The sequence below is a fragment of the Cnephaeus nilssonii genome (genome assembly GCF_951640355.1).
Source record: "Cnephaeus nilssonii genome assembly, chromosome: 9".
In the NCBI taxonomy this organism is placed as follows: Eukaryota; Metazoa; Chordata; class Mammalia; order Chiroptera; family Vespertilionidae; genus Cnephaeus; species Cnephaeus nilssonii.
The window spans coordinates 58,774,035-58,839,780 of NC_137080.1; the positions used below are offsets into that span (position 1 = coordinate 58,774,035).

The 65,746-nt window shown below is 39.1% G+C and overlaps 1 protein-coding gene across 1 annotated transcript; it reads right to left on the minus strand.

The window, feature by feature from the left end:
- Window positions 1–642: 642 nt before the first annotated feature.
- TTK (TTK protein kinase) lies at window positions 643–40,528 on the minus strand. The gene is made up of 22 exons (XM_079780371.1): window positions 40,395–40,528; window positions 39,136–39,282; window positions 36,314–36,536; window positions 35,854–35,960; window positions 32,148–32,291; window positions 31,051–31,165; window positions 30,815–30,887; window positions 30,626–30,720; window positions 28,509–28,596; window positions 26,322–26,442; window positions 22,325–22,473; window positions 18,667–18,800; window positions 17,251–17,377; window positions 15,302–15,394; window positions 11,199–11,356; window positions 10,913–11,064; window positions 9,750–9,874; window positions 8,304–8,384; window positions 4,914–5,090; window positions 4,069–4,153; window positions 3,476–3,567; window positions 643–1,689 (listed from the first exon to the last, which is right to left on the minus strand). The coding sequence occupies exons 2-22, from the start codon at window positions 39,278–39,280 to the stop codon at window positions 1,603–1,605; spliced, it is 2,571 nt and encodes an 856-aa protein (XP_079636497.1). The 5' UTR covers window positions 39,281–39,282; window positions 40,395–40,528; the 3' UTR covers window positions 643–1,602.
- Between the last annotated feature and the right edge of the window lie 25,218 nt (window positions 40,529–65,746).

The window sequence follows — 65,746 nt, forward strand, 5'->3', positions numbered from 1 at the left end:
CAGCATTCAGCAGGAAAGCCCATCCGGCAGGGACTTGAGCATTTACTCTACATCAGATGGGACTCGGTTGGAAGGCAATGAGCAGAGGAGCAAAGTGCTTCTGAGATTCTTCTCCAGGGTAGAGCCATCTAGTCCACCGTTGCTCCTTGAATTATATCCTTAGATTAAGTGGGGACTCCGTAACAGAGTTTGAGCTGGATCCTCTGTTCCACATAATTGAATGCCAACTGTGTTCCTGTCTCACTTCATTCTTGCAGTGAGAATGTAAATAACCATCTACCATCTCCTCCTCCTTACCTCACCTGTGCCTACTGGGACCTTTCTGACCTAATTCTGTCAAATATGCTAATTTAACATATTTCTAATAACATAGCATGCAAAATAATTCCATACACTGGTATATACATGTGTGTGTATATATATGCCTCTACAAACATTGTAACACAAAAAACATTATGTATGACTTTATTAAGCAACTAATTAATGTAATCACTAATACAATTTCCTCTTCAATACAATACAGGTTCTTTGTAGAGGTAAAAGTGGAAAAGTTGAGCCAAAAGGAAGAAAAGAAACAGGAAGGGAGAATAACCATTGAGAGCATCCCAAGGTTTTAACTATTTTAGGAAAGTAGCATCAAAAACCACTAAAATGGCATGGCAAGAAAAAAAAAAGCATATGTACTTTAATTCTCTCTACTCAGTAGTCCTAGGGGGCCTGAACTATAGGATTAGAACCCTTGATTGAAGCAATGTTAAGAAAGATGTATCTTCTTACAAATTTTAATTAGTGCTGTTCACCTTATACTTTGAGCTCTCCTCTCTAGACACAAGAATATTACATAAAAACCATGTACCTTATTTAACCAATGAATTGTGAGAAGTAAAGAGTGTTCCTCTCAAACAGTAATTTTAAGTGACTGTATAATTTATCATGCTCCCCCCTTCTGTCTGCCAGGACAACCAGATAGTGGGGTACCAGGTAGCCTGGATTCAAGAGTGAGGGCAACCCAGAGCAGCTGTACTTCTCCCTCCCCACAGAATTAGTGAGAAACAGAATTTGGTTGGTTAAAGTTTTAGATATCTTTTAGGCTTGCTTGTTACTATGGCTGGAGTCTGGGAAAGAAGAAATAAAACTCTTGTATGCAGATGACATAATAATTTATGTACAAAATCCAACAGAATTTACTAAATTCTACCCCTCTGTCTCCCTTAATCCAATTTTTATTAACAATTTTGTACCAGACCAATATATTTGCTTGAAGAAAATAATTTGACAACTTTAATATTTTAGTGTCATTTTATACTACAAAGCTTTATTTACACAGTTCTTCAGAATATATTTCAGTTGTCCAACCATTGTTCCAAGTGTGAAATGATATCAAATAGGTTAGATTTACAGAAAAGCATAACAGAGAAAACAATTCTATAATTAAATATATAGTGCCATTAGTGGTTATCTTTAGTTTTCTTTTGAAAATCCACTGAATTTTTCTGCCAATAACATTTCAGAGTGAAGTTGTCTTCAAGGGCAGATTTACACAGAATCAAAAATATGACAGTCCAATGTATTGTACAGGTGATATTTGACAGTTTCTGTAAATCATTTCTTTTCCCCCTTTTTTTCAAAAGTCTTGGATGATGAAGAGGAATCATGACTTTGATCACTACTATAGTGCTCATACAAAGTCTGAAATTAAAAACACAAATTTGTTTTATAACTTAAAAGTCAACATATTATCAGATTAATAGAGATAACTACATATTTTTAATATGTAATAAATTTCTTACTTTTTCTCAAATAAAGACAGTCTTAGATAAATTCCTATACTGTAAAATACACCCAACAGGAAATATACTTTCCAATGATATTTAAACTAATGAAGAGAAGACATAAAAAGATCATATAAATTATCTTAAGTATAATTAGCTATATTAAAATCTATTATTTTTAAAAAGGGTTTAAAGCTAAGCCAACATCTAATTTATGAAGATGGTATCTTTACCATCAAGGAACACATAACCTTTTTGATAAAGGTAACTAATCCACCTCAATTTCATTTATAGAAGGCTTTAAACAACACAATGGTAGAAATTTAATATGGAGATATGAAATATAGAGCAAAATTACAAAATAAACTTTGTCTAATTTTAATTCCTAAAGCCACTGATTAAGCCATCAGCACTTGAGAAAATTTAAGAAAAAATTTACCTTATATCATACAAATGCAAGGTAGTAAGTAAATAGTTAATTCCTCCAGTAATGTGTCCAACTTCTTAACATCTTTGATTGGCTTTACCATAGCCGAGAGCAAAAAGCTCCCATAATTGTATAATAATGTTATAATTGAAATATGTAATTAGTAATTGCTTGGTAACTAAACAAGTTGGTCAATAAGTACACATAAGGTTCTAGAAATGATCAGGTGTTTGATGGCAGTGAGATAAAAAAAATGATGGTATAGATATAAACAGGCCTTGGGAAACTGAAAGGTTTGAGACATCTTTGTGAGAAATGTACTGACTGCTACATATATCTTCACATAAGTCATTATATGGGACAGATACTGTGATTATTCTGAGATTATTTAAGAAAAACATTGGGTAGAAGAAATGAATTCAAAAGCTGTTAAGAATTGTGTTGGTTTAAGACAAATTCCTCATTAAATTTATTCCAGTTAAGACTTGACAGCAATCATTTGAATGTACTTTATATGACAATCCACTTTCAGTTATGCTATCTACACAATAAGAATGTAAACCAAATAAATCTATACATGCTAAAAGCACATATTAAGTATCTAAATATATATAACTAGAGGCCCAGTGCAGGAGGTGACCCAGCGATCAGGGGAAGGTTATGCCCCCATCACACCTCTGCTGCAGCCACTGCCAGCAGCACAAGCCTTGGCCGGCCCTGGTTACCTGAGCCTCGGACGTCCCTGGGCGGCTGGGCAGCCGCCATTAGAGGCTTGCCTGCGCCTCAGGCCGGCCCTAGGCGGCTGGGCAGCTGCCAACCGAGGCTTACCTGCGCCTCAGGCCGGCCATAGGCGGCTGGGCAGCCAACATCTAAAGCTTGCCTGTGCCTCGGGCTGGCCCTGGGCGGCTAGGGGGCTGAGGGGACTGAGAGATGGCGGAGGCAGGCGTGCGGAGCAGCTGGACCTGCCTGGGGGCGGGCCCGGCTGTGCCGCGCACCTGCCGCCCCAGTGGGACTGCGGGGACTGGGTGCCGCCATCTTTGAGGGCGTGACAGTCTATTAGCATATTCCCTCCTTATTGGCTGTGGGCGCTGCCATCTTTGTGAGGGTGTGATGGTCAATTAGCATATTCCCTCTTTATTAGATAGGATACTGTTTCATAGTTGATCTGATGATTAGACTAACTTATTTGAATTACCCATTTAAGTATTAAGTATTTAACACACTAAACTATATACAACAATTAACATTAATGTAGATAGAAAATAGAAATATTTACTTTAGCAGCTTTCAAAATGGAATTAGGAGAATTCAGACCAACAAGTTGGCCCAGAACATGTTTCATTTCTTCAGAGGCTTTCTTATGGCTACCTGTAAAAACATATAATTGATAATACACTGGTACCAATAAGAAAAATATAACTTCATATATAAACACACATTTTGTTAAATAGTATAATAACTGGTATTCTTGTAATTTATCACTGGTCATAGCCCCTTACATAGGATAAGTAAAAATATATGCCAGCAAGTAAAGAAAGGCGATTTCATTTATTTTAGTATTTAGCTTAAAAAAGAAGCTTTCTTGCCCCGGCCAGTCTGGCTCAGTTGGTTGGAGTGTGATTCAGTACACAGAAAGATTGCGGGTTGGATTCCTGGTCAGGGCACATACCCAGCCTATGGGTTCAAACCCCATTTGGAGCATGAGGAGGTAACTGATCGATGTTTCTCTCTCATATTGATGTTTTTTCCTCTCTCTCTCCCTCCTTCTCCCTTCCTCTGTCTAAAATCAATAAAAACATATCCTTGAGTGAGGATTAGAAAGAAAATTAAAAAAAGAATCAGGTAATACATTGATTTTTAAAGAAGTACCTGGATGAGTTTGAATATGAACATATGGATGCGCCAGAAGCTCAGCAATGGATATCCTCTTTTTAGGGTCCCTTATTAAACAACACTATAAAAATAGATTATTATTACTTTTTTAAACAAAGCAAGTTCTCTTACATAATATTGATAAAGTATTTTTTTCAGATTGAATTGTATTGCAGAGGTTGCTTTCTAGATAGCCTACTCAGAAATGAGATTATTTCACATCATATTTTGCAAAATCCCCAAGTATTCATTTTAAAACTAACACCCTCAAAGTGAACATAACATGCCTTCCAATGGGCGCAAAACACTGGGGGGTGAGGGCATGTATGGGAGTGGGGTGGGGGTGGGGGGGGCTATGGTAAGATATGTACACATATAATACCTTAATAAAAAAATGAAAAAAAAACCAGCAAATTCAGTCAGCAATTTCTTTCAATGGACCAGTTATAGCTAAGTCACTTAATTCCAATAATTTTAGTAAACAATTAAGTCCAGTTGACCATTGAACAGCATGGGTTTCAACTGTGTGGTCCACTTTTTCAATAAAAACTATAAATGTATTTTATTCCTTGATTTTCTTAATAACATTTTCTTTTCTCTAGCTTACTTTATTTTAAGAATACAGCATATAATACATATAACATACAAAACATGTTAACCAACTCTATGTTATCATTAAAGCTGCTGGTCAACAGTAAGCTATTACTTGTTACGTTTTTGGGAAGTCAAAACTTACATGCAATTTTCGACTAGGGGGGATGGGCACTCCTAACCTCCAGGTTGTTTAAGGTTAACTATATATAATATATTGTTCTTCTATATCCATATACTATTAATGTTACCTTTAACACATCTTGAAGATCTTTCTCTGGAATATCAGGAAATTCGATTTCATGATTAGGGTCAATTATGGCATGTAATTTAGAAATCTGGTTAATTATATGCTGAAATGGTGTTTTCCCATAAGTCATATAATACAAAATGCATCCCAAAGACCAAACATCACTTTTGGGGCTTATCTAAGTAAAGAAACAAACAGACAAAACCAAAGAAAACAACAGAAATAAGTTGCCATTATTTTAATATAAAATCAAATGTAATGTTGCTGACAGGATAATAAATAATTAGATGTTAGATGACAGTATAAATTGAGTATATTATACTCACACATATATATTCTAATACTCAAAATCATAACTAAACCTAAATTAAAGTTTAAGTACTATATTTTGTTTACATGACAAAACAGGTTTTTCTAGTTTTAATTATAATTGGTTATTTTACCAAGAGATGAGCTTCACTTTAAATCTTTCAACAAACTCATAATTTAAAATATTTCAACTAAAACAAAATACTACAATCTTGTCAGTTTATGAAAATACAAAACTAAAAAATTTAACTGCAAAATTTAAATTTACTTGTTTTCCCCAAAGTTATTACATTTTTATGTAAATTTATAATATGTATAGATTTTTAAAAGGTTATTTAAGTTGAGCTATCTTAAACTCAAGACAAACTATAGGGCCACACTGAGCTGGGCTTGAATCACTAGCTGGTAATTCTATGCATCTCTGTTTCTTCTCACTTCTAATATAGAAATAATAAAAGTACCCTGTTGGGCAGTAAACAATATAACTATGAAATATGAATAAGTATAAATATTACTTATTAAATGTTCTTTGTATTAAATATCTCATTAGAAATAATGTGATATTATAACATTTAATAAAAATATAAATAACATAGCAATGGGTATAATAAATGAGAATGGATAAATTCCCCTTTTAAAGATATATACTCAAATATACATTAAAACAAAATATAACCAAATGCTCTCCACAAAAGATTGATCTAAACCAAATGACACAGAAAGTTTAAAGGAAAAATGTCAAAAAAATTGATGTATATAACCAAATGCAAAAACAGGTGAAAAACAAAAACAGAAGAAAGCAAACAGCAATGTTAATATTAGAAGAACAAGAGAACACGGCAAAGTGTCTTTAACAGAAGAAACACTTTCTATAGTCATAAAAGGCACAATCAACTAAGAAGATATGATAGTTATGAACTTCTATGCAGTGAAACCACATTTAATAGAACCAAATTAAGCAGAAACTATAAAATTATTTTTGGGAGGTAGAGATTTTAATATACTTTTCAGAAGATGACAGATAAAACAGACCACATTATCTGAATAAACATTCAGAAAACTGAGTATTAATTAAAAAATAACCTCCTTTTCCTCTAACCACCTGGAAATTAAGCCAATTTCTAATTTAATCATAGATTAAAAAGGATATCAGATAATGGGAAAAATGGCAGTGGCAGCATAGTTTTTCAGTCTCTCCAAATCCCCAGATAAGGTGGACAGAGTAACAGCAAAACCATAAACATAGAAACTATTTATAACAAAACCAGGTGAAAAACTATACCCAGGAATGCCAGAATATAAGTGAATGGAGACAAACCACCAACAGCCACAAGTCCTGCATAGCAGAGGCAAATAATCAATATACCTGAGATCTCAAAACAGAAGCCTCCATATAGCCAACAGATGTTCACTGGAAAGCAATGTGAGACAGAGCTAGATTTTTGAGCTCTAGGAGGAGTTTTGAGCTCTTCAATAGCAGGAATAAACTCACATGTTCGGATAAAAATTTATCTTCTTTACAGAATCACTAAGGCCATTGGAAAACAGCAAGTGATTCAACTGAATTGAGATTTAACAATATACACTGAGTGGCCAGATTATTATGATCTCTGAACGCGTAATAATCTGGCCACTCAGTATATATATTAGAGGCCAGGTGCATGAATTCATGTATGTGTGGGCCAGCCTGACCAGGGGGAGGGGACATGGGCGGTTGGCCGGCTGCCTGCTGGTCGAACTCCTGGTCGAGGGGACAATTTGCATATTAGCCTTTTATTATATAGGATATACACTGAGTGGCCAGATCATTATTCGTTCAGAGATCATAATAATCTGGCCACTCAGTGTATATTAAAGCACTGGGTTGACAACTGAAAAATTCTGAATTTTGAATGTAATTCAAAATAAATTTTATTCTAAAGTAAAAAAGAATAAAATAATTTTAAAACTAAAATTACAAATTTTAGGAATTAATGAAAATAAGAAACACCAGAGTAAAACCTATAAATAGAAGCAAAAGTAAAACACAGTGAAATTCAGTTTTAATATTTTAATTATAAGCAAGAATATTAAGATTAAATGAGCAATTATTTAAATCCAGAAGCTAGAAAAAAAATAAACCTAAAGGGATACAAATAAAGATAAAAGTAGAAATTAGAGAGTACATGAGAATAGTATTAATAAATGAAATCAAGACCTGTTTCTTTAAAGATATTTAGAAGCCACAATTTTTGGGGGGAAGGAAAATATAGTTTAGTAAATAAAAGCACATTTATTCACCAATTATTTTGAACTGGATAATGTACTAAGTGTTTTATATTCTTTCTCATTTAATTCTCAATTATTTTTAAAACAGGTACTGTTTGTAAGCCTAAGTTACAGATGAAGAAACTAGGCAAATTGAGTCGCAAAGACAGTTAATGAAGAGGCAGATCTATGACTTGAACACAGTCCCTGGACAACAATGTGTGCTTCCATCCAGTTGGTTACACTGTCACAGAGAACAGATTAGCTTGGCAGCAGAGGCATTGTGGCAGGCCAAATGGGCCCAACAAAGGGCACTAATGAGCTAGCACAAAGCTCACTGAGGTGGTCAAATAAGGTAAGTGGGAAAGTAGCCAGTGGCAGGCCAGGAAAAATTATATACTAGAGTTGTATTTGAAAATGTAGAATTCACAAATAAATAATTGGTTAAGAAATAAAATGTAAGAATCAAAGAGGAAACAAAAAGATTTCAAAGGTTATCAATTCAATGTTATTCAAGGTGTCCAAACCAGTGCTAATTTAGTCTTTATTTTTTTCTTTAATTTTAAAACTTAAAAATACCCTAGGTGCATTTCTTGTAGGAGCACAATATGTGGCATCACCATATTAAAAGCACAATATTAAAGAACAATCTCAAATCAAAAAAGAAGGGTGAAATTAAATTCCATAACAATCTACTTAAGAAGGCAAGGTCTCTGCAATGGCCTAAAAAGTTTTAGAACTTAAAGAAATAACTTTCAGTTATCTGTTAAGTTTATTCAGAGAACAGACCATTACCTATTAATGTTAGACAAATGACAGATAATGTTTATTGTACCTTTGATTTGGATTTCCCATTCTCTCTTGAGGAAGACATATCTTTGATGGCTTCTGGGGGCATATAATTAACTGTACCAACCTATTTGCCAAATCATAGAAAACACAAATCAATGATAATACTACATTCTGTTTTCGATTTTTAAAAACATGAATGCCAAATTCTTGGAAACAGGTAATTAGCTATCAGTAATATCTGAAAAGCTTAAACAACCAACAACAATAAGACATAAATTTCTTCTCAACTCCAGCAAAATAAATGGGGTTCATAATCAGCAGATTGACTCCTTTCAGAATGCTGAGCTTTTTCTATGATTATGGGGGGCAACTACCATAATCCTGTCCAAGCTAAAATTATATTAATGGCCATAAACTTAGAAGGAATTGATCAATCACACATTTCTGTGCTGAAATAGACTGAAAATGTTTGTTTTATGTTTTGTGTTTTTTTGTATTTTTTAAAATAAACCAACCACTAACAATGTAGCTTTTCTCCAAGTACTCCCTGGGCCCATGTCCAAACTGAGATTGGATGGGTATCTAAATCATGTAAGATTTTTCACAGTTGGATTATGCCAACCTTACACAGCATTCATTTTATTCTAAAATAAACGATTCTGCTTTCAAACATGGAATACTGTATTTTTAGGGCATTGGCATAGAAGATATCTTCAAAGCAATTTACAACTAAATGTTCAGTCATATTTTTAATATAAAGAGAAGTGATTGTTCCATAAAATGTTTGAAGGGCATGCTGCTCATCTATTCTTCCTACTAGACTATAAAAGTCTAGTTTTACTTCCAGAATTAAAGCAGATCCACATCAGAAATCTGTACAGTACATAGAGCACAGCGTCTTGGCTCCAAGCAGGATTGTTTTTAGTTATTCTTTGGTGTCATCATTTTAGTTTTTATGACAATTTTTTTAAGTTTGCTATTGCATATCCTATTATAAAAATGCATTTGAGAACAATACTTACTGTGGTGTTTCCAAAATAAAGGCCCCCTTAAGAATTCTCTTCTTTTTCAAGTGTAAGTGATAAGAAAAGCTTAAATAAAATTATCTTACTTCATGGACAATAAAAAACATGTAACTGCAATCCTTCTTTGGTTGCTACCAGGAAATTCTGAGACCAAGTTCCAGGTGAATTTTAGATCATGACCAAGATGATTTCCAAGACAGGTATTACTGCCTCTCTAGATTGACTGTAGAATAATCACCCAAAATTGATGGATATACTTCTACCAGATTTTGACTTTCTATATAAAATTGTATTAGTCATGGCTTTGATTTGTTTTTATAGTAATAGTATCTATTCTTATAAAAAGGCTTCAAATCCTTTGAAGAATGAGGTAGGTAAAAATAAAATCCCCATTAGCAAATACTTCACAAGTGAAAAGGAATTGGACTCTACTGGGTGATAACCAACCATTTATTAAGTCTTACCTGAGAGTCTTTAACAATACTTGTTGTATCTGGTTGCATTTGGTTTGCAATCCCAAAATCAATTAGCTTTAGCATTCCATCAACTATCAGAAAGTTAGCAGGTTTCAGATCACTGTGAACAATGCCTTCAAAATAAAAAATCCTTTGTAATATTAGACAATGTAAAACATACTAAGTATAAAAAAATTCAAATCTACTGGCTGTGTTGATTCCTTTACTTAATCAAAATAAATATTCATTTTTAATATATTTTACCAACATAAAGCACTTGCGATGTGCCAGGCACTATTATTAGTTTATTGCTTGTATGGAATCGTTTAATACATTCATGCTGAGGTAAGTATTATTATTAACCCTATTTTTAGGTGAGGAAACTAAGGCAAAAGAGTTTAAGTGATTTGTTTGATGTCACAGGGCCTAAGTGACAGTGCCATGAGTTGAGCCCAGGTAGTCTGCTTCAGAGTTTATGCTTAACCACTGCAATTCACCGCCCACTGGGAAGCATTGCAAATTACGCTGCCAGATCGTGAGACCCTAATGCTACTGATGCCTCCATCCCTACAGCTTGATCTTGATCACTGGTGAATTATCTTTAACTTACAGAAAGGAAGACTCGAAGAGACAAATTATAATTATCTGGGTTAACAGTTGTTATTGTTCTTTAAAGGATACAGTAAAGGCAGAGAAGCCCTAACAAGAACCAAGTCCAAGTAAAGTAAAAACCAACCAGAAGGAAGGGCTAAGAGTTAAAAACCAAAACAACAACAAACTAACTTCCACACAAGGCACTCTACACAAAATGACTAGAATGAGTGAAAGAAACATCTCAGATTTTTAGGATGCCTGAACCCAAAGTCTCAGATTTGCTATCATCCAAGTATTTGGAGACCTAGGGTTATGACTATGTTGATACTGATAAAGATACATTTAGTATTTATTGATGCATTATGGATGTGGGACTTGAGTTCATGCCCTATATTATTTGGTTGACAGTGTTTTAGAGAAATGGTTTTGTTCCTTCATCTTTAAATAAACTTCCAAAATCTTCAGTTTATCTAGTCTAAAGCTGCCAATAACAATAATTTAAAATTAAAGGAGTATGTCTCTAAGAAGACATTATTAATGGATATTTTAACTTTACATAGTAAAAGATTTTAAAATACCATGTTGATGAATTGTGTTAACTGCCTCCAACATATTTTTCCAGTAACTCTTGCGTTCCCATGGATCAATGCATTTTTTCTTTTTAAGCCAACTATTAAGATCAATATTTCCACACTCCATTACCATGTAGATGTACTGGTCCGTGATTTCACTGTCATTAAAAACAAACAAATAAAAACAACAAAACAATAAATGCTTAGGTTATACTATTAAGATCTACTAGGTACTGATCTCAAGAAGTATAGCAAAAAAAAAGTTTTCTTTTTAAATAAAAAATATTCTTACTAATCATAAAGTCGAATAATCTTATCACTGTGTTGTTGTAATTTATTCAAATAAGCAATTTCATTCCGGTAACTTTCAACTGTTTGATGATCTGCTTCTTCTAAGTTAACATACTTTATAGCATGTATCTGTTTCTTTTCACTCAACACCTGAAATACCTAAATAATAGAACAAAGGGGAAAGTTTAGAATGTACTAGCACAATCCTAAACTTATTAGACAGGTTAAGGAATACTGATATGAATAATTAAGTATTTGGCCTTATTCTAAGTATAGAAGAAAAAAAAACATGTTAGGAGAGTAATAGTTCATTCTCAACTACTTATAACAACGGGCATTCAGTAACTCAAAGGCATAAACCCTAAACAGTTTCTAGAACAACATATAAGAAAAGTAATTTAAATTTCATATGTCATAACACTCTGTTGAATGCCTTAAACTAGGGAAACAACCTAAGAAAGATATTCAGAAATGTTTAGGAAGACTAAGGGTTATAATAAAGAGTCAAGTCATTTCACATATGTTGTTTTTTCCATTATGCCTGGAGTTGACAATTTCATTCATGAGGTAGAGAATATCTAAAAATATGAAAACAAAGGAAATACATAGAGAAAAAGAAACTAATATTATTGAACAATTGCCACTTATGGAACTAATTGTTAGCTATCAGTATATTCAGTTGTTAAAAGTAGATTAGGTCTAATTTTCAAAGTCAAGTTTACAGAAACAAGATCCTGTAAACATGTTGTCAGGATTTCTGAGTTTAGGTGCTCCCGCTATGACAGTCAATTTCTAAGCAATATTGATAAGGCAGGTAATACATTTCAAAAAGTACAAACACTACTCATGTGTCTAACCTGCAGCAGACATGCAACAGGAATGTCTCAATAACGCAAAAAACTCAGTAACTCAAATACAAAGTGCCAGTGTAAGCAAGAAAAAATTATATTCATTTGCCCCTTTTGACACAATAAATAAACATCACTATTTAAAAGTCATTTAACCTTGATTTTCCAGTAGACACTGGCAAGGAAGTGGCTGTCCGGTACAGCTTAGTTACTTACAAAGTATTACTGGGTTTACTTGCACACACAGCAATTTATAGGGAGAGGGGCATAAACAGTGATAGGGCCAGAGGCAACAGAAAATAGCAAGAAAAAAGATAAAAGGAATTTTAAAATAGCATAAAGCCATTTTGTATAAAGTGAACAGCCTTACAAATCTCAGAAAATTGAGTTATCTACTATTCTGGGTTTTCTTTGTGGTTTTTAAAAATATTTTTATTGATTTTGAGAAACATTGATGGGTTGCCTCTTGCATGCCCCACTTTGAGGATCGAGCCCACAACCCGGGTATGTGCCCTGACCGGGAATCGAATCGTGATCTCCTGGTTCATAAGTCGACGCTCACCCACTGAGCCACACCAGCTGGGCATCTACTATTCTGTTTTAACACAATGAATATGTTTTTAGTAGTTCCTACCACACAGGGTTCGAAGGATGACTGAGATGATGTGTTTGGAATTTAGCAAATGTTAGCAACCACCATTAAAGATAATTGGGACAGAATAAAATGGACATTTTAAAACATTAAAGTTATCAGGTATATCAGAAAAAAAGATTTGCAGGATATTAAAACTGTATAGTAAGATCTCAAAAATTTTGAGCAAATGAAAACTTTTAAAACAATTTTTTGCATGTATGTGCTTTTACTCCCTCTATTGCGCCTGCTCTGGCAAAACTCTTGCCATAACTGATGAGCTGGATTAGATAGCCCTTATTTCCATTTCATAGTGTCTGAGTTATAACTTGTCAGTTTTAAGAAAAGTTAATGAAAGAACTAGAAAGGTCAGTGTCTTGACCATTCTTATTAGCTCCATAACTTTTCTAAATGCTCTTAATAAGTTGGTCACTGTCTAAACTCTAGAATAAAAATAGCATAAACGGTATTAGTTTCATAAAGCATGTCTTTTTTCCTAAGGCATGTTGATTTTGCCAACTCAATATAAGTAAATAACAATATTTAATTGCACTAAGAAAATATGGGCCAGTCATGGCTTATCACTTGGTCCTTGACTTACCAAAACTTACATCTTCATTAAACTCCAAGGAAAAACTGTTTAAACACTATTAAGATTATTCTACATCTTCTAAAAACATACCACTAAATACATACTTCACCTTAACACTCTTAAAATATAGCTTAATAAGTAATAAATATTAACCAAAAAATTTCTATTAAAGCAACTAAATCAGGTAATTCAAATACTAGTATATTGATAAAAATCCATTATCCCTTACTCCCATGCCTGAAATTTGAGGCAAGGGAAAGAACAAAGACAATGCATACAGAAGAGAAACAAATATTCCTGAACAATTGCTACTTATGGTAATGTACACAGACAGTCTTAACCACATCTAATTATTATTAGTCATTTTAGAAAATTACAGAAAAATTTAAGTTAAACCCAGGCTTTGCTTCATATATCATCTTTAACAACATACACTAGCAAAACAGCTGAGAAGGGACAGTTCATTCACTCAACAAATACTTCCGTCCTATTATGTTCTAGGCACTGCATAAATCAAACATCCCTACGTTGATGGAAGCCACATTCAAGTGAGGACACACAAATAACAAACCAAGTAAATCACAGAACATGCTAGAAGATGAGCTACAGAGGAAAATAAAGCAGGAAAGGGGGTTGGAGCTCACCAGCGATTGGAAGTGGGAGTTGCTGTTTTAAAGGATGTGACCAAGGAAGGCCTGAGTGAGAAGACACTTGAGCAAAGACGTGAGATATCTGGAGGAAAATTTACTTTTGTTAAAATATACCAGGAGAGCAAGGGTTGAATCAGTGATACTAGTTCGAGGCCACTATAATAATTCAGGTGAAAAGATTAAAGTTGCTTAGACCAAAGGGATAATAGTGCAGGTAGTGAGAAACAGATTCTGGGAATGCTTTGAGATAGAACCAACAAGATTTGCTGATTGGCTGGATGTATGCTTGAGAGTAAGTAGAGCCAATGATGATTCCACGTTTTTGGTCTAGCACTTGGAAGAATGGAATTGCCACTTACTGAAACGGAAAGACTGTGAAGCAAGAGTTATCTCTGGGGCATATTAAGGTTCAAATATCCCACGAAGGGGTGCTGAGCAGTCACTGAATATACAAGTCTAGAATTTAAGGGAGAAATCTGAGTTGGAAATATAAATTTTGGAATTGTCAGCATATACCTAGTATTTAAAACCATGAGACTGAATGAGAACACTAAGGGAATGAGCCCTGGGGCATTGCATCACTGAGATCAGGGACATGAGGAAGACAGAAAAGGAACAGCCAGTTGGAGAGGAAGAAAACTGAGAGGCCACGTGAAAGAATAAACTTTCAATGAAAAAAGAAAAAACAACTATTCCAAATAACCCCAAATCAGAGCTAAGAATTAGATTTGGCATAAATATGGAGCTCACTGGTAAGTTTGATAATTATTTTGGTGGAGTAATAAAAGTAACTGACTTATGTGAATTTAAGAGAACAGAAAGAGAAATTAAGTTAAAGACAACTCTTTTAAGATACCCTCCATCCAGATAATTAGGATCATATAAATTCAGAACTAAGATAAATTTAGGAAACGATCTATCAATTCTAGAAATTCATTAGTTAACTAAACTCTGTTTCTAAAATGAAAAACTCAAAACAAAGCAGGATCTATTAGTCAAAAACCTTGTTGGACCATCCTACGCATATTAGTCATTTATATCAGGGTATTGACTGACTTCTAAAAACATTCTTTCGAGATAATACGTAGCTGTTGTTTGCCACCCCTAAGTCAATGTTAATGTTAGTTAGAGAAGAAAACTGGAGGGAAGAGCAGGTTATTGGAATTAAGAGATGGGTCTAAAGAGACATGTCATTTGTTGGGAGGAGAAGAATTTTTTGGCTCAAGGGTAATATGGGCCCCCAGAAGTGAAGAAACAGAGAGATCAAAAACGTAAAAAGTCAAAGAAAGGAAAATTTAAAATATTTTTATTCATTTCTTAAATATTTAAGATACATATATCTTTGCAATTAAATGTTTTCAAATTCTGGGGGTAGATACTTACCTTACTTGAACCTCCACTTCCTATCTGCTTCAAAATGGAATAAATTTTTCCTTTAACTGAAATACAATCGCTTGTTGAAGAAGATGCTGAAATCTAAATTAAAATACGTAAAGATGTGAAGATTCAAAGAATATGCCTGAGAAACTAGCTTGCATTTAATGTAGTGAAATGCTTCTAATTTTGAAATGATCTTAACTCTTAAGTAATTAGTTATTAGTAACGATTATTTTAAAGAGGGAATTTACATACTTTAGTCAAAGAAATAAACTTACTAAATTAATATACAAACTTCCAAGGTCTACCACCCTAACTTGCCTTTACTTCTTAACGTAAGTAGAAGATTTAAAGGGGGTAATGGGGTGTGGAGAACCACTTAATATTCAACACATGAACTCATAAGCTATCACTTTTCATCTTTCTTACCTATTCTATTCTTTTTTTCTTACACAAACATCTTTACTTACATGCATACATATACATATAAATGCACAAATTTTCCCATTTGGCATTACATTGTAAAGAAGCAGTGTGCTAAGGTGAGCTCCTGAGTCAATCTGACAAATGCAAATATCAGTAATGCCCCCTTTTTGCTGAAAAATGTTCAAGTTATTTAATTTTAACTTCAGCACCTTCCTCAGCAAACTTTCAACTGATCTACTCTACAATTGGCCCTTCTTCCCTTCCCTTATGCCAGAGCTCTCTGGGGGCCTATGCTTTCAACAGATGGAGTGGTATGAGAGGATTTATTCTGAGCTGACAAGGAAGCTGAAGACACAGAGCACCTGATTAGCTGATTAACCAAGTTGAAACAAGGTCTAAATAAATCTCAATTTGGTAAGTCCTGCTTTAGATCACAAATGGTAGACTCTCTCTCATATAACCTCCTTCTACATTAATATAAAATACTAGAGGCCCAGTGCACGAAATTCATGCACTTGCGGGGGGGGGGGGAAGAGGCGTGTACCTCATCCCGGCCTGCACCCTCTCGCAGTCTGGGAGCCCTGGGGGGATATCCGACTGACGGCTTAGGCCCGCTCCCCGCTGCGCTTGCCAGCCGTGAGCCCAGCTCAGGGCTTCTGGCTGAGCAGCACTCCTGCTGTGGGAGCGCACTGACCACTAGGGGGCAGCTCCTGCATTGAGCGCCTGTCCCTGGTGGTCAGTGAGTGCACATCATAGTGACCGGCTGTTCCGTTTGGTCGATTTGCATATTAGCCTTTTATTATATAGGATAAGGATTCTAATTCCTTTATCCTCTAGTGTTGAAAGACACTGGTGAGTTATGATTTATGTTTTCTGTAAGAAAGTATTAAGGCTTTGAAATATATATCTATCATCTTTCATTAAGTTGTGATTTTATAAAGATACTTCACTATGCCCCCAAACCCCTTTTCCTCTGGAGCTTCCTCTCGTACGTAAACTGAACATTTCTGAGAGGGAAGAAAGCAGTTCAATTCATTTTCCCCTATCAGCTGACATTTTAATTTTGTTGTTATTGTTTTTTAGAATAAAGTAATTCTGACTTATTTCTAATTCAATACTAATGTGAAGTTCAGTTTCCTACACAGGACATTCCACACTCCCCTTAGTCTTTCCTCCTCACTGTCACCAAAGTAGTTGTTTCAAAATGCAAATAAGTTCACTTCCCTGCTCCAACCAGTTCCAACAGCTTCCTATCCCTCATGGGGTAAAACTTCAAGGGCCCAACAGGACCCTAAGGATGACCCACCATCCCAGTTCCTTCCTGAACTCCAGCCACATTCTGGCCTCTTTTCAGTTTCCTCCTGAAACTGACCTCTTTTGGAAGCCTCCCAGCCCCTTCACTTGGTCATGTTTGACAAGCCCTTAAGAGTTTCCCTAACTACTAGATGCTGTAAAAAAATAAAATGAAATAAAATCTTTGAAATGGATCCTACCTTAACATATACCATCATAGATAAAGCTTATCAAACCTGTAAATTCTGAAGTGGAGTAACAGGTATTTGTTGCTGGTGCTGCTGGAAATAGGCAGGTGGGCCATAGGGTGTTGACCACTGACAAGCAGGTGGGAAGTCATTCTTTATAACTGGAGTCCTAAAACTAAGAAAGATAGTTTTTAAATGTAAAACATTAAAATTTTAAAAACAAGATTTAGACTCAGTTTTTGCGTGTGATTTTAAAGGTGAATGTAAATATAAGTGTGTTACATCAAACAGAATCAAAGTCAGTTTTCATAATATAGCTGAATTATTTATCATAGACACATTATGAGAAATTTTATTTTGGGGGAATTCTTTCTGAATTGCAAAATAAGTAAGATGGCATTTAAAATATGGAGTTGGGTTTATTCTATCAAGGTATAGGTCAGCCCACAGAGTTTATGAGTGCTTTTTAACATTAATGTTCTACAATAGCCTGCCATAAACAACTGAAAGCCAATTACATCAGAGAAGTTTGGCCTTTGAGCTGAAAGCCATTCAGTTGGCATTTGTGCTTTGCTTGTCTTATTGCATCCTCAGTACCTAGAATGGTGTTTGGCATAAAGAGGTCTACAAATATTTGTTGACAACTAAATAATCTAATTTCACAAGAAATAACTACATCACTATCATAGTTAGCAATCATTCTTTAAAATATACTTAGTATAATAAAATGAGGTAATATATAGCAGAATTGTATTAAATAGGTAGGAAACTAGGTTGTAAGTACTCTAAAGGCCAGTTCTAATTACATCAAAGATGATATTATGCACATTAAAAGCAAAAGATATCATTAAATTATCCTATAATAAGACATTAAAAATACTAGTATAGCCACTAATTTAAGAATATGATGTGTCACATCCCTTTATTTCCTTTCTTTGAATGCCATTAATTTGCTTTTGAAATATCCCCAAGTTTCCTATCAGCACTGACCATCCAATTTCTTTACTCATCCCTCATTCCTATCCACTCAAGTCTTATACCTTTGAACCCTCCCAGAACCATGTGACCTGTAAAACCAACCCCTCTCAGAAACTATCACATTCCAATTAACACCTCCTTTGCTATAAAGTATATCCACCCTTTATCCACTCTAAGAATGTGGCCTTTAAATATCTCTCAATTAGAGAGGTATCCATGTGGCAATGCATGATTATCAAGTTTTGCATGCTTAGAGTAGTTATAGATTGCAGGTACAGACTACAATATGACAGAGACCTTCACAACAATCCTTAAAAATATATTATAGCCACCTTCACCTCCCCTTTTACAGGTGAAAAAAAAATGATCCTGAGAAAAATAATATGAATTTTAAAAGTCTTAAAGTAAGAAAGCAACTCCAGATCTATCTGGCCCCAAAGCCCATGTTATTTCTACTATACCAAGTTAAGAGTCAAAAGTAATTACCAGTTCATATAATCCTCCAGGGCCCTGCTACTGGGTGTCTTACAAACAGATTTTCGGTCAGTCCATTTTGGTACTGCTATTGGCGGTGACTGCTTTGAAACTAAAGAGGCAGGTTGCTCAAAAGTGGTTTGTTTCTGTTAAACCAAAAGGAAAAAAAAATACTTCTAAAATAAAATAAAATCATATCAAAAGCATGCTAAAATAGGTAGACATATGTATTACAGACTTTCAATAACTTCTTAATACGGTGTTTTCCACTCTAAATTATAAAGCCTGTTATATTTTGCTCAAAGATATTACAAGTCAAGGGAAGGTACACAGTATTGTTTAACAAAACAGGATCTAATATCCTCTACCGTCAGGTGTATTGTAACCAGTATTGAAATTTTATAATCTAAATAAGTATCCTGCCATTCTCCTAAAAACTACTCTTTCTCTAATCAATAAAATCACACTCCCCACTTTATGTCTTGGGGCAAAATGGCCAAATAGTAATTATTTATCAAAATCTGAAATAGCAAACACTTACCTTCTCCCTCATAAGAGACATGTATTTATCTCCTATAAATCCCAAAGCAATGATAAATGATCATCCTCTACAGCAGAGATGGGCAAATTACAACCTGCAGGCTGAATCTGGCCTGCTGCCTGTTTTTGTAAATAAAGTTTTATTGGAACACAGGTATGCCCACTTGTTTACATATTGTCTAAGGTTGTTTTCATACTGTAGAGGCAGACTTGAGTAATTATAACAGTGACCATTCTGGTCTACAAAACCTACTAACCTTTTACTGAAGTTGGCCAACCCCTGTTCAATAGCATCTCAACCAAAGAGAGAATCACATTTTGTTTTAACATTATTAACTGTGTACTCACTACTGTCTAAAGAGGTTCACTTCAATTTGGGGACAGAGTTATAGTTATTAGGAAGCCTTCAAAGATGTTTAGATTAAGTCAGCTTCTCTATTATAATTTTTAACCTACTGGTTCACATTATGCTCTTGAGAGCCACAATGCATATATCTCTTCTACTTTCTGTCCTTTAAGTTTGAAAATAGCTAGCATGGCCATTGTATCTCTTTTCCTGGATAAATTTTCCATTTCATTTAAGATTTTCTAAAATATATATTTGAATTAGTGGTCAGGGAAACTAATGGTACTGGAAAGGAGAATGTAAATATTATAGTCATAGAGTGGGATGTTTGCATATGAGATTTTGGAGATCAGAACTAAGGATATAGGAATGGGTAGCTAATTAAAATTAAGACAGTGGTCATGAAGGAGGAAGAAGTTATGAATTTGAAAGCCAGCTGTAGGACTAGTGACATATAAACTATAGAAACAAACAAAAGATGACAGTTGTTGGTTTGAAGTAAATAAAAGTGATCCACAGCCTTATATGTTTAAGGAATGATGGGGAATCTCCAGGATGTTCAGAGATGACAGCAATTAGAAGGAACAGGATGATATTCCAGAAGGCAGAGCCTCAAAAGGGCAAGACAAGAGAAGAAATGACGTGGACATAGCAACAAGGACTTTGTAGCTCTCAGGTAAATTGCCTATTTTCTTTTTCTTTTTTCCTATGTGGTTCAGTTGGTTTTTTGGTGTGTTTTTCTAAGTCTTCACTGAAGACATATTTATTGATTTTAGAGAGAGAGAGAGGAAGGGAGAAAGAGAGAAACATCGATTGGTTGCCTCCTACATGCATCCTGACCAGGGATTGAACCTGCAACCTAGGTATGTGCCCTGACAAGTAATCAAACCTGCAACCATTTTGGTGTACGGGACAATGCTCAAGCAACTGAGCCACCTGGCTGGGGCGGTTCAGTGCTTTTTAATATATTCACAAGAGTGTGCAATCATTACCACTATTAATTGCATACCATTTTTAGTGTCCTAAGAAAAAACTGTAACCATTAGCATTCACACCCATTCTCCACACCTCCCAGTCTTAATGTCCAATCTACTAACCTACTTTCTATCTCTACAGATTTGCCGATTCTGAACATTTCTTATAAATGGGATCACATAATATAAGGCTTCTTTCATTTAGCATTATTTTCAAGGTTCATCCATGTTATAGTGTTTTTCCGTACTCATTATTTATTATTGAACTAGTGGCCCAGTGCACGAAATTCATGCACATTAAAAGGGAATTAATTAGAGGACATATTTTAATATTGCTATTTGCCCTTTCTCTATAATAGAAGTGTCAGAGATGAAAGAAAATTAGTAAAATGTATATAAATCTCCCTCCTGTCAGAGTCTGGGGCGTGCTGAGGGACCTAGAGTCAAGTCCCCGCCCACCACCCGCACGCACTTCAAAAACGCAGGAGACCCAGACCCGGCTGGCCCCACCCCCATTGGGTGAGACCCAGACCTGGCCAGCCCCACCTCCGTCAAGCCCCTCCAGGCGAGGGGTGCAGCCTCAGGTCCCCCAGCTCGGCGCCGGGCGGGGGGCATAGCCTCAGGTCCCCCAACCTGGCACTGGGGAGAGGGCTGTGGCCTGAGGTCCCCTGTCAAGCCCTGCCAGGCGAGGGGCACCGTCTGAGGTCCCCCATTAAGCCCTGCTGGGTGAGCGGCGCAGACTGAGGTCCCCTGTCAAGCCCCGTGGGGTGGAGGGCGCGGCCTGAGGTCCCTCGCCCTGGCCAGGCGCCATGCAGCCTCAGGTCCCTGCTGTTCGGTCATGATGTTACAGCGTCCTGGCTAATTTGCATATTCCTCTATTATATAGATAGATATTGAACCGTTATATTGTATACCTGAGACTAATATAATGTTTTATGTCATTTATACTGGAATAAAGCAAAACAAAACTTATTTTTCATAAATGAGTATCTGTATTCACATATAATGGGTATATTGTTATTTTTAATATATTAATATTTTTTAAATTCTTGGTTTTACATTCTAATACAGTCAATACAGCTAAATATAACCAATGTAAACAAAAGCTCTCTAGGTGTCTCAATAATTAAGAGAGTAAAAGGGGACTCCTAAGACCAAAATATTTGAGAACCACTGAGTTAGACTATAACTGATAAGTAATGGTGAGTGTGACCATGGTTCTCAAGCAGTCTACCACATCATTCCTTCTGAAATGGCCCCTAGCCACTGTTATAAATTCATATACATTATCTAGTCTCTATTTTCTATTTCATCCATGAGGATGACAACAGTAAACTGTCAAGTGCTTTTGCATTGCACAAGTGCAAGGAGCAACATATTGTTTTCTGTAAAGGGCAAGACCATAAACATTTTAGGCTTTATTGACCAGATGATCTCTGTAGTAAACTCTGCTGTTATAGTTTCAAAGTAGTCATAGATAGTAAGTAAATGAGTGGGTGTGGCAGTGTTCCAATAAAACATTATTTACACACACAGGCTGAGAAACAGCTTTGACTCATAGACTAGTTTGCTAATCCTGCACAAGCCTACAAGCAATCTAGAAACACTACTGAAAACAGAAGAGTTCATCTTGACATATACTTTTACTGAACCTAAGACTTACTAATTACTTTGTGAATAATAAAAACATCCTTTAAGTAAACTATTCTACAAAATGTGGTACATAGGAGTTAATAAAATAGGAAAACATTTAACATGGTCATCACATTTTCAACAATGGCCATGCTACACAAGGGGAAAGGAAAGTTACCTCTGTATCAACTTTTCGGGTTATCTCTGGAATCTGCCATTGATTTGAAGATGCATCAGGATTCTGGTTTACATATTGTGACTTTTTCTTAGATTGCCACTGTTTCTGGTTACTTTCTGGAACCTTTGGTTCTTGATCTTCTTTAGGTTCTGAAATGGTTTTTGTTATTATCATTAAAATGCAAGAATATTTTATAATGACAAAATTAAACATAAACACTAGAACATGCTACAAACTATATTAGCATTTTGCTCTTAAAAACAAAGAGAGAAACTAAAAACTTTAGGCCAGTTGTTGACAATTTGCTTTTTAGTAAATCAATTTTATAAACTTGCAGCATTGCTATCCTATTAACTAGTTAATTAGGGTTTTACCAGCAGGCACCATTTTAAATTTAAATTCTTCTGGTCTTTACCAAAAAGCAAGTAAATAAGTAAGGAAAAAATTATAAAAACATATATATGCTATAAAGTCTTACTAATAAAAAGAAGCTAATTCACCACTTTTCACAGATCTCTACTTTTTAACAAAAATTTTACCTTAAAACTAGCCTGCAATTTACTTTAAGGGTTTCTGAACAAGAGCCTTAACAACATATTTTCTATTCTCTGAATATCAATATTCCATTCCTATCATAATAGATGCAAAAATTCTAAACAAAATATTTGCAATTGATATACAAAAGGATAGCAAATTATGACCAAGTTCTATATGTTCCAAAATGCAAAGTTTGCTTAACATTTGTAAATCAATTTGTCATAACAGAAAAGAGAAGAAAAAACATGACCAACTCAATAAACACAGAAGAGTTTAATAAAAAATCAGCACCCATGCCCAGCCAGCATGGCTCATGGCTCAGTGTTTGAGCGTCGACGTATGATCCAGAAGAAGGTCACTGGTTCAATTCCTGATCAGGGCACATGCCCAGGTTGTGGGCTCGATCTGCAGTAGGGGGCATACAGGAGGCAGCCAATCAATGATTTTCTCTCATCATTGATGTTTCTGTCTCTCTCTCCCTTTCCCTTCCTCTCTGAAATCAATAAAGATATATATATATAAAATCAACACCCAGTCACTTACAAAAAACTAATGATAATCCAGGTGTAAAGCAAAACCCACTGATTTGATACTTGGTAAAGAGTAGCTACAAAAATCTACAGTAATTATCATACAAGGGTAACATTGAAAGCTTCCCCCTAAAATATGGAATGAATCCGACTGGCAAGGCTCAGTGGTTGAGCGTTGGCCTATGAACCAGGAGGTCACTGGGTCAGGGCACATGCCTGGGTTGCCCAGGCTTGATCCCCGATGTGAGGCATGCAGGAGGCAGCCAATCAATGATTCTCTCTCATCATTGATGTTTCTATCTCGCTCTCTTTCCCTTTCTCTCTGAAATCAATAAAAATATTTTTTTAAAAATAAATAAAATATGGAATGAGACAATGCCACCTGTCATGCCTTCTATTCATCATTATACTGAAGGGGTTAAGTGCACTACAGCAAAGAAAAGAAAGTTAAAAGATTTGGAAGGAAAAAAATGTTATATGCTTTTCAAACAATAAGAATCCATAAGAAAATATTAAAATTATTCAGTGAATTTAGCAATGTCACTGTATCTAAGATCAATAATTAAAAATCAGTTGTGTTTTTTATATACCAGCAACAAAGAATTAAAGGATACAAATTTTTAAAGATCCCATTTATTTTAGTTTTAAAAAATATCAAATATTTAGGAATAACTCTAGCAAAAGATAAGCAAAATCTCTATTCAGAAAAACAGTGCTCTCAATATTTTAAAGACCACTTAAATGACTGCGTCAGTAGACTAGAAAATTTATCTGTTAAGATCTGAGTTTTTCCCATTAGATCTCAATCGAAATCCCATTTTAAAAAAAATGTAGTCCAATAGATTCTAATACCTATATAGAAATCCAAAAGGCCCTAAACAGCTAAAATAGCCTTTAAGAATAACAAAGTTGGAAGATTGGCACAGATATGAAGGAGAACAAAGTTTGAAGACTTTCTGATAGATCTAAAGACTTATTGCAATAAATAAGATAGTACTGTATTAGTAATGAAAACAAACAAAAAGAACTACAGAACAGAGAAGAATCTAAAACCACACATCACACACAGGATCACCTAATTTACAACAATTCAGTGAGGGAAAAGAGGGCCTTTTCATAAAAACTGGTAGATCAACTAGATATACATTGGAAAATAGGATCTTGACACTTGATCGTACATAAAATATATAGAACTATGTTTGTGATCTTAGAGTTGGAAAAGATTTGTTTAAAGACACACACACAAAAAAACACTCACCACAAAAGAAAGGATTAATAAATTAAAATGCATTACAATTAAGAACTTCTTTTCATCAAAAGTCTTCACTACATAATGGGAGAAGTCACTTATGCATATATCCAACAAAAGGATCTGTATCTAGGTGATATAATATCTCCTAAAAATTAATGAGAAAAAGAAAGAAAACCCAACAGAAAAAAATGGCAAGAGACTCCAATAAGTACTCCACAAGAAGACATCCAAATAGCCAATAAATATACAAAAAGATGTTCTACAGAGCAGGCTAGAAGAGGTCATGGGGGAAAAAGAGGGACATATGTAATACTTTCAACAATAAAGATAAAAAAAATATATGTTCAACATTATTATACATCAAGGAAATTCAAATTAAAACCACAATTAGATATCACTTGACAGCATCAGAATGTCTAAAACTAAAACCCAACAATAGCCCTAGCCGGTTTGGCTCAGTGAGTAGAGCATCGGCCTGTGGACTGAAGGGTCCTGGGTTCGATTCCGGCCAAGAGCACATGCCTGGGTTGCGGGCTCGATCCCCAGTGTGGGGTGTGCAAGAGGCAGCCAATCAATGATTCTCTCTCATCATTGATGTTTCTATCTATCTCTCCCTCTCCCTTCCTCTCTGAAATCAATAAAAATATATAAAACTAAAACCCAACAATAAAACGATTGAGAAGAACATGCTGGTCAAAGGTACAACCACTTTGGAAAACTGTTTGGCACTATCTACTAAAGGAATGTATGCACATCCTTTGACCCCACAACCCTCACCCTTTGAATACACTACATAGAGATACAAATGTATGATACTGCATTTGACATTTCCGTGCCTCGGTCCCCCCAGGGGTGAGCAATGAAGAGAGCTGGTGAGAGAGCAAATGGAACACGCCCAGCTCAGGGCCAGGCAAACGGGGTAGCGGGTGAGTTCGGTGAGGACTCATCCTGAGGCACAGGGTGGTAAAGTCGTTTCCCCACTGCTATTGAGTGGCAGGCCCAGGACTGAATCTAGAACCTGTGCCACACATTGCTGCCAGATGGGGTAGTACTGGCCTCATTGGTCTTATATCACAACTAGTAGCCCTGCGCACGAATCCGTGTGCCACCCTCCAGTAGCTCTCTGCCTGCTGCCCCGCCCTCCTCTAGCTCCCCCCACCCCTTCGCTCCAGCCCCTCCCTCATAGCTTGCTGCCCTACCCCTCCTGTAGCTCTCTGCTGCCCACTTGTAGCTCGCTGCCCCACCCTCCTGCTGATCAGTGATCCGGTCATTACACCTTTGGTCGTTACGACTATTTGCATATTATATCTTGATTATATAGGATCTTTATTATACAGGATTAGGTGGCAGGTCAGCATTCACAAACAACAAAGTAGTTTTGATTTCTTTTTAAATTTTATTTTACTTTTTAGCGTGTGTGTGTGTTTTCCTTTTAATTAATCTTTAGAGAGAGGAAGGGAGAGGGAAAGAAACATTGATGGGAAATGAAAACATCAATCGGCTGCATCCTGCATGCCTCCCACCAAGGATGGAGCCTGCAACTCTGGCATGTGCCTAGACTGGGAATCAAACCGGCAACCCTTCATTGCACAGGATGATGCCCAACCTACTGAGCTATACTGGCCAGGGCCAAAGTATAGCTTTACTTAATTAAGGAAGTCTATTTTATCACTCTTACCTTCTAAATTCCCTAGAGAACTTGATTCAGTTTTATTCTTCATGGTTACGGAATCAGTAATAAGTTCAGAACTCTTCTCATCTGACACCAGAGGTTCCTTGGAATGGATATTTTGAACAGACTATATGGAAATAAGATATAAATAATAAAAGTCTCATAAGCATTAGAAGTACTAATTTGTCTTAGTGTTCAAGATACTAAAGTATATTCTATATGAAAATATTTCTAGGGAAATAATCTGTTATAATCACATGTAGACTCATATACTCCTAGCAAAGATTAACTTCCTCAATTACTGACTATAGCAATAGGAATGACCATAATCAAAAATTTGGCCAATTTGTTTTCCTTTTTTAAAAATTTTTTATTTTATTATTTAAAGTATTACAAATAGCAGTACATATGTCTCCTTTTTTTCCCCATTGACCTTCCCCCGGCCTCCCCTAATCCCTGGCACATGCCCTCACCCCCCGCACCTCCCACCCCTCGTGTCTTGTGTCCATTGGTTATAGTTATATGCATGCATACAAGTCCTTCGGTTGATCTCTTACCTTCCCCCCCACCCTCCCCAGCCTTCCCACTGTAGTTTGATAGTCTATTCGATGCTTCTTTGCCTCTCTATCTATTTTTGTTCATCAGTTTATAATGTTCTTTATATTCCACAAATGAGTGAGATTATGTGGTATTTTTCTTTCACTGACTGGTTTATTTCACTTAGCATAATGCTCTCCAATTCCATCCATGCTGTTGCAAATGGTAAGAATTCCTTCTTTTTTACAGCAGCATAGTATTCCGTTGTGTAGATGTACCACAGTTTTCTAATCCACTCATTTTAGCTATTGTAAATTGTGCTGCTATAAACATAGGGTGCATATATCCTTTCTGATTGGTGTTTCTGTTTTCTTGGGATATATTCCTAGAAGTAGGATTACTGGGTCAAATGGCAGTTCCATTTTTAAGTTTTTGAGGAAACGCCATACTGTTTTTCCAGTGGCTGCACTAGTCTGCATTCCCACCAGGAGTGCATGAGGGTTCCTTTTTCTCCGCATCCTCTCCAGCACTTGTAGTTTGTTGATGGTAGACATTCTGACAGTTGTGAGATGGTACCTCATTGTTGTTTTGATTTGCATCTCTCGGATGATTAGTGACTTTGAGCATGTTTTTATTCATCTCTTGGCATTCTGTATGTCCTATTTCTAAAAGTGTCTATTTAGGTCCTTTGCCCATTTTTTGATTGGATTGCTTATCTTTCTTTTCTTAAGTTGTATGAGTTCCCTGTAAATTTTAGAGATTAAACCCTTATCGGAGATAACATTGGCAAATACGTTCTCCCATGCAGTGGGTTTTTGGCTAATTTGTTTTCAATGAGCATGTTAATCAATTGCTAAAATATGTTCACTTAAAGAGTGAGGTTAGAAAGTTTGAATCTAACATAAAATATGACTCACTATTTTTTTACTATGGTCATATTTTATCACCAAAAATAACAGCATTAGTCAAAATTAAGATCTGTGTAAGTCTAAGACAGTTATTCTAAATCCAGAAAGTAAAATTTTAACTAAACTGCATTCTTCTCTAAGATAGTTGTGATTAATTAAAATTATTATTTTAAAGCAAACACCATGAAAGAGAAGAATTATAAAGAGTATACAATTGAAAAGACCTGTGTTATGGTGCCAGGGGCCTAACTCAAGTACAATAAGGATAGTATAACCCCTAAAATCAGTGCACCAGAGACTAAAACTTTGTTGCTGAAGTCTACAATGTTGCTCTGCCATATCAGCACATCAGACTAAGACCTCACCCCTTCCCATCACAATTTATTCTCTCCTTTTTTGTTTAAGATGTCCTGCAAGATCATATGATTAAACACACAAGAAACTAAAGCTGGGGAGAATGATTTCCCCCAGCTATTCCCAAGCACAGGCCACCGAGTCTGCTAAAGCACATGCATAAGAAGTGTTACTTCATTTATCCCAGAAAATAGTTGATCTGCACCTCAGTCTTGGAGAAAGACTGGGTATAGGACTTCTATACCACTTCCCCTTAGTGGTACTACATCTCTAGGAACTTCAGGAACACTGTTAAAGATATCATATAAACTATCAGTTGCCTTCCACAGAAAAAGCTCCGTGAACCCTGGCTCAGGAACCCTAGCTTCATATAAAAATTCAAAAATGGAATTACCTTTAAATTTCTTAATTCACAGGAATCATTCTCACTTGATTTAGATCCAGGCACAATCACCTCTCGGTATTCTGTTCTAGTGGTCTGTCTATTGCCCACAAAACAAAATAATTTTAACATTTAATTTGAAGTCAATGTTTCCAATATATTATTTTTTTCCCATTTTAAAGTTGGCTTTTTAACTACACATTTTTTAATTGGAAAAATCTCTTGGAAAGATATTTTAAAAAATAGCATGATTCTAGCACAAATGTGATTAAGTTATGTGCTGAACAATGACAAAATTGATAAGAGATTGGCCCTGGCCTGTGTGGCTCAGTTGGTTGAGCATCGTCCCATATACCAAAGGTTGCCTGTTCTGCCTGTATGATTCCCGGTCAGGGCATATGCGTGAGTTGTGGGCTGGATTCCCTGGTGGGGGCTGGGCAGGAGGTAGCTGATCAATGTTCTGCTCTCACATTGATGTTTTTTTCTCTCTCCCTTCCTCTCTCTCTAAACATCAATCAAAATATATTTTTTAAAAGTGACAGATGGCCTGGCCAGTGTGGCTCAGTGGTTGAATGCTGACCTATGAACCAGGAGGTCAGAGTTCGATTCCTTTGGGGCACATGCCCAGGTTGCAGGCTCAATCACCAGAAGGGGGCATGCAGGAAGCAGCTGATCAATGTTCTCTCTCATCATTGCTGTTTCTCTCTCCCTCTCTGAAATCAATAAAAAAAATATTTTTAAAAAAGTGATAGAGATTGGCAGGTAATTACATACTTCATTATGTAATAAGTAACAACTGAAATTATGATGTGATTGTGGGTGGGAAAGGAGAAAGGGACAGCAATAGGTAGAACTTCACTTCAGATGGCAAATAGCTTAAAGATAGAAACTAGACTATAAACCCTCTATGGGTCTCCATAGTGCCTAGCATACAGTCTATCATAACAAGCAGGAAAATAACTGGTTTGTTTTTGTTTTCCTGGGAGTGTGAGAAACTCTCTATTCTTCAGCTAGATATTTGAAATGAAGGTAACAAGATAATACATTCTGGAACTTAACCTGACATTTTGGAGCTTGACAACCTGACAACCAAAATGTTCTTTTAATATCAATATGTGTTGAACCCTAAGTATAATAGAAGTTTTAGAAGACACCAACTGAAAACCATCAGTTGTGTTTCTAACGTTTACTTGCCACATGATTCTCTGGAATCGAAAGAGACTTTTCAAATAGAAATGATGTTATATAGTGATTAGAGTTAGGAATAGGCCAGAAGTCCCTTAGCTAAGCTAGAAACTAGATTCTCATTTCTTTCAAGGGAATAAACACCCTAGCTGAAAGAAGAAGGATAATACATTGGATGTAATAAACAACATTTTATCTCTACCTACTCTGCTCCACTTCTTGATCCCCTAGTTTCTGAAGCAAATGAATGAATTCATCTTCCTTCCCAATGATGGCTGGAAAAAAAATCATTTCCAGACTTCCTTCACCCCTGCTATGGAGACTTCCAACTACACACTAGGAAGAAACTCTTACCAGAAAGGCTACTGATTTAAGTGAGAAATGTTCAAACAACAGGAGTTTGGGGATGTTTGCATAGTCTCTTAAGCGTCAGGTGTCTTAACGTTTTTTTCCTTTATGTTTCCTATATTTTAATAGTTCCTTTAATGAATATTTTTATTTTTTTAAGTTATCCTTTTGTTGCTGTTAATCCTCACCTGAGAATATTTTCTCCATTGATTTTTATAGAGTGTAAGGGAAAAAGGAGAGAGAGAAGCATCAATGTGAGAGACACATTGGTTGGTTGCCTCCCGCATGCACCCCGACTGAGGCCTTGGATCGAACCTGTAACTCAGTTATGTGCCCTTGACTGGGAATCAAATCCACGACCCTTTGGTGTGTGGCCCAATGCTCTAACCCTACCAGGGTTAATGAATAATTTTAATAAGTGAAAAGGCAAAATAGTCATATTCTTCACTCATTTCTTTGTCCCTGACATTTAGAGATTTGGTAACCTTTAGTACTAAATAAAATTTTAATCATAATTACTCTTATGCAGTAAAAGACTTTAAGACCATTTTGCCATCAATCTTGAAAACAAAGCAAAAACTTATACCCAAACATACCTTTTTGTAAATCTTGGTACAACTGAATCATTAGTCTCCTCATGACAATCCGGGCTATTTAGAAGATTAACTGGGATTCTTCCAAAAGGACATGACTAAAAATGTTTTGAAACATTAAGTGACCAACGAGGAAATAAACAAAGACCTTACCACTACGAGCTTAATCAAAGTAAATTAAAACTAACTCACCCGTTTAGCTTTGTTTATTTGTTTTAAGGGATTTTGATGACCTATGTCTGCATCTTGAGGGGGCACGTTCTCTCTAAACAGAAAGAAAATACCCCCAATTTGTAAAAATAAAAAATAACATTAAAATATGTATCTTCATTAACTACTAAACACTGTTATCACTTTTACATGAAAATATGTATATAAATAATATAAATGTATGATGAGCATTTAAAATACTGGTTCAGTTTCCTCACCCGTACAAAAACCTGGCTTTTGTAGTCTGTCCTCTGGAATCACAACTGATGTCTCTATTCTGTAAATGTCCAAGTGAATTGGGGAATGATTCTTGCGCACTTAATACTGGTAATGCTGTAAAATGTTTGAAACTGTGATTAAATTTGTAAAGACATATGGAATACACAAAAATGTAATCTCACAAGTAAGAATATTTAAAGTCAATTCATAGATCTGTCCCTAAGTAAGATATGCAGATATGAAGATGTTCTCAAAGATAATTGTCTAACTATATTTAATAACTGTTTCATAATCACATAATTGTTTCCCCAGGGTAAAGACACAAGCCCTATTTCCAAACACAAAAAGTGATTCCCCTGCTTAGATTGAGTTGTTTTTAATGTGTTACCAGTGAAAGTGTGATCAACAACAAAATATCCCACATAATAGTAAAGACTTCATTATTTCTAAATGCCTTACCTCCTTTAAATCTGAAATTCAAACTTATATTGTGGCCATTCTATATCAATATCTATACTAATAAAAGAGTAATATGCTAATTAGACTGGGAGACCTCCAGGACGTCCTTCCGGACAAAGCCATGGTGGCAGGGCCAAGGCAGAGGTGGTTAGGGGCGATCAGGCCAGGAGGGGAGGGCAGTTGGGGGGCGATCAGGCCGGCAGGGGGGGCAGTTCGGGGCAAGCAGGCTGGCAGGGCGGGCAGTTGGAGGCGAGCAGGCTGGCAGGCAGAGTGGTTAGGGGCAATCAGGCAGGCAGGCAGGTGAGCGGTTAGGAGTCAGCGGTCCCGGATTGCGAAAGGGATGTCCCAGATTGGAGAGGATGCAGGCCGGGCAGCGGGACACCCCACCCCCCTTGCATGAATTTCGTGCACCAGGCCACTAGTTTTTCTGTAAAATACTAACCTTTTTTTTTTTTTTAATATAGAATGCTTCACAAATTTGCATGTCATCCTTGCACAGGGGCCATGCTAATTTTCTCTGTATCGTTCCAATTTTAGTATATGTGTTGCCGAAGCGAGCACTATAAAATACTAACCTTAATCCTTTTTCACAGGTAATCAACCGCAGAAAAGTATCAGCACACATTAATACATTTACCTGATAAACTCTTCTTTTCCTCCTCTGGAAGCAGCTGCTTTTTTCCAAGGTTTAAATTCTGAATGGCAATTTCCAGCATTTGTAGTGGCACTGCCCCACATTCTACAGCTTTATGAAGAAGTTGTTTACTTTTTTTTATATTACCTAAGAAAGTAAAAAATTATTGCTATTTTAGTGCAGCCATCTTCACTCTCCAGATTCTTATTTGTCAGGACCTTGAAAACAATTAAAAAGCTTTAGGCAAAAACACTCATTTCAAGTCTCTTGAGCTTTATTTCATAAGCAAAAAAGCAACCTCAATTTTGATAAACACTTCATGTCAAATGGTTAACTTGTATAATATGTGACTGGTGTAATTATGTATTAGTGTATCACCACTGTCCATTTTCAGAAGTAAAAGAAGTATAACAAAGCAGTTATAAAGTGGAGATACCTTAGGACCCTCAGGGAATTTAGGCAAAGGGAAAACTAAGCCCTAGAGATTATAATAGTCCCAAGAGCAGCAATCTGTTACAATGCAGTATAATAATGATCATTCTTGACATTCAGTCATTAAGAAAAGGTTAACATCTTTTGCTAAAGGGAATTCTCCATCAAAGACTCTTGTGACGAAAAAAAAAGTAATGATAAAGTAATGATAGCTAATCTTTAGCTATCAGACCTAGCTACACCACCCCAACGCAAAAATAACTACCATAATTACCTTTCTGACTACAGATAAATTACCAAAGAAATTTTTTTCAACTGAAAAATTACCCAATCTATTTAGTATACTATTGTGTTTATAAATACTACAATGTATACATTATATATCTTATAGAATACTAGAGGCCCAGGTGCATGAAAATTCATGCACTGGAGGGGGGTCCCTCAGCCCAGCCTGCCCCCTCTCACAGTCCGGGAGTTCTCAGGGGCGGGAGGCAACCTGGCAATCAGGGGAAGGTGACGCCCTCATCACACCCCTGCTGCTGCCACTGCCGGCAGCACAAGCCTTGGCCGGCCCTGGTTACCTGAGCCTCAGGCGGCCCCGGGTGGCCAGGCAGCCACCATCCGAGGCTTGCCTGCGCCTCGGGCCAGCCCCGGGCGGCTGGGGGGCTGCAGACGGGTCTGGCTGCACCGCGACCTACCACCCCTCCAGCAAGGCTGAAAGGACTGGGGGACTCCGGCGGGGCTAAGGGGACTGGGCACCACCATCTTGTGGGTATGGGCGCTGCCATCTTTGTGATGTGATGGTCAATTTGCATATTCCCTCTTTATTATATAGGGTGTTTTTAACATTTATGGGAGCCACTGAGCTATGCTATGAATTTGGCACTTAGGGTATTAATATGATTAAGAGATTGCCTCTAGCTTCAGACAGTTTACAAGTTTTAAGAATATACATATACTAGGGGCTCGTTGCACAAAATTCGTGCACTGGGGAGGGGTCCCTCAGCCCAGCCTGCCCCCTCTCACATACTGGGAGCCCTCAGGGGATGTCCTACTGACGACTTAGGCCAGCTCCCAAGCCGCAGTCTGGCCTCCCTTTGTGGGAGGCGACCGGGCTGATCAGGGGAAGGCGCCAGCCCCATCACCTGCTGCTGTAGCCACTGCCTGTCACCGCAGACACCAAGGTATTTTCATCAACACGGACTCCAGTCCCTTCACCATGAAAAAATGACAACTTTCTTTAGGCATTTTCAAGATATGTCTTTCATAGGATATGACATTTCTTTCTTTCTTTTTTTATCCTCACCTGAGGATATGTTTCCATTGATTTTTTTCCCCTTCCCTCTGATCGCAGGCTCAGCCCCTGCCCAAGCCTAAAGCCTCCGCCCAAGGCTTTAGGCTTGAGCAGGCCCCCCCCGACCCGCCCTTCCGATCACCAGCTCAGCCTGAGGCTTTAGGCTTGAGGAGGGGGTCCCTGCCCCTCCGATCACCAGCTCGGACCCTGCCCCTCTGATTGCCGGCTCAGCCTGAGGCTTTGGGCTTGGGCAGGGGGCCCCCGCCCCTCCGATGGCCAACTCGGAGTGACATGGGTGCTGAGGATGTTCCCGGGACCCAGGTACGTATGCAAATTAACCACCATCTTTGTTGGGTTAATTTGCATGCTCACTCTGATTGGCTGTGGACGTAGTGGAGGTACGGTCAATTTACATGTTTGTCTATTATTAGGTAAGATTTCATAGTGGTTAAGTCTACATTTATTGATAGTGACAGAATTTCATGTATGGGCGCATTGAGATACTGAACATTTTAGGATAGGAAACAAAAAAATGCTTAGATAATTGGTAAATAGAGAGCTTACAGACCCCTATGACAATCTGATAAAAACTATAGAATGTCCTCCACTCCTATGAACATACACATACACACCAAACTACACATAAGATTTCAGAGATGTTGCATATTTCCAGAAAGCCTATTCATCAAGTCTGTTCAAAATAATCACAATTTTGACCTTGAGGTTATTACTATATTGCAGTGGTATAGGTAAAGTGTATTTCTTTTTTACGGATCAGAATCTGAGATTTTCAATATTTACTAGAGGCCCGGAGTGGGCCTAAGCCGGCAGTTGGACGTTCTTCCGAGGGCTCCTTAGCACTGCCGCGGAGGCGGGCGAGGCTCCCACCACCGCCACTGTGCTCGCCAGCTGTGAGCCCAGCTTCTGGCTGAGTGGCGCTCCCCCTGCGGGAGCACACTGACCATCAGGGGGCAGCTCCTGCATTGAGTGTCTGCCCCCTGGTGGTCAGTGTGTGTCATAGTGACCAGTCGTGCTGCCGTTCGGTCGATTTGCATATTAGCCTTTTATTATATAGGATTATATAGGATGTGTTCTGAAGATGTAAAATTTATAGTTGCTATTGACAGGCCATAATATCTCAAAAATTGTTTAGGTAGCATGAAGGAAAGATACAGGTTTTAAAGGCCTGACCAAACTTTCTTTAACAAGCATGGAGTTTGCACAATGCTTTTCTCCAACCTCAACCCTAGAGAATACTCTCCAGTTATTGAGCTCTGCTTTGGGCACTATCATGGGGATTCTGGCTGAGCCGAACCAATAGTGATAATGTGTGTATCTGGCGATAAATGGGATCAGGGATGGAGCAGAAACAAGGCTGAGGGAAAATAGAAACATGTGGCTAAAAGGATAGACTGAGGGTAGATCCAGAGGCCCCAGAAAATGAGAAAGAAAGAAGACTGAATGGCCAGGCTAAAAATGTCTGAGGAAGAGATTGGCCTGGTCCTATTAATATGAAGAAGCAGGTGAGCAAAAATAAAAGCTTCTACAGCTGTTTACAATTTCTTTTTTCTAAAGGGGAACTACCAATTAATGCAACAATTATAGTTTGAGGTATATTTCAGTGCTATGAAACCATAACATAAGAAAAGCTTATCCAAGCTCTAGCTTAAGTATCTTATATCCTTCATCCCACAAATACTCAGTGAAGAAGCCACTTTCCTTTAGACTTTTCCTGAATCTAAATAAACACAAAGATGATGCTCATGCTTATTTCCCTGGATTACTCCTTACAAGTGGAAGAGCTAGTATAACAAATATTCTCTGCATTTCCATTTTGGTGAGATTCTTCCCGCATAATCTCATCTGACCAACTTTCATACCTTTTGCCTCAAATTCCTACTTCATATATATGATGTAATATTAGGATGAGTTACAAAGGAAGTTATCTTTTACTTAAAATTTGGACTAGATATTTCAAATTACCTTGTGATAGTTCATATTGTGCAAAAGATATATGCACAAAAGCAAATTTCTTGCAGTTTGCTCTGGCCATCTGAAAGTAGTCACGTGCATCATCTGGCTCTTGAATACTGTAATAAAGATTTCAGAGTAAAATTTTAAGAGAAAGGACACAGCTACCTAAGTTTGATGATTCTTCATTCTATTTTCCAAAAGCCATGGAGTATCATTTTTCCTGTGTGTAAAATTAAATACTAGTAGGTTATTTTTAAAAATATTTTTAGGCAGTTAAGAATAGGAAACTTGTTGAGATATGTACATAGTAAAGAGAGTTTACATTATTCACTTGCTAATTATAAGCAAAAAAATCTAGTCAAAAATATTAATTTTCTTACAAGTAATCCTGACGTGCTTTCATTTTACTTTTTTGTAATATAGCTGTGTAATGTAGTTAGCTAAATGTAGTTAAAATATTAATACTTACGCTTTCAATTCAGCAAATCTCACTTGAATTCGAGCAAAACTCTCATTTTGGCCATATTTATCTGGAGGAAGTGCTTCAATTGCTTGACTGTAACGACCAATTAATTTATTTAAAAGGACATCATTTAGGGGGCAACTGTTTTTCTCTAGTTTGAGCAACAAATTCAACCAGTCCTCTGGGTTATTCGCCATCATCATAATTTGGTTAACAGTTCCTGAATTATCTGAATAACAGAAACAAAATATGCCATAACAAAAGAAAGACATAAAAACAAATGCCAAATTGCACTTTTCCTTCAAATTATAGTTATACTCTCAATATCAATGTACATAAACTCCTTAAAATTCTTTTTAAAACCTTAACAATTTGTGTAAATATCAGCAACTTATTTACTGCATGAATATCTTTAATGAGGTTATACTGTACTCTAAAAAGTTAAGAATTTTGAAGGGAAAAAATTGGAAATAAATATTATTTATAAGTACCGTAGCTTTAAAAAAACCATATGTAATCTAAGAAAATTTTATGCTGTAATAGCATAATTCTACTTTAATATCCTAACTATTCAAAGATAACCTAAGGCTCTCACCACCACCTGTACCAAATTGCTTAGAAAATTCATTACTGACTTATTCATTAAAAACTTAGAAACTTATTAACCCCGTGGTCGGCAAACTGCGGCTCGCGAGCCACATGCGGCTCTTTGGCCCCTTGAATGTGGCTCTTCCACAAAATACCACGGCCTGGGCGAGTCTATTTTGAAGAAGTGGCGTTAGAAGAAGTTTAAGTTTAAAAAATTTGGCTCTCAAAAGAAATTTCAATCGTTGTACTGTTGATATTTGGCTCTGTTGACTAATGAGTTTGCCGACCACTGTATTAACCCATTTCTATTGTAACCTGTTTTAATCCAACATTATCTCCAGAGACACGAAAGCATGGAACAGAGTACGGAATCTCAGAGGGAAGGTGAGAAGTGGAAGGTCATCAACCAAAGACCTTATATGCATATATGTATAACCCATGGACACAGACAATAGGGTGTTGAAGGCTTGAGGGGGGAAAAGGGGGCTGATTGGAGGGGGGGTCAATGGGGAAAAATAGGGGGGCATATGTAATACTCTCAACAATAAATTATAAAAAATAAATAAATAAAAAGACAATTTGGATTAATGTCAGTCTCCCGTTTACGATACTTTAATCACTAGTGAACATGATTAAATTCTAGGAAACTATTTCCTTCCATCGGTTTCATTTACCTTTGACAAGGGCTAAATCTTTACTTTTGCTAACAAAATTACTTTCTGCTTTCTATTAAAACATAGCACATTCATAATTTTGCTTATCTTTAATTTAATCTAGTCTACTCTTAACTTCATTTTCCAGTTTTGACTCCCATTGCTTTCCTAACAAATTAGTTTGCACAAATGTCTAAAAAACAGTGTCTTTGCAGATGTAGTCCTCATGCCTCTGAGTATCCTATTCTACCTTCATTCAACACTTGAAGCATTGTATTTATTGTGCTAGTATTTATTTGCTGCCTAAAAACATTACATACAGCATAGTGCTTTAATAAGTTCTTCTCATCTAGAAACCATGGTTTTAAGCATCTTTGAGTCTTCCTCAATCCTTAATCTAATGTTGTACATCCCAATTACCAATATATGTCAAGTATTTACAAGTTTGAGTAAGCTGAGGGTTTTAAATAAGGACTCATCTAACTTGGTGTACAAGCTTTGATAGCGCTTTTTAAATACACATAATAAAATATGGTGGTATTCTACTAAGAATTTGCTTACCATCAAAATGATTGGTTTTGAGGTTGTTTCAAGTAAATATGATCTGCTATCATGAAGAAATTACAGATTCTTCCATTTATTTTCAATCCTTCATCCATATAACATTTGGAATAGATACGACAAACTTATCTAAAGGTCAGTTTTCAAATGACCTCAACAATCTGAATGTAGTAAATTAGGCTTCTGAGCTAATACTTTTCATAAAGGTTGGGTATTAAAATCTGGGCACTTTCACTCATTCATCATTCAGTAAATATTTAAGTGCCTACTATGTGCCAGGCACCATTCTAAGCTGTGTAAACGTAACAAAACAGATAAAAACCATGTCCTCAGGGAGCTCACACTCTAGTGGAGATACACAATAAACACATGAGTAAGTCAGATATAAGGTGATTAGTGCTAGGAAGAAATATAATAACAGGAATGAGAAAAAGAGGACAGATTCCCACCCCTGCAGGTTACTATTTTAAACGGGTGAGTTGACATTTGAACAAAGACCTAAAAGAGTTAAGAATAAGCAGATATCTGGGGAGTGGTGTTCATTTATGGCAGAGGGTAAGAGAAAGAGCTGGTCCTGCATATGGGAGAGATAGCAGGGAAGCCAGGAGAAAGGGGGGGAAAACGGTCAAGGGAGTAATAGGAAGACTCTCCAAATCAAAAACTGGGTGTTTGATTTTAAATTATACATAATTTTCATAAGATCAGTGAGACTTTCTGTTTTCAGCAAAAAAAGAATGAAAACAAGAATAGTACATCAATTAATAGCACGTATATCAGCAGAAATAACAGCTGACAATAATTGGAGAGTTAAGAAAACTACCTCTAGGTACACTGTAATAAAGGATAAGTTTTGTTTTCTTTTGAATATTGTGGGACTATTTCCAGACAAAAGGGTTAAAATATAGAGTGTGTGTACAGTACTCTATTTGGTAAGTATCAATTACTGAGAAAAGTACATTATGTGAACATACAGTAGTTAACTTTTTATTCCTTTACCTTAAAGGGCACTCAAAAAAATAAACTCACCTGTGGTATCGGAAGAGGAAGAGATTTTATTCAAGCTTAGCTCATCAGTAAGGTCTTCATTTTTAAATTTATTTTTAAAATCTCTCACTTTGTTGATTATTGAATCAATTGTCAATTCTCTGCCACTTAAATCCTCGGCCTCCATTTCTAAGGAAAAATATTGAACTAGTCATAATTCCTATATTAACTAGCATTAAAGAGAAGAAAACACTGCTACTAGCCTTTTAGAACCTAGAAGACTAAAGTATTACTATGTGAACACATGTTAACACCAATGGAGGTAGTATTTGTGAAGCTCTGTGCATAAAAATGCATATATTTGACATTTGTCAGCAAGGTTACCTATAGGCTAGTTACTATTTTCTTCCTAACAGAACTTCCACTGCACAAAACAGAAATTGCTGCCCCTCCTTACAAAAGTTACATTTTTTCTTCTATATACTGAATGCCTTCCTTTCAGTCTTTTTCCAGAATTATTTTCTCTGGGCCATTTGCAAATTCTGTCATTTAAGAAAATGTGATGGACTGTTTGTTTGGATTCTGGTAGCTACCTATAGACATGCGAAGAATCCTTTTGGTAATGTGAATAACCATTCTTTAAGTCACCTGCTTTATGTGAGCAAACCTATACACTGCAAGGACTCTAGCATCACAGCCCTTTATTGATAAACGGGATATCAGCAGGCTTGTTCTTGTGCATTGCTGGCAGAATCCTGATGTGCTAATTTAACTACTCTCATATCAAGAATCTACTGTATTCATACAATACTGAGCACTTGCTCATCTGCATGGTGGTGGTGTTTGGTCAACAAAGTGTCTGCTGTCTTCCTGTCGATCTCATCTTGTGTAATTCTCAAACATCAACCCGCTAACCCAGGGTCATTGATATCAATGCCGCCAGTGACCTCGAGTTTCACAGGGAAAAGGGGCGATTCACTGGTTCTTGAAGTCAGGTTCGAAAGGTAACTGTTAGAACACAGCCACCATCTCCTCTCCCCGTGCTAAAACACAACACGAGAGAGGAAGTGTCTTTTGGGAGACGATCTCGGGTGTCCAAACTCTCCCCAAGCGCCCCGCCAGGCCCTCTCCCCAGCGTGGTCCACACCCACCTCTGGCTTCCGGGATCCTCAACAAATTCTCCGGCAACACCCTGCGGGCTGGCAGAGGCAGCAAGGCCTCCCGTCCCCCTCCAGCTCCTCTAGCCGCACCCTACGCGGTCTCCCCGGCTCGGCCGCCCCCGCCTCGCCCCCAGCACTTACCGCCCTATTCACAGGCCGCCGCCGTTCCCCGATGCATTCGCGAGGCCGAACTCACCGCCCGAAAGCCGTGGCCGGGAGAAAAGAAGGAATCCGAACCCCACTCCGCAAAAAACACTTTTGAATTTCCCCGCTGCTAATGCCACAACCGCCTATTGGTCGATGGGGGTCACGTGGAAGCGTCTGTCGTGATTGGTTCGTGTGCGTCGGCACCGCCCCTTCCTCTACGACCCGTGCGTCCCGGCCAGGGAGGGTCCTTGCGGGGGCTCCTCCGGTGCTGCGCGGGGTTCTCGGTTGCCGGTTGTGCGCAGACGCCAGGTGGCCGGCTCTCCTGCACCTTCCAGTTTAACCAACCACATTTTTTGTCCCGGCGGGAGCCACTCCTGGGCGGAGTTACCCGAGGAAAGGAAAACTGGGGCGGGGACCCTGCTCCCAGCCTGTGGACCTGAAAGGTGCCCAGAGAGTAAGTCCTTCTCCCTGACCGCCACCCCATCCTTTGTCCTCAACGCTCCTCCCTGCGGGCTTCGGGGGGGATGCGGCTCGGAAGGATGGTTCACTGCGCTGCCTTCAGCCCTGCTGCCAGCTCAAGAATCGCAGTGCCTTGTGTCAGAGCTCCCACGTGTGCCCTCCCACTGCCCTTAAGTGACCCCATGCTTGCCTCCAAGCCAAGGCCTGTCCTTGGTCAGAATTGTGCGCAGAACTCGCCCTTCACGATTGCTCATCAGTCCCTCATCCTCCGAGCCTGTCTCACGTAAGGGCTCAAGAATCATCAGAGAAAGGTCACTTTTGGGTAATGTACCCCTGTGCGGGGCTCTGCTAAGTGGCTTTGCGATCTAAGGCAACGAGAAGTCTGTTGTACCAGCATCATCATGACACACGCTCTGGTAGGGCAGTTGTCTGGTTGTGTGTGTGTGTTGGAAACTACCTGCAGCTGTCCCTTGGTAACTCCAAAGCTGTTCTTAGAACCCTCGCCTTCTCAGCTCTGGCTAGCCACCATGAAAGCCCTCCCTTACTTAGTGAATGTTTACATACCTGCTGGCTATGTATTTTCACCTGAGCAGAGCAAAATGATTGGTTAATCACCACCTTTGCACCATAGCATATAACACTGCCTTTAGTAGGAATGCATTTACTGTTCCACCAATTCTTTTTTCTACAAATATACTCTTTAGGTCTCCTTTTTTTTCTTTGAAAATTCCAATTACATTAATCTACTTTAAATTTTCCTATAGTTCATAGATGTGGGGTATATGAGAAGATCCAAAATTAACAAGTAGAGATAAAAAGGGCAATGCCTGCAATGAAAAAGACTGGATAAGATTAACAGCAGATTAGACAATGGAGAATAAAAGATCAAAAACTTGAAAACAGCAATAAAAACTGTGCAAAAAGAAACACAAACTAAAAAGACACACAAAAAGTAAACAAGCCTGGCCAGTGTTGCTCAGTGGTTGAGCTTCCACCTATGAACCAGGAGGTCAGGGTTAGATTCCTGGCCAGGGCACATGCCTCCTTGCTGGCTTGATCCCCAGGGGACATGGAGGAGGCAGTAGATCAATGATTCTCTTTCCTCATTGATGTTTCTATATCTCCCTCTCCCTTCCTCTCTGAAATCAATAAAAATACACTGAGTGGCCAGATTATTATGATATCTGAACGCATAATAATCTGGCCACTCAGTGTGTATGCGTGTGGGGGAGGGTCCAGCCAGCCTGGCCAGGAGGAGGGGACATGGGCAGTTGGGCGGCCTGCCTGCCTGCTGGTTGAACTCCTGGTTGAGGGGACAATTTGCATATTAGTCTTTTATTATATAGGATATACACTGAGTGGCCAGATTATTATGCATTCAGAGATCATAATAATCTGGCCACTCAGTTTATATACATATTTTTTAAATAAAACAAAACATCTATGAGCTATAGGAAAACTTAAAGTTGATTAATGTATGTAATTAGAGTTTTCAGAGGAAAGAAAGACCTGAAAAATATATTTGTAGGAAAAAAAAGAGGCCTATTTTGGTGAAAACTGTAGGTCAACAGATTGAAGAAATACAACAAGTCCCAAACACAAGAAACTTTATAAAAGTTATACCTAGGTGCATAATTAAATTACTCAAAACTGGTAATAAAGAGAAAATCTTTAAAAGCACTTAAAAACAAACAAACACATTACATAAAAAGGAACCATGATAAGGATAACAAAATAATAATGTAAGCCCAGAGACCTTGCAGAAATAGCTTTATATACTGAAAGAAAAAAATTTATCAACCTAGACTTGAATACCCTATGAAAATATCTTTCATTATGAAGGAAAAATAAGAATTTTTCAGACATACAAAAACTGAAAAAATTACTAATAGACTTGCACTACAAGAAACATTAAGGCATGTTCTTCAGGCAGAAAAATTCTGAACCTACATAAAGAGTACAGAACACTGAAAATGGAAAATAGACAAGATATTTTTATTTTAAAAAATCTCATTAAAATATAACTAAAGTAAAAACAGTAATAACAGTGTATCGTCAGATTTATAACATATACAGGAGTAAAGCAGTGTCTGTGATGACCAAATGACCGGTCACCATGAGATGTACTGAGCACCTCTTGGTCTCTCCCCCCACCCCCTGCCCCCGGCCTGTGAGCGGGGTGGGGCGGGACTGGGGACTGGTGAGTGGGCTGCGGCTGACCTCTTGGTCCCTGCCCCTGGCCCACAGGCTCCGATGAATCAGCAGTGGTGAACGGGGGAATGGGGGTGGGTGGCGGGAGGACCAGGCTGGCTGACAGGCCGTTGGGATCACCAGCTCATCCCTGGATGCACGGGAGCTCAGGCCTGTGGGAAAGCGGGTGCCGGCGACTTCACCTCCATGCATGTGCACAGGGCTGGCCGCTGATGGAATGCGCTGCCCGCTCGGGGCCGCTCACGCTGGGGTGGGTAGGTCACAGGTGCACCCCACAGCTTCCGTCAGCGCCTCAAGCCCCGGCGGCAGCGGCGGCGGCGCCTGCGTGAGTGACCCGGAGCGGGCAGCACGTTCCATCAGCGGCCGGCCCAGTACATGTGCATGGAGGTGAAGTCGCCAGCGCCGCTTTCCCACAGGCCTGAGCCCCCGAGCAGCCAGGGATGAACTGGTGATCCCAATGACCTGACAGCCTGGTGGCAGAGGCAGCATTCGGCCTGGGGACTGGCCAACGGACAGAAGATGGCCCTGATCGCAGGAGGCTAGGCCCTAGGGACCCTACCCACACGATATCATGCGCTGGTCCTCTAAGTCTATAATAATAAAGGCGTAATATGCAAATTGACTGAACGGCCCAACAGCGGAATGACTTTCCAGACATCCTTCTGGACGACCTTCTAGAGGAAGCCAGGGCTGCAGCCGCATGGAGGCAGCCACCGCAGCTGTGAGGGAGGGGTTGAGGCAGCCACCATGGCTGCGAAGGCTTACTCTTACACGAATTTTGTGCATCGGGCCTCTAGTATGAAAATATAGCACTGAAGCCTGGAGGAGAGAATTGCAAGTTTATTGTTTAAGGTTTTTAAACTGTATGGAAAGTGGTATATTACTTGTGTTAAGTTAAAAATACATTCTTTTACCCCTGCCACACACACACACACACACACACACACACACACAACCACTGTCTGTTATTATAGCTACTAGCTGTAAGTAGATCTTGAGCATTGGAAATATTACTAGTCTAAAAGGAAATGTGCTGTAGGTGTAAAATACACATCAGATTTCAAAGACAGTGTGAAAAATAACAGAATTTAATAATATTTTAATACTGTTACAGGTTAAAATAATAATTCAGGTATATTGGATTAAATAAAAATTATATCAAAATTAATTTCACCTGCTCCTTTTAACTTCTTTTTAATGTGACTATAAGAAAAGTTATGCCCTACCTGGTTTGGCTCAGTGGACTGAACGGTCCCAGTTCAATTCCAGTCAAGGGCACATATGCGAGTTGCAGCTGATCAATGATTCTCTCTCATCATTGATGTTTCTATATCTCTCTCCTTCTTCCTCCCTCTCTGAAATCAATAAAAAGACATATATACATATATGTGTGTGTGTGTGTGTATATACACACACACACACACACACACACATATATATATATATATATATATATATATATATATATATATATATAAATTACAAATTATATACATGGCTCACATTTTATATCTTGGATGATGTGGCTAGAAACTGTAAAGCAGCCACTAAAATCCAAAAACAAAACAAAAACAAAAAAGCAAACAAAAACAAAAGTTATAGCTAATCATTGAAAATAGGAAAAATTAAAATGTTCAATAAATCCAAAATGAAGCAGAAAATCACAATTGAGGGGAAAAAAACAGATGAGAAAAGCAGAAAAAATAGAAAATGATATATTTAAATCCAATTATATAAATAATCACATAAATTGTACAAGATCAAAAAACACCTCCTAAAAGGATAGAGATTTTTATATTTAACTAGTAGCCCTGTGCATGAATCCGTGCACCAGTAGCTCTCTGCGAGGCCTGGCCGCTTCGCACCCACTGCTCAGAGGCTCTCTGTGGCCCAGAGGCCCATCCGCGGCCGGGCACGGAACACTTGCCTCGTCGCCACGGCGACAAAGCAAGCATTGGGCCAGTCCACTCACACTGCCTACTCTCAGTGGCCACCCCCCGGGGACTGGGGGACTCCAGTGGGGCTGAGAGGACTGGGCGCTGCCATCTTTTGGCTATGGGCACCACCATCTTTGTGACAAGAGTGATGGTTAATTTGCATATTACCCTTTTATTAGATAGGATAAAAAATCCCAAGTACCAACTATCTTCTGTCTGCAATAAACCCACTTTAAGTATGAAGACAAATAAGGTAAAAGTAAAAGAATGTAAAAATATACGCCATGCTAACACTAATAAATACAGAACAAGGAAGACCTAACTTGGCAGAGGTCAATGAAAACAGACTTAAGAGTTTTTGATCATCTAGGTAAGTGATCTTTCATCTCTGATGTAGGATATTTTTTTAATGTATCCTCAGACATGGATCCAGATTGAAAACTTGTCAGAAGCTAAGTGCATCTGCTGGAAATCTAGATCAAATGCTTTAAAGTCCAGTCCCAGATTCTAAATCACAGGTACTGAGAGAGCTGTGAAAATAGGCACTGTTTCTTTCTGATGATCAAGAGAAGTTTTGACACACAACATAGCAATGAATAGAACACAAAATCTATGAAAACAGGCTAGAGAGTTCCAAGACCCCCATGGGTTGTCTGAATCCATGGATAATATTGTATTCTATATATACACAACATTTTTGTCTATACATACACACCTATGATAAAGTTTAATTTACAAATTAGGCACATTAAGAGATTAACAATAACAAATAAAATATAACAGGGGTGGGCAGTTAAGGGTGATCAGGCTGGAAGGGGGTTGATCAGGCCAGCAGGCAGTGTGGTTAGGGGAGATCAGGCAGGCAGGCAGTTGAGCGGTTAGGAGCCAGCAGTCCTGGATTGTGAGAGGGATCCCAGATTGGAGAAGATGCAGGCCGGGCTGAAAGACATCCCCCCGCCACCCGTGCAAGAATTTCGTGCACCGTGCCACTAGTATTGTAATAAAAAGTTATGTGAATGTGGTCTCTCTCAAAATATCTTATTGTAATGTACTCATCTTTCTTCTTTTGTGATGATTTAAGATGATAAAATGCCTATGTAATGAGAGGTGAGGAGATGACATAGGCACTGTGACTTAGGTTTAGGCTACTATTGCCCTGATGGTATATTATAAAGAGGATCATCTGCTTGGGATGACCCTGGATTATTAAATCATGATGATGTCAATGGTTGAATGTCAGGAGCAGATGGTGTCCATGGTTGAGCTTGTTAATGGTTGATGATTGGGGAAATTTAATATTTTGGGGCCTTGGTTGACTGCAGGTAACTGAAACTGCAGAAAATGAAACCATGGAGAGCAGCACCCCCCATCTGTGGGTACATAAACCTATACCTAGTTCTGAAGGGCCCAGGAAAATGCTAGCTGTATGCAAGTTTTCCCAAGACCTCATCAGCCTATAGGTGCATTCAGTCACCTAAAGACTACTAAGATTTCTCCATCTGCATAATGCTGATCCTTAGCCTGAGTTTTCCCTTTGGAGTTTTCTGGGAATTACACGGGGTTTCTTACTTGTGATCAAAAACAAGTCTAGCCTCAGTGGATACCACATTTCTCCTCTAAGGATCCCCACTGCTTTCCCAGACACTGTTTCTCCGAGCATCTCATTCTTCCACAAATCCTTTGCTAAGCACAAACAACTTTACCACACTCTGCATGGTTCTTAAAAGTTCGCAGTTGTGCCCTAGCCAGCTTGGCTCAGTGGATAGAGTGTCAGCCTGTGGACTGAAGGGTCCCAGGTTCGATTCCGGCCAAGGGCACATGGCCTGGGTTGTGGGCTCAATCCCCAGTAGGGGGTGTGCAGGAGGCAGCCTATCAATGATTCTCATCATTGATGTTTCTATCTCTCTCTCCTTCTCTCTTCCTCTCTGAAATCAATAAAGAAATAAATTTAAAAAAAAAAGTTCACAGTTGTAAACCTTAGTGGTCTGTGGCAAATTGGGTTTACCTCTCTCTCCTTTATAACTTCCAATCTGAGAAGTCAAAAGCAATGCAGTATGTGTCTGTGCCTTAATGTTCTATGGAGTGTGCAGGGAATGCTCTTTCAGTTTTTGCTCATAGCCTCACGTGGCCTAGGACGTAGATAATGATGTATGGACTGGGCTGGGAACAATGCTATACTCAGAACCTCTTTCCTTCTCTAATGACTAAAGGTTTGTTACTGGGGAGCTCATTGCATCTTCCTCCTTCCACCCTTAAAATGAATTCTCTCTCGGAATTTTATAGCCCTCTTTCAGCTTGACTTCTGTCAGAGTATCTCATCATTTACCTCAATTGCCCAGTAACCCAAGCAGGAAACAAAGCTCGTGTACCTTCCCAAGGTTCTTCAGGCCCCAGGAAATTAGGCTGGCTTCACAAATTCCCAGACATGCTTAGACAGGTCTGAACCTGCAGGAATTGCAACCCAGATTCAAGCTGAAACTTTGCTATCCTGATGCACAACAAAATCTTCAAATGAACTCACCTGTGACAAACCTCTAACTCACACAAAGCCACTCCACACCCCTAGCAATAAAGGCAGCCAGTAGTAACAGAGGACGTAAGGTGGAAGCAAAAACAATGGAAAGGCCACCTAGGGAACACAAAAGCCAATCACCATACAGGACATTCTGCCAAGGGCAGGAAGGAATTTGGGCTTTCAATATTTCTGCTGAAATTCTTCCATAATACTACTCAAACTGGGGACACAGGTTATATGTTTTTAAAAATATGTTTTTATTGAGAGAGAAGGAGGGAGAGGGAGAGGGAGAGTGAATCATTGATCGGCTGCCTCCTGCACATTCCCTACTGGAAATCAAGCCTGCAACCCAGGTATGAGCCCTGACCAGGAATCCAGCAACCTCTCAGTGCATGGGATCATGCTCAGCCAACTGAGCAACACTGGCCGAGGCATTACTTGTTAATATATAGGTACATAGACCAGAAGGGTAAAAATAGCATTAAAATAGTTGCTATTTTGGATAATGGAATTGTAGTGATTTTTCTAAATAAAGTTTAGTTTTTATATTTTCTTACTCTATTTTCCCAGTGAAAAGACAAGGAAAAAAAAGTGAAGGTTGCTATTATATACATCTGTGAGCCTAACTATTCTAAGATCATCAGCACAGCAACAACTCTTGCTCAAACCAAGAATTAATCATTAATTCTACCTAATTTCTTGTTTAGTTTGTGAGTGTATATGTTAAAAGCCATAGTACAGGAATAGCAGAAGCTTATTCACAAATTAAAAGAACCATCATATTTGCTTATAATCTACTAGAGGCCCGGTACATGCAATTCCCTAGGCCTGGCCAGTGATCAGGGCTAATCTGTGGGGTGACTGGTGAGGCAATGAGAGGGCCACCGCTGGCACCTCCCCTTGGCTGGCCTGGCGCCGCCCGTTTGCTGGCCCCTGCTGAAGGTTGGGGCCTGCAGGCTGGGGGCAGCTCCTGCGTTGAGGGCCTGCCCCCTGGTGGTCAGTGCACATCATAGCGACCAGTCGTTCTGATGTTTGGTCGATTTGCATATTAGGCTTTTATTATATAGGATAAATCACTTGAAACCCAACTCCATGCCCCATTCTTAGAGAGTGTGGGAAATTCAGTAATAATTGGGATTCTACCTACTCAAGGCTGTACCTTGTGTCTTGTGTATCACTAAGACTTCGGAGGGCTCAGTCATCAATCATTTACTCACACTAGTTACTGCCGAATTGCCAGGGTATTTCCAGGGAATCTCCTGCTTTGGTCCACAGACAGGCTCCTGGAACCAACAGGAAGGCTGATAGCATCGCAGCCTTCTGAGTGTCCCCAGAAAGAAGCCAGCTCCTTTAGGGGTCTTGCTGTTTTTTGTTTCTGAGGCAAGGAAATACTATACTAAGGGTCTAGCCACCTGCTTAGAGTACATAAGTTTTTTAAAAGCCATCAACATTTATTTGTGGTGAACATTTATAACAATTAAAACACAAACCAGTTAACTTGGTAACAGAGCTGTGATAATAAACATGATAAGCAGTTTTCTGAAATTCTGAAATAATTTCTGCAGATTAAACATAAGATATGGAATGGTTCAAGTCTTTATCTATCTATCATCTATCTACTCACCTACCTATCTTATCTGAAATTATCTTTTTTTTTTCTTTATTGATTAAGGTGTCACATATTTGTCCTCATCCCCCCATTCCCATCCCACACCCCTCCCCACGGATGCCCCAACCCCCTGTTGAACTTAACCATTGGTTAGGCTTGTATGCATGCACACAAGTCCTTTGGTTGATCTCTCCCTTCTCCCCCCACCCTCCCCTACCCTCCCTCTGAGGCCCGACAGTCAGATCGATGCCTCCTTGTTTCTGGGTGTGTTCTTGTTCATCAGTCTATGTTGTTCATCATTTCCCCTAGATGAGTGAGATCATGTGTTACTAGAAATATACTTATAAGGACCGAATGTGAGACGAGCAATAATAGTTATGCTGACAGGCAAATGAATCAGTCTGTAGTAAGTTTCTTTCTGGACCAACAGTTCTTTTGAGACCCATTTTCAGTGTCCACCAGTTCCTTATGTGAACATGTCGGCACTGACTTTTCAGCTCTGGGTGGTGGACCAATGGTGGTAATGCAGGTCCTACTCCCTCTGGTTTGGTCTCGCCCGGACCCAGGGGCGCGGCTTCACCCAGACTCAGGGGCGCGCGGCCTCACCTGGACCTGGGACCCAGCATCACCCAGACTCAGGGGCGCACGGCCTCACCCGGTCCCGGGATCCAGCCTCACCCGGACCCAGGGGCACATGGCCTCACCCAGACCCAGGGGAGCATGGCCTCTCCCGGACCCAGGGGTGCGGCCTCACCCGGATCCGGGACCCAGCCTCACCCAGATCCAGGGGTGCATGGCCTCACCCGGACCCGGGATCCAGCTTCACCCGGACCCAGGGGCTCGCGGCCTCGCCCGGACCCGGGACCCAGCCTCACCAGGATCCAGGGGTGCACGGCCTCACCCGGATCCGGGATTCAGCTATACCCAGACCCAGGGGCGCGTGACCTCACCTGGACCCAGGGGCGCGTGGCCTCTCCTGGACCCAGGGGCGTGGCCTCACCCGGACCCAGGATCCAGCTTCACCCGGACCCAGAGGTGCGTGGCCCACCCAGACCCAGGGGCGCGCGGCCTCACCCGGACCCGTGGGCACGCGGCCTCACCCGGACCCGGGATCCAGCTACACCCGGACCCAGGGGCGCGTGGCCTCTCCCGGACCCAGGGGTGCAGCCTCACCCGGACCTGGGACCCAGCCTCACCCGGATCCAGGGGCGCACGGCCTCACCCGAACCCGGGATCCAGCTTCACCCAGACCCAGGGGCGCGTGACCTCACCCGGACCCAGGGGCGCATGGCCTCTCCCGGGCTCAGGGGCACAGCCCCACCCGGACCCGGGACCTAGCCTCACCCGGATCCAGGGGCGCACGGCCTCACCCATGAAATTTTCTTTTAATGATGTCTCCCATGAGGGGTCTGAATTAACTTGTTATGTGAATATATAGAGTAGTCAAGACCTTTCTTCAGTTAAGAAAAAAAATTAAAACAATATTTTAGTATAACATTTTAGGTTCTGAAATTTCCTTCTTATAGTATTAAATGCGCATCTTTTAGTGATAGGAACAATGTCCTAACATTTTCATATCGTTCTTTATGTTAAAGCTTCTTAAAGTTTCACTCACTCAGAGCACACAGATGTGGGTGAGGTGTTCATCTGGGCATAAAGTCACTCTCCCACAGCCTCTTGCACAACCACCTGTGCACACAGGTCTGGTTAGAGTTCCACTTGCACCATGGACATCCAGGGTAGTGACTGTGGCACCTGTCAGAGACTCACTCCCTGCTTCATCTGATAGAGCAAGGTTGCACAGGGAGTATCCAGCAGCCAGACCAGTCCTGTCAGAATGGAACCCATAGATGCCTCAGGGGTGAAGAAGAGCTGCAAGATCCCTTTCCTCTAAAAACAGTCAACAGGAAAAAAACTCTGTAGATAAGTGCAGGAAGGAGAGACAGCTGGAAGAAAAGCAGGCATTGGTAAAATGGCCATGTTAATTTGACAATAATAGGTGTCCTATAGAAAATAAGTCATCAGATTTTTTTAAAATGAAAAGAGAGTGAAAGAGAAATAGGAATTCAAGGGGTAAATATAGCATTCATATTAGTGAGTGAAATTAATTAGGTTAAAACAGTCTCTCTGGTATAGTACGTTAATATTTATTAGTCGGTGACTTCAAATTCCGAATTGTAGTCCTTTGGAAAAGACTGAATGGGCAGAAGTAGGTTTATAGTTGTGAGTGCCCAAAATAGGTTCTATTGCTGAATTATTATTATTGCATTTATTCTGTTACAACTATAACCCTACTTTTGTCCACACCTGTATATCTTACTATATAATCACATCAAATATCAACATATTAATAGTAATAATAGCAATCAGCTCTAATTTCCTGAGAGAATATCAAGGGTAAAAAAAAAAAGAGAACATTTTATATTTGTCAGTAACTTTACAATTTTTAAAGTGCTTTCACTTAAATGATCTCATTTGATCCTCATATCAGTTTATGAAATAATTGGCAACTTTCTTTTCCCCATCATTTTGTAGGCAAAGATTAGAACAGTTTAGTGACTTGCATTGGGTCATATGTCTGAGAAACAGCAACACTAAGACCAGAACTCTGGGCTTTTGTTTTCCAGTTGATTTTTATTTTTGACAGAATGATCATTCATAGTTCTATAGTTTCTGTCACCAAAAATAGCCATTGATTTCTGGGGTTGAGTAAAGCTTGTTCGTGAATAGGTATAATTTGCAGTATTTATCCATATTGGGTTGATAGCTTTTGTGTTTGTTCCTTTTTATGTGCTGTTAAAATAATATATGAACCAACCTTAATAAACAACTTTCCTTTGGGTTCTCCAAGAGCCTTAGTCCTCCACCAGAGTTTAGTTGGCAGATGCCTGAGTGCACCATTTGAAATCATCACTTCCACCTACTCCACCCTTTGACCCAATTTCAACCAGAAGTTAGCACCATAGCTATTATATTGCATATATTGCAAAAGCTTTGAGTTTGCTTAAACCTTTCTCAGCAATTTTCAGCTGGGCTATTTAACTCTGAAGAGGGCAGAAGTAGAAAGACATATATGCAAGGACATTATCAGATTCATTCTCTTCCCTACCCAATTCCTAGATCCATCCCTTTCCATGAAGGCTCAGGAGTAAATGTGCAGATGGTTTAGGCTGGAGACTCTAGTGGGTCGCATAGATCTTGAAAAGGAGATATAAATGTTATCAGCTCTGAGGGATCCCCAGAAGCCATGAAAGTTCCACCTGTAACGCTGTTCTACGGAGAAAACTCTGCTTCATTGGAACTTTCTGATTACTCTGGGTGCCCTTCATAGTCAGAAAATATCTACCTCTAACATTTATTAGCTCCAGAGCAATAGAGGCCCACATACCATAGGTCTAAATATTTAAAGGTCATAGGTCAGGCTAACAAGATGTAAAATAAAATGTCTTCTTTTCCCATCATAACAAAGTTAAGGCTGTTTGTTACTGAGAGTTGGCAAATATAAAAGGCATGTGAATTTAATTATTACTCTACATTTTAGGCATTTTTGTTGATAGGTCAACAATGTTTGGATGAGTAATAATATAAAGTATATAATTTATGTTCTTATAAATTGATTCATTCCATGAATTTATTTTTCTTACTTTTATTAGAAAAAGATCACTTATTATATTGCTCTAATTAAGATTTCTACAGTTTGTGCTCTACTGTAAAGAGCTAAAGAACTAAAAATTAATTGCAACTGTATTCAAAGAGTACAAAATCTGAATATATTTTCATAAAAATTAAGATAAATATAAAAATTAAAATTATTTTACATATAATTTTACAAAAAGTATTTTCTTCTAAAATATTCAAAATTACACATTAAAATCCTATATAATAAAAGCCTAATATGCTAAGTGTCCAGTCATCCAGTGGTCCATTCAACCAATCAAAGCGTAATATGCTAATGATATGCTAAGGTCACTCAACCACTTGCTATGATGTGCACTGACCACCAGGGGGCAGACAGTTGACCAGTCCACCAGTCACTATGACGGGCACTGACCACCAGGGGAAAGATGCTCCAACTGGTAGTTTAGCTTGCTGCTGGGGTCTGGCCGATTGGGACTGAGTGAGACAGGCCAGACACGCCCTGAAGCCCTCCCACAACCCCTCACAGGCTGACCAACTTCCTGCATCCCTCCCCGGCCCCGATTATGCACCAGTGGGGTCCCTCAGCCTGGCCTGTGCCCTCTCACAATCTGGGACCCCTCAGGGGATGTCAGAGAGCTGGTTTTGGCCCAATCCTGCAGGCCAAGCTGAGGGACCCCACTGGTGCAGGAATTTGTGCACTGGGCCTCTAGTTAAGTCATAAAACAAATTCTAATTAATGCATATAAAATTAAAAATATATATATTTTTATTGATTTCAGAGAGGAAGGGAGAGGGAGAGAGAGAGAGAAACATTGATTGGCTGCCTCCTGCATGGCCCTCACTGGGGATCAAGCTTGCAACCTGGGCATGTGCCCTGAACAGGAATTTAACTGAAACCTCCTGGTTATTAGGTCAATGCTCATCCACTGAGCCATCCCCATTTGGGCTTTGAATTCATGTTTAAAACCAAATCATATTAGACATTTTCATGAAAATAAAACTATTCACAATTTTAGCATTGAATTGTGCTAATATAAAGAATAAGTATCACACTTTATATATATATTATGTCTAGATTAGCACTGCCTAATAGAAATAGTGCAAGCCACATACATAACTTTTAACTTTTTTGCCTGAAAAGTTTTTCTACATTAAAAAAATAAAAAGTAAATACTTTAAAAATTGTTAAAATATTTTTTAATCCTCACCCAAGGATGTTTTTATTGACTTTAGAGAGAGAGGGAGGGAGAAGGAGAGAGAAACATCAATGTGAGAGGAAAACATTAATTGGTTGCATTTCATATATACCCTGACTGGGGATGGAACCTGGTTATCATCCCCAGTAGTGTGGAGCACCCACTTTCTTGCTTCTCTTTGTGTTTCTACTTGTGTTTCTGAAGGCCCTCACCAATTAATGTGATATTTATAACAGTCTACATGGCAACCAAGGAATACTCACTGTCTAATATGGTAGCCTTAGCTACATGTAGTTATTGGGCATATGAATTGTAGCTACTCCAGCTGAGAAGGGCTATAAGTATAGGTACATACTGAATTGTATAGACTTAGTATGAAAAAAAAGAATTTAAGAGATCTCATGAATTATTGTTTTTCAATTACATGTTAGAATAATGTTTTAATCTATTGGATTAAATAAAATATATTATTAAAATTATTTTAAGCCCTGGCTGGTGTGGCTCAGTTGGTTGGAGCATCGTCCTTTGCATGTAACAAGTGGGAAGGGTAGTAGGTTCTATTTCCAGTCAGGGTATTATCGGTGGGAGTGGGGTATCCCTTTCCCCCACTGAATGCTGGGGGTGGGGTCCTTATGATATCAATATCTCAAGATAAAGAATTTTCTGATATTCCCATGGGAGAGTGAGTGATTTATATTTGCACATAATTACGTACATCTCTGTTTCCCATGTCCCATTTCCCTTTATCTGGTCCTGGAAGATGTGCAGCTGGGGATTCAGTAGAGCTAGAAACAAAACCAGCATCCAAAGTTTCCTTTCCATGGCGGAGTAGCGTCTGGTACAGCATCAGGCTAGCTGCAGTCCATTCGTCTATTGTGTGGCTAGCTGCAGTCCACTAGTCTATTAGTCTATTGTGTATACAATTCTATAATACATCATAGAAATTAGTGTATATGCCATGTGGGTGACTGTAGGGGAGCCAAGAGCACAAGAGAGTAAGAGCACAAGACTTTCAGATCCAGGAAGTGCAGAGAGTCCTCAAGAGTCAGGGGGAGGTTAATATTTTTAAACTAGTTTTATGGGTGAAGTCCTGATTTTAAAATACTATGTTCTAAAACAAAACAAAACAAAACAACAACAACAAAACTCCAACTGTATATACCACACAAAATACATCAATAGACTTAATTGTGCTCAAGAGCTATCAGCTTGCAAACTCTGGCTCAAAATTAATATTTTAGCATAACAAGCCTAATTTTTGCTTCATGCTAAGTGGTCCAGACAGTTTTTAAGAGAGTTAGTATGTTAATGTTTTCCACCATCTGCCATTTTAAAAATGAAATCCTCAATTTAATTCAGAAAAAAGATCAGTCATACCGCAGACTGTTATAGAATTATAGACATATTCATTAGTGATAAACACAAAATCTGTTCAATTTAGTGTTACAGTTAAAATACTATTTAGAAAACCTGAATCAAGTCTTTTAGCCAGAATGATTTATTTTTATTTTTTAATTAATCAATTAATTAATTTATCTATTGAATTTATTTGGGTGACATTGGTTAATAAAATTAGACAGTTTTCATGTATACAATTCTATAATACATCATCTGTATACTGTATTGTGTGTTCACCATCCCAAGTCAAGTCTCCTTCCATCACCATTTATTTTCTCTTTATCTTCTACCTCTCCTCAGACTTCTGGGAATATATCCAAAGAAATCCAAATACTAATTTGAAAGAATATATGCACCCCTATGTTCATTGCAACACTATTTACAATAGTCAAGATTTGGAAGCAACCCAAGTGCCCATCAGTAGATGAGTGGATAACAAAGCTTCCATTAACACAATGGAATACTACTCAACTGTAAAGAAGAAGGAAATCTTACCTTTTGTTACAGTATGTATAGACCTGGAGAATATTAGGGTAAGTTAAAGAAGCCAGTCAGAGAAAGACAAGTACCATATGATTTCACTTACATGTGGAATCTAATGAACAAAATAAACTAGTTAGAATGATTTTAATTTAGTGCCAATTGATAGGTTGGCTAAATCAGGTCTGTGTTGTAATTACTGGTAATCGCTTTGTGGAGGGAGAAACGGGATATGTAGGACCCTACTATGCATAGTGTGGTCTGCACACCAATAACATCAGCATTACCAGGAACTTGTTAGAAATACAAAATCTTAGGTACCATGCCAGATGGAATTGGAATCTGTAATTTAACAAAATCCCCAGGGACTTCTGTGCACATTAAGGCTGAAGAAGTTCTGGCCTAGGATATACTTCTTGGTTGAAAGGTGTCTTTTTCAAAGGCACTGGCAAGGACATCATCAGTGAGCTCTTGATGGTAGATGTGAAGGATGAGCACTTGAAGCAGGGCACTGACTCTTGGCCTTCATGAGAACAGAGATGTTTGGATTGGCCATAGAGCCCCATGGAAACTTTTGCCCACTTGTTACATGAACTGTATATTTCTCTTACCTGCTATAAAATGACTAACTGGAAAATATGATACAGGGAGAAGTATTTGTCATGAGGGGACAGATAAAAATTCTAAAGAAAATTTATAGCTTTCTGAGGCCAGCCACATGGCTGGAAGACATGGCGCCTTCTGTCCTGGTCCAGCTTGGCTAGCAGCCTCAGGCCTTTGGCAATTGCCTGTCTTTAGCATCTGCAGAAATAAAAGAAGATCTGCAGGTTGAAGCTTAAAAGTAATGAATGGAGCCCTGAAATGAATTAAAGGTCTTGGCTGTGGACTTTGAAAAAAGTCACATGAAAACCATCATCTTCAGATGTTGAGTGTGAGGATCTTAGAGATGAAATTTCTATAAATGGGACAGACACAGCCTTGGCTTCTGAGGCTGAAGTGAACCCTCCAGAAGAAGACACTAAGCAGCAATGTCTGCAGTGTGAGACACAGAAATGAGCTGCTTTGCCCGAAGCAAGTGAAACGATTCCTCTCCTGTTATGATCTCCCAGTGGTGCCAGCCAGGATCAGCACAGTCTCTGTTGCTGATTGCTAATGCCGATCAAGTATTCCCCCCAAAGGAAAATAATTTCAGAGTTTATAGACTTCATCTTCAAAAGTAGCCAAATAATTCGAGTGAAAACGAGTTTATCCTAGAAAATCTTAGGCACTTAGTGAAATTAGAGCATAACTAAGAGCCTTCAGAATACCACAGCTTAGGTGATCTGGGTATCACTTGTGTATTGGTGGGACTGTAGTGATGGTAAATGGAAAGTAATTAACATGTACTGTATGTGCTCTTTTGTGGGAAACAGGTGCTCAGCCCAGAAAAACATTTCTTAGAGTGGAATTCTTAAGTCAGTGTCTTGGGCTTAAAATTTGAAGCACAAATAAAAATATATTTTTTAAAATGTATATTCTCCTTTCCCAGTATAATGTTAATGCAATATCTAAAAGATCAGAGAATATAGCTCATTATTCTTTTTAAGAATAATAAAAACAATTAAAAATTCTAAGTTATCTAAATTACGTTTGCAGTGGCTAAATCTGTACAATCCTTTTAACTTATCTTGGTGTTAGGGGAGGCTTTTTTCAACATGAGAATAAACAGTAGACTACCTAAAGTACTATAATTTTTCCCCATGGAAAGAAATAGTTAGCAATGGTTATTTCCTTTTTGTACATACTAAGTAAAATTTAGAATATTACATATGGTTACTTAATTCAATTATTAATGATGAGAGATATATCGGAATAACTTTAAAAATTATTTTAAATTTCCAATGAAAAACTTACTCTCTTTGAATAAATGTATTGGTAGTGAACAATTTCAGTGGTAAAAATGCCATTCTTTAAATATACTTTAATATCCATTGACTCATTTGACCCACACAACAATTATGTTAAGTAGATAGAGAGAGAATGAGTTATCTTCATTTATCAGATAAAGAGAGCCATAAAGACACTAATGACTTGCCCATGCCCACACAGTTTAGGGCCAGAGATAAAAACAGAACTGAGGCCTCCTGATTCCTCCTGAACTGAGGCCTCCTGGAATGCTTTCCATTATAACATACTGTCTTCCTAGTTGTTCTTAAAATCTACTGTCTGTTGCAGAAAAAAATGCCAAAGGAAAATCCTATCAGTAAAATAAGTATTCTGCTAGTTAATATCTAATAAAATGTGCTAAAAATATGTTGCTTTTCTTCAATCTTATCCTTATTTATCCTAGATCATTCACACATACATACCACCAGAAATTTACAGTCAAATTATCTCACAATTTTGTGCCCAACACTAATTCATGTCATCCTTTATTTGGAAATCTTTTGTATTATTCTGGATCAAAATCTTACTAGTAATATAAGAAATGTTGCTAAATCAAATTCATCTCTGGCAATTAAACATTGGGAGTTTGCTGATCAGTTAAGTTAGCTCTACCAGATAGACCTTATTACTTACAGACTTGATTTACTTTCTCAGTAAAACTATCTCAGCAGGGCAGAAGGACATAATTTTTCTTTCACTTTCTACTTCAACTTTATAACCAGGGAGAATTTTATCATCATGTAGATCCAATTTGCTGCCAATCCCCTGCAATTTAATTCTGTATACACTTTGGCCAGGACAACCCTTTCCAATTTACAAAGAAAATTTTCTCCAACGAATGCCAGTTGGCCCCAGATATAAAATTGACTGATGTCAATTATTTTAAAGAAAAAATAGAAGTTATAGAAGGTAGCTATGTGATGGGAAAATCACTCTTGATTTTATTTTCAAACAATAATGGAGGTAATGTCTACAATACATAGTAGAAACCCAATGAATGTTTATTGAATGAACACAAAGTATTTGATATTTATTCATGACATATATCTTATCTCTATTATCTTTTCTAGTAAGCCACTGACATCCCCAGCCCAAATTAGGAGTTCCTCCTATTTCCATTGCACTCCATTATACTTCTGTTTTAATTTGTCAGCAATATTTTTGTTGAGGTTCATATCATCATCACTACTATATTTATTGGGTACCAGATGCTGACCCTAACCCCAACCCTAACCCTAACTCATTTTCCAAAGTTACATAGTAGGAAAGTCATTTATCACCAATCACCAAACTTTATTATATTCTTTTTTTTTTTTTTGCCTATATCTCTACTACACTGTCAATTCTTTGAGAATTATCTTTAAGCAAGTGTCAGCTTTGAATAGTAAGAAGAATAGCAGCAACCAACATTTATTGAGTATTCATACTCTTTATATGGCTGACCTCATTTAAGTTTTGCAATATGTTTATGCTGTAGATACTATTATTAAACCTATTTTACTGTAAGATACATAGTAGTTATTTTTTTAAGGTATATTCTTCAAATGGAAATAACTGCAAAAGATTATAACAATTTTTCACACGTATTTATTTACTAGAGGCCCAGTGCATGGATGCATGCACCGATAGGGTCCCTCAGCCTGGCCTGCGCCCTCTTGCAATCTGGGACCCCTCGGGGGATGTAGCATTGTGGGAAGCGGCAGGTGGCCAGGGAGGAGCCCGAGCCCGGGCCGGGCACCTCTCTGGCTCATCCCAGCCCCGCTGTGCCTATCACTGCCACCACTCAGTAGCGCTGCCACGGAGGCAGGAGAGGCTTGTGCTGTCACAGCTGCACTCATCAGCCATGAGCCTGGCTTCTGGCTGAGTAGCGCTCCCACTGTGGGAGCGCACTGACCACCAGGGGGCAGCTCCTGTGTTGAGCATCTGCTCCTTGGTAGTCAGTGCATGTCACAGAGACCAATTGACTGGTCATTTGGTTGCTTAGGCATATATATATGTATATATATATATATATATATATATATATATATATATATATATGATTTTAAAAATAATTGTTATTTTTTAGAGAAGTTTGAATTTAAATAAAAATTAGAACAAGAATACAGAGTTCTCATACACTCCATACTTTTAACATCTTATATTAGTTCTTGAGGCCCGGTACACCGGTGGGGTCTCTCAGCCTGACCTGCACCCTCTCGCAATCCAGGACTCCTCGGGGGATGTCAGACTGCTGGTTTCGACCTGATCCCTGCAGGCCAGGCCGAGGGACCCCACCAGTGCATGAATCTGAGCACCGGGCGGGTTTTGGCCGATTCCCACAGGACAAGTCGAGGGACCCCATTGGTGCATGAATCTGTGCACCAGGCCTCTAGTATGCATATACGATCTTTGGTTAATCTCTTCCTACCCTCCCCACTCCCCCTTCCCTCTGAGATTCATCATGTTTCTATGCCTATGCTTTGAGCGTCTGCCCCCTGGTGGTCAGTGCATGTCATAGCTACCAGGCGAATGGTCACTTAGGCTTTTATATATAAAGATGGTGCCTTTATATATATACAGATGGTGCCTTTGTCACAATTACTGAACTAATTAAGTTAGGACTTTTAGCACAATGTGGATCAGGAGTAGTGAGAAAGGATATCTTTGTCTTGTTTACCATTTTAGGGAGAAAGTGTACACTTTCTCATCTTTTTGCATGATGTTAGCTATAGGTTGTTTGCAGGGATTCTTTATCAAGTTGAGGAAATTCCCTCTATTCCTTGTCTTCTGAGAGTTTTCATCATATAGATGTTGGATTTGCCAAATTATATTAGTTGATATAACCAATATGATTTTTTCCTTTAGCTTGTTGATGTGATGGATTACACTGATTTTTAAAAAAAATATGTTTTTGTTTCAGGAAGGAGGGAAAGAAAGAAAGAGATAGAAACATCAATTATGAGAGAGAATCATTGATTGGCTGCCTCCTGCACACCTGCTCCTGGGGATTGAGCCCACAACCTGCACATGTGCCCTGACTGGAATTGCACCATGACCTCCTGGTTCATGGGTCAATGTTCAACTACTGAGCCACACCAGCTGGGCTGATTTTTGAACAGTGAACCAGCCTTGTATAATTAGAATAAATCTCATTTGGTCTTGGTACCTGATTATTTTTATACACTGTCAGATTCAATTTGGTAATATTTTGTTGAAAATTTTTATATCTATGTTTATGAGAGATTTTGATCTGTAGTTTTCCTTTGTTGTAATGTCTTTATCTGGTTTGGGTACTGGAGTAATGGTGGTCTTATAAAATCAGTTAGAAAGTTTTCCTTTGAGAAGAATTCAGAGGAGGAGAAACCAAGATGGCGGCATAGGTAAACACCTATACTGTTGCCTCGCACAACAATTTCAAAACTGCAACTGGAAGACAGAGCAGACATCGTCCAGAACCACCGGAAAGCTGGCTGAGTGGAAACTCTACAACTAGAAGGAAAGAGAAAAGGACACTGAGACTCAGAGGAGCAGCGGAGGACAGAGGTGCGGAGACCCGTGCACGCGGAAAGGGCAGGCGGCTGAATATGCAGCTGGCTTACTCGAACGGGAGGGAGACAAAGGCTCCCCTCTGCACTGAACTCCAGTTCCGGGCGAGATTCGGGGAACCCAGACTCATACGGGGTGAAACAGGACTGTCAGGAAAAAGCACACTGAGACTCAGGGGAGCTCCGGAAGGCAGAGGTGTGGAGGCGCGCAGAGAGGGTGGGCAGCAAGCACGCGGCTAACTTTCTCGTTCGGGAGGGAAACAAAACCTCCCAACTGCACTGAACTCCAGTTCCAGGTGAGACTTTGGGTACCCAGACTCATTCGGGGAGAAACTGGACTGTCTGGCAGTGGGCAAAACTCGAGAGCAGCCTTCTCTCAGAGGTGCGTGCAGCCATTGCCATGGAACACTGAGACCCGGGGCCTCTTAGGGCGGGGCTGACAGGAAACCAAGGCTGTCTGCTACACCCTGAGACTCCGCTCCATCCAAGCTGAGCACAGAAGCTCTCCCAGCATAGACACAGCTGAACCTCACAGCCAATTGGCCTGGAGGTCAACTCCCCCCAGTGATACTAACAACAATCTAGGCTTAACTACAACAAGACTGCACACACAGCCCATAAAGGGGCACACCAAGAGTGTCCACCTCAGGTAAGTGGGGAGGCTGAGCCACTGGGCCGTATAGGAAACCTAGCACACAAAGCCACTCTGCCTTCCTGATTGCCCCTAACCACTTCTGCCTGCCAGCCTGATCACCCCCTAACCACTCCCCTGCCAGCCTGATTAATGCCTAACTGCTCCCCTGCCAGCTTGTTTGCCCCTAACTGCCCTCCCCTTCAGGCCTAGTCACCCCCAACTGCTCTCCCCTGCAGGCCTGGGTCCCACCCAACTGCCCTTCCCTGCAGGCCTGGTTACCCCCAACTTCCCTCCTCTGCCAGCCTGGTCACCCCTAACTGCCCTCCCCTGCAGGCTTGATTGCCCCCAACTACCCTCCCTTGCAGGCCTGGTCCTTCCCAACTGTCCTCCCCTGATGGCCTAATCACCCACAACTGTCCTCCCTTGCAGGCCTGGTCCCTCCCAACTGCCCTCCCCTGATGGCCATCTTGTGCCGGCCATCTTGTGTCCACATGGGGGCAGGATCTTTGACCATATGGGGGCAACCATCTTGTGTGTTGGAGTGATGGTCAATCTGCATATTACTCTTTTATTAGATAGGCTAGAGGCCTGGTGCATGGGTGGGGGCCAGCTGGTTTGCCCTGAAGGGTATCCCGGATCAGGGTGGGAGGTTCTCTTGGGGTGTGGGGCAGCCTGGGTGAAGGGCCTGTGGTGGTTTTCAGGCCGGCCACGCCCCCTGGCGACCCAAGCAGAGGCCCTGGTATCTGGGATTTATGTATCTTCTACAATTGAAACTTTGTAGCCTGGAGCAGAGCCAAGCCTCCTGCTTGCTCTGTGGTGGCAGCCATTTCTGTTGGAATTTATGTATATCTATAATTGAAACTTTGTAGCCTGGAGCAGAGGCCTAGGCCAGCCAGGGCTGCAGAAGCTTTGCTTCCTCCATTGCCAGGGGCAACCCTTGCCTCCTGCTCTTCCAGCTCCGTAGCTGCCGCCATTTCTGTTTGGATCTGTTTACCTTCTATAAATGAAACTTTGTAGCATTGAGTGGAGGCCTAGGTCGGCAAGGGCAGGGGGAAAGCTTGGCTTCCTCTGTTGCCGGGGAAACCCAAGCCTCCCTCCTGCTCTCTGTGGCCACAGCCATCTTGGTTGGGTTTATTTGCATATTTGCTCCTGATTGGCTGGTGGGCGTGGCTTGTGGGTGTAGCAGAGTTAGGGTCAAATTGCTTATTATTCTTTTATTAGATAGGATATATATATATCTATTTCTGAGCTCTATTTTCCCCATTGTTCTATGTGTCTATTCATTATTCAATACTACATTGTCTTTTAAATTCTATAAAAACTTTAGATTCGGTTTGTTAATATTTACAAAACAGCTTGCTGGGATTTTGATTGGTATCGCATTGAATGTGTAGATCAGGTTGCAAAGAATTGACATCTTAACAATACTTAGTATTCCAGTCAATGAACATGGAATATCATTTCTCTCCAATTATTTATATACTAGAGGCCCAGTGCATGATTTAATCATGCACCTGGTGCACCAGCGGGCTGGCTGTCCGCCGGTGCCCCAGGCCTTCCGAAAGCCTCCGGCTGCTGCGGAGGCTTTCGAAAGGCCTTGCGCTGGAGCAGACAGCCGGCCAGGTCCCCCGCTTTGGCCTTTGATCGCGGGGGACCTGGCCGGCTGTCCGCCGGTGCCCCAGGCCTTCCGAAAGCCTCCGGCTGCTGCGGAGGCTTTCGAAAGGCCTTGTGCTGGAGCAGACAGCCGGCCAGGTCCCCCGCTTTGGCCTTTGATTGCGGGGGACCTGGCCGGCTGTCCGCCGGTGCCCCAGGCCTTCCGAAAGCCTCCGGCTGCTGCGGAGGCTTTCGAAAGGCCTTGCGCTGGAGCAGACAGCCGGCCAGGTCCCCCGCTTTGGCCTTTGATCGCGGGGGACCTGGCCGGCTGTCCGCCGGTGCCCCAGGCCTTCCGAAAGCCTCCGGGGCAGCCATGGCACAGACGCTGAGCTCGCAGCGCCAGTGGCGCCGCGAGCTCAGCGTCCTGCTGGCCCAATCAGCTACCCCGGCCACCCTGAGTTCCGCCCCCTGCGCCTCCTGCTGGCCCAATCGTGGGCGTAGCGGAGTGATGGTAATTTACATATTACCATTTTATTATGTAGGATTTTTTATGTATTCTATTACAGTTTTGTAGTTCCCATATATAGATCTTGTTTATAATTTATTTAGATGTATAACTAAGTATTTAATTTCTTTAGATGCCATTGTTAATGGTATTGTTTTTTAAATTCCAAATTCCAATTGATCATTACTGGTAAAGCAATTAACTCTTGAATATTACCCTTTTATCCTATAAACTTCCCATATTCACATAATAAACCATTAAGCAATAGTTAAATAGCAAGATTTGCCTATGAGACTGGTAATGATTACAAAGCATAATTAAATTCAGTAAGGCGAATGAGGTGTGGGAAAATAAGCACACGTTCATAAACTTTGGTGGAATTGTGAATTGGCACATTTCTGGAGGGTAACCAGGCATAATGTATCAAAATTCTCAATTAAAACTTCATGATCCAAAAATTTCCCTTGTAGAAATTTATGCCAAGAAAATAATTAGACAAGTTCACAAAATTGTGTATACATAAATATTAATAGTCAAATCAATATAATAGCTCAAATTAGAAATAATCTAAATGCCTATATACTGCAGTATAGTGACTAAATAAATAATGGTATATCCATGTAATGGAATATTAAGTAGTTGGTATTCTTATATTAAAAAGTGCTTCTGATCTATTGCTAAGTTTTTAAAAAGCAGACTATAGAATAGCATTATAAAAAGAACCATTGTTGTAAAGAAAAATGAGTTTATATAATCATCTGGAAAAATACTCTATTAAGAATGAAAGATGAGATTATGGGGGAATTTTCATTTCATTGTATTGTTTGTTACTTTTTTAAGTACTTATGAATTATCAGAAGAATCTATATCCATTTTATATAATAAAAATAATTGTATATAAGGTAAAAAAGTAAACATCTTAAAAATTTTAAATGAAAAATAACTTACCTTTAGTCTTCTTTTTCCATTCCCAAACAGTGATAGATCTTCTCCAAGCATTGGATGTGGCCAACAGGCTAGAAATTATTCCTCAAATTGGGAAAGATAAAGAATATGGTCACACTTTTCACAGTGACCTGAAAGAAGAGATTCTGATGCTCATTGCAAGGTACCAGCATCCATCAGAGCTTCAGGTGGAGTTCAATGATTATGCTGCCGATATCAAGTCTACTTATGAAAGTCAAAGATGCCAAACTGCTCCTGATTGGCCAGCCAACCCTCTGAACTGTATAGCTGTCCTCTTCTTAGGGGAGGGGAGAACCCAGGAAGCCTGGAAAATGTTGGGGCTTTTCAGGAAACATAAGAAGACCCCTAGAAATGAGGTGCTGGATGAGTTTATGAATAGTGCAAAAGCATCCAACAGCCCTGCCCAGGCTATTGAGATAGTGAAGCAGGAGAATGCCTTCAGCTTACCTATTTGTGAGGGCCTCGCCCAGAGACAAATGGCTGACTTTACAATCAGTCAGGGACAAAAGGGAGCTCTGGGACACCTAACTACATTGGCCTGACAGCGGTAGCGACATTAGTGAAGGCAAATAAAAGTGGGCCAATCAAGAGCAGCTATGGCTAGCATGAGGATTTAATACTTAACCATGGTATGAATAAAATGAGAATATAGATTTGGTGAACTTTGAAATACAATTGATATAACACTGACTTACTTAAAAGTTAAATTCCTTATTTGATATCAACTAAACCATCCAGAGTTTATTGTTTA

What these genes read in the sequence shown, in the direction of transcription:
- TTK (XM_079780371.1), bottom strand. Translation starts at nt 39,280, where the DNA reads ATGGAGGCCGAGGATTTAAGTGGCAGAGAATTGACAATTGATTCAATA. An exon ending in GTATTGTTAAAGACTCTCAG is followed by an intron (nt 8,385 to 9,749) that starts GTAAGACTTAAT and finishes TTTGGCAAATAG; the next exon opens with GTTGGTACAGTTAATTATAT. An exon ending in ATGGGAAATCCAAATCAAAG is followed by an intron (nt 5,091 to 8,303) that starts GTACAATAAACA and finishes TTCTTTACTTAG; the next exon opens with ATAAGCCCCAAAAGTGATGT.